This window comes from Plecotus auritus (assembly GCF_963455305.1).
Source record: "Plecotus auritus genome assembly, chromosome: 4".
NCBI lineage: Eukaryota > Metazoa > Chordata > Mammalia > Chiroptera > Vespertilionidae > Plecotus > Plecotus auritus.
The window spans coordinates 110,651,777-110,722,254 of record NC_137775.1 but is presented as its reverse complement, the minus strand read 5'-3'; the positions used below and the strand labels follow the sequence as shown (position 1 = coordinate 110,722,254).

Genomic DNA, 70,478 nt, shown 5'->3' with positions numbered 1-70,478 from the left:
CTCACTGCCCCCTGTGGCTGCTCTTTTGTTTTTTTATGTTTGAGGCTAAGAAAGATTCCTCCTAGGGCTTTTCTGTTCCAACTTCAGGTCTGTGTGACCCACCTTTCCCCCTTGGTGGTGGACAGGCCTTTGGGAACTGGAAGGGGCTCAGCCTGCTGCTCAGGTGAGACTTCACACTCACCCACTGGAGAGCATTTTCCTGGTAGGTGTCCTGGTGCTCAGACCACGTGGGGCCCGTGAAGGACACACGCAGAGGCCCAAGTGCTTGGTATTCTTAAAATGAATTTGAAGCACGGGGCCTTCCAAGGTGACTGTTTTGAGACATCTTTAGATAATTGTATATCAAGAAAGGGTGGTTGGTGTGAAAATTAATGAGGGTTTAGTAAAAGGTTGAGTTGTAATAGTTTTCTTAAAGCTGCATAGGGCATGATATTAAATCCTATAAAAACTCAATGTACCTTGATCATCTTATTGCAATAGCAATTTACATAAAATGATTATTGACAGTCCAAGCACAGGGCAAGTTTTTTTTTTTTTTTTTTTTTTTTTGCTTAATTTTATATTCCAAACAATTGTTTAAACAATCAGCTTCATCATTTTATAATCACAGCTTATAAGTGAGTTGGAAGTCTGTGAGAGCCATCGCTAAGAAACCAGAGGAGGAGAATTTAGCATGATGGCTTACCATTATTTTAAAATTAGCACTAGCATAAGGTCTGGCTGCAAAAGACTTAGATGTTAACTGGCAAGGAAACCAGTCATTAGGGAAACAGTCTAGAGAGGGTTCGCGCAGCGAAGTGGCCGTATGTGATGGCGGTGCTTCCTCTTCCAGCTCTATCAGGTGACGGAGAGCTGCAGACTCTGAGGGACCTTGCTGATTAGGGACACTAGGAGGGTCAAATGAGGCTGTTCTCATGGTCTTGAGCGGCCTAAGTGGAATGAAACTCTTAGCAGATGGGAAAATTACCAAGTGCTTTATTTAATGTCAAACTGCCCTAGGCACTCCTAAATTGTGACTGTCATTCATACAAGTTTGGCTTTCTGTGGGGCTCTGAGTGGCCATAAAGAAGAGCTATGGTCAGGGCTGGTGACAGGAGTGTGGGGAATGAGGGCTGGGTTAAACAGTAATTAGACATGTCCCAGCTGTCCTCCCTCCTCCAGCCCTACGGGGAGAGGGGGGAAGTGGGGGGGCTTCCTTTGGGGTGCTGAGAATTGGCTGGAGCCCCATCCTGTGGAGATTAGGGTGTGCCCAGTGCCTCCCCATCTTGGAGTGCTGAGGGACGAGGCTCTGGTTCCAGTCAGTCCCCCTGTGACTTGTGACTCTGCAGGCACTTGTCCCCTAAGCATGCTGTGGTTACTGCCACCTCTTCCATCCCAGAACCCCACTAGCCACAGGCTGTTGCCTATAGCAGTTGACAAATGCAGATTTGGGGGGTCATTGCGAGCACAGGGGAAGTTATCTCACAGCACAGCCCAGAAGACCACAAAAAGAGGATCTCAGACATTACAGCCCGAAATTCTTGGCACCTCCTTGTCCATATCTTTCTCACTGGCTGACCTTCCTCATCTTTCCAAGACCTTCTTGCTTGGTTCCCATCTTTCTAAAGACCCTTCTCTGCCTCCCCCACCCCCACCCCCATTTCCCTGGCTGGTTCCCAGACACTCAGATTGTCCTTGCAGGGTGGACAGATCCATTTAAGTTACTTCAGGCTGCTCTCAGCTGACCTTGCCCAGGGCTCTACCCTTCTTCTTCTAAGTGGCCGTCCCAGGCTAAGGGGGCACTATCCAGACCTGCATCTGATGGACCCAGGACTAACTATGCCACGAGAAGGGAGCAGTGCCTGAGGCAAAGTTCTCTCCCGCCCCTCCCCTCACAGCAAGCACTTCCCCCACAATAATAAGTAGTGGTTCACAGTGAGACAGCAGATGGGAGCTTGGGGCAGATCTGAGAATGGCTTGCTGATCTGTCCAGTGGCTCCTGTCACTGTCCTTCCACACAGGTAGTCCTGACGGGCACGGGAGGAAGGGGAGTGCTTGAGCTAAGGCAGAGCTATGCAGCCCAGGTCTTAGGAAAATCTGCTCTCGTGAGCCATTAAACTTCTCTCCTGTAGCGGCACAGGCTGCGGCTCCAGCCCAGGCCACCCTCTTGTGACTTCAGGCATTTGGTGAAGCAGCAGTGTCTGGAAGGGACTGTAAGAGACCCCGCTCACATCACACAAGGCCCTGGGGAGGGCCTGGAGTGAAGCACCACTGACTGAGGATAGACGCTTCATTTCCCACTAACTTTTTGCCAACAGACTTGCAAGCACTGGATGTTCTGGGTAACTGTCACATGTGTGGTTTGGGAAGGAATAAAATGCAGAAAAGCTGCAAGTGACTTTGGTGAGGAGGCAGCTCCTTTGACTAATGGCTTGGCAAGCTGCTGCTGCACCAGGACAAGGCCTTGTCTCTGCGCCGTCCTTGCCGCTCAGGGGAACGCCCTCAGAGTGCGAGCAGGGGTGCTTTCCTCCATGACGACATGTCCACTCCCACTTCTTGCCTGGACATGGGCACATCCTTCCAGCCCTTCTGGTGTGCCCCTCCTTCAGCCTATCCATAGCTTGGCTGTTCCCAGTCTCCTCAATTCCCGGTTTTCCCCCTGGATACAGACGCCTTCCGACTGAGGGGGAAGCATCTCAGTGCCTTGCTCCTTCTCCAGCTGTGTGTTGGCCAAGTACAACTTGTAATTAGGGGGGAATGCCCACTCCTTCTTCAATAGCAGAGGCTCCCCTAACTGTGATGTCTCTGGTTCCAGTCCTTGGCATCCTTTCTCCCCACAAGAACGCTGGAAGCTGCCCCACATGGGACCTGGAGCGTGGGGCCTAGGGAAACTCCTTTCTGTGCTACCTGCTTACCTGAGATTCTGAGCTCACCTATGGCCCATGCTTGAACACCAGGTGGTGGGCCCCAGATGACCCTTAAAAGGACTGACCTTCTATTTCTTAATGGGAAGCCAGCGGGGCAAAGTTTTCCTGGACTGATACTGTATTCTCTTTGCTCTAAAGGAGGGCTTGAGAAGGGGTCTTCAGTATGCCCTGGCCGGTTTGGCTGAGTGTCGGCCCCACACCAAAGGTCACAGGTTTGATTCCCACTCAAGGGCATGCACCTGGGTTGTAGGTTTCTTCCCCTGGTCAGGGAGCAAAGCTCTCTCTCTCTCTCTCTCTCTCTCTCTCTCTCTCTCTCTCTCTTTTTCCCTCCCTTCCTTCCTCTCTCCCTCCCTGCCTCCCTTCCACTCTTTCTAAAAATAAAAAAATAATAAAAGGAAAGATATCCTCGAGTGAAGATTAACAAAAACTACAGAAGGCGGCGGGGGGGGGAGAGGGGGGGAATTCAGTAGTCACAGTAATACCATGCTGTAGAATTCTTTTCATTTTCAGAACCTTTCAAACACAAAATTGCCCCACATGGGGGAAGAATGCACAAATTGGGATCAGAGCCTGGCAGGGTCTCATTTGTCTGCTGGCTCCTCAGACAGGGCCAGTCTGATGAATTCAACTGAAGTCACACACTGACACATGACAGCAACCTGCACAGTTGTGAGTGGGTTGGGGTTGCTAGAAAGCCAGCCAGGAGAGCCGAGGGATGAGAGTGTGAAGTGCTCATATGAGTCTTAGTCCATTCAGGCTGTATAACAAAAGTACCACAGACTGGGTGTCTTATAAACAACAGACATTTCTTTCTCACCCTCTGGAGGCTGAGGAGTCCCGGATGGAGGCAGATGCTGTGTCTGGTGAGGACCCACTTCTTGGTTCATTGGCTGAGAGGGTGAGGGAGCTCTCTGGCTCCGCCCTCATGACCTAATCACCCCAAAGGCCCCACCTCCTAATATTCACCTTGGGCATTAGGTTTCAACGTATTAAATGGTTTTTGTTTTTTTCTTTTGGGGGCAGGGGCGGTCACAGATATTCAGTTCATGGCAGATTGGACCAATCACAGCAGGATGATCCAGTTAGACCAACTGACATACCCTTACATGGACCCGACAGCCACATTTTCCTTGGCCAGAGGGAAAAGAAAAGAGTGCTATGAATGAACTGTAAAAGATGGATTTGTTCTTGTAGAATTTAACAGCTCATGTCAAGAACTATAAATTATGAAACAGGACTGGAATAAACCAAGTTATTTTGGGGCTACATTTTACAATTGTGGAGAAGGTGGCATTTTTCACCTTCAGCAAAATAAAGTAGAAATGTGTGCTAGTCTTGACTTCTCAACACGAGTATAAATTGCTTGGAGACGGGGCTAAGACTGGAGTTGAAATTAAAAGTGAGGGGCTATCTGAGAAAGTCTCTCACCAAAGGAGCACGTGAAGGAGCCAGCCACCACACAGCACTCCCCAACTCCTGCCTCCCTTGTCCCTGAATGCAGCAAATAAAAACCTGGGGTTAGGGTTAGGGTTAGGGTTAGGGTTAGGGGCATGGGCCTGGGCTCCGTGAAGGTTGGCTGGCTGATTGAAAATATTAGGGTTGGGGAACTAGGCTGTTGGGAAAACTCAACAAATGATGGAAAAGTAGCAGGATGGGCATGGAAACAGGCTCTGTGGGGCCAGAGGTCAGAGCTGGAAGACTCGAGAGCACTTGGCCACATCCATTCATTATGAGACCACAAAGCTGAGACCCAGAGGGCATGCAACTCATCCACGGTCACACAGGTCATTAGTGGCAGGCAGGGCCAGGTCTAGAACACAGGTCTCTGGCCTCTCTATCCCACCAGATGCCCAAGTCATGACCCTCCCAATCCTTGGAACGCGTTGCTGTAAAACCCAGACTGTTCTTTGAACATGAAGATGTTATACTAGACTCTTCTCACACAGCTTGTGTCTGGGAATCTTCCTCTGGGGTTGGGGCAGGATTGAGTTGAGCCATTCAGCCCCTCCTACCTACTCTTCCAGGGGTGTCTCTGTCCCTGAGGGGTGCAGAGCAGTGGAACCTGTTCAGTCAATGTCTGCTTGGACACCAGCATCTCGCCCCAGCTCTACTGCCTCTCAGACCCTTTTACTACCCACTCTCCATGTCTGGCTCTCTGCTAGCTGGCCCTGGTCACAGGACCAGCCTCAAGTGAGCTATGAGGAGAGCCTTGGATCAGAAGGCACAGAACAAAGTTATTTTGTCCTGTCCTATAGCTGAGGCATGCCTTTCTATAGCCCTTGGTTTTCAAACAGGGGTGATTTTGCTTCCCAGGATATGACAATGTCTGGACACATTTTTGGTTGTCACAACTAGAGATGGGGGTAGGTGGCATCTGGTGGGTAGAGGCCAGGGATGCTGCTAAACATCTCACAAGGCACAGGGCAGCCACCCATGGCAAGGTTATCTAGCCTAAAATGTTAATACTGCAGAGGCTGAGAAATGCTGTTCTATCCCTTCCCCTTACAATTTGTTGGGAAGAGGGATATCGCAGACTTCTTTTCCCCCTGTCATGTGGTGAGTCATTGTTATACCTAATTTGACTCCTACTTTGATGTTTTCTCATTGAAAGTGGAGACAGCCTTTCTATCCTCTACATGTAACTTTGGAATAGTTTTTCTAACTATTCCAAAAATCTGACTATAGTCAAGGACATGTGCCTGGGTTGCAGATTCCTTCCCCTGGTCAGAGAGCAAACACATCTTTCACCATAGGAGAAAGGCAGAATATTCCTGCTAGGAAAGGACTTTAGGAATATCTTCGTGGGCCTTTTTGGTTATTAAAAATGAGGTTCCTAGAGATAAGCCTGGCTAACTGAGCTCGAGGCAGGGATGGAATAACAGAAATAATTTATGGGCATCCTGGAAGAGAGAGTTCAGGACCCAGAGATGAGAGGGAGAGGATCCAGGAACTATGGAGACCCTGGCAGTAGAAAGTACTTTGGGGCAGGAAATGGCCAATGAATTTTTCAGAAAATTGATGCTTGATCTTCAGTGCTGTAGTATTTCCTACCTGTGATAAAATCACTGTCTGTGCTGCACAAGCCTTTAGGAGAAGTCCACTGCGCACATCACTGTGTGACAGCAATGCTTTGGGGATGGAGAAAGGGGAGTTTCCAGGAGGACACAGATGCAAAGTGGGTGAGGCAGAGAGGAGATGGTAAGAAGCCAGGCAACATCTTTTTCTCTCCTGTAATCTCTTGTCATTGGTTCTCACTGATGAAACTTAACCGGAAGCCAGTTGGCAAGGAGTCTGAGGTATGTGTATTTCAGATTTCCCGCCCTCACAACACAAAGGCAAGTATGGAAGGTGAGAGTGGGTCTAGGACCAATAGACAAATAATTGGTGCATGGAGGAAAGCAATGTTTACAGTGCTCAACTTTCCAGATGCACCTCACTCCGAGTATCTTTTCTTTTGGGAATTAAATTTTATTTTTAATAAGGAAAATTTTAAACATATACAAAAGCACTAAGAATAGCATACTCACCCTTCATGTGTCTATCATATAAATTCAATCATAATCAGTTAATGTCTCAGCTACACCATTCACTCCCCTGACAGATTATTTTGATACAAATCCCAGAATATTTCCTATTCATCTGTAAATAGGAAATAACCACAATAGCATTGCCACACATAAAATATAATAATTTCTTGATTTCATCAAATCTCCAGTTGGTGGTTAAACTTCTTCATTTGGTTCACACATTTTGAAAAACAATTTCTTTATTTGAATCAGAAACCAAATAAGGTCCATACATTGCAATTGGAAGCTACCTTTTTTATAGGGCTCTCCTCCATATATTTTCCTTGCTTTTTTGGTTTTCATCGAAGGTTCTAGGATATCTTTTAGAGTTTTCTCCAATTGGATTTTGCTGATTTCATCTTGTGATGTAGCTTAACTAACACTATGGTGACCAACTGACCCAGTTCTCAACCTGGAGCAGTCCTGACCACACCAGATTGGTCACTCACCCTATATTTTTCTCTGTCACCTACTTTTCTCATTAGTTGGTCATTAAATCTAGAGCCATTATCATACTCAGGTTTAGTTTTCTGGTAGGATGATTCCATAGTTGGTGGTGTATTATTCCAACAGGGGGCACATAAATAGTTGGTTGCCTTTTGTGTGTGTGATATTAGCTGCTATTCATGACCACTGCTTAAATCCATTCATTTGTTAGGGGTTGTAACATGGTGATGTTCTAATTCTACCTTCCCTTCCTATTTGTTATCTGGACTTCTTCTTTTTTAATTCTTTTTTATTGTAATATAATCTGTATATATAAAAAGCCAGTGACCAGAATGCCATAATGACCAGAACGACGGTCACTATGACCCCCACTGCAGTCAGTGAACTGGCCAATCAGGAGGTGGGGCCAGCGGCCAACCTCCCATGGCCCCTCCCCCCAACTGGCCCCACCCCAGATGGGCCTCCACCACTCCAATTGGCCTGCAGCCCCTCCCCCTGGCTGGCCCCACCCCTGATTGACCCCCCTACCCCAATAGTGGGCCGGGCTGGCCAGCCAACCTCCTGCAGCCCCTCCCCCCACCCAGCCCCATCCCAGATCAGTCCCCCCACCTCAATCAAGGGAAGGGCTGGCTAGCCAACCACCTGCAGCCCCTCCCCCTGCCCACCCCGCCCCCAATGGGCCCCCACCACCCTGATCGGCTTGCAGCCCTTCGCCCCAGCCAACTCCACCCCCAATCACCCCCCGCCACTCCATCAGGGGCAGGGCCAGCCAGCCAACCATGGCCCCTCCCCCAGACTATTGTCATAAATGGCAAGATTTCCTTCTTTTTATGGCTAAATAATATTCCATTGTATTATTTCCTTTATAAGTGATGTGGACAACTTAACCAATGTTCAAAGGTATTTTTCCTCTTTAATGTTCATTTGTCTAGCATTTGTCATTGTCAGCTGTGCTGGGATGATTTTCTTGGGGGGTACAGTGTGCCATTAAGTACAGTTTTATGTATTTTTATTTCAGAAACAATTCTTCAAAATTTTAGTTTAGAGTATTATTCTGTTTTATAGATTTGTTTTTCTTCTTGGGATTCTAGTCTATGAATATTTGTTTGATCTTCACCTATCTCCTGTTACTTTCTCTGGCATTCTTTTTATTTTCTAACTCATTCCTTTTAATTAAAATGTTTTCCTTTTTCATCTTTTATTTTACTTAAGCCTTAAGTCTTAAGACATTATCCATTGTGTTTATTTGCATTTGTGATTCTTTTAGCTTGATCTTCATTTCTGAAATAATTTTGATTTCATATGTAATTCTCCCCTCTCTTTTCATACTTTCCTTTTCTTCAGTCACCTCCTTTCTGAGCTTTTCTGATTAATGATGGTCTTTCCAAGCTTCTATCATTTTATTTATGTTAGCTCATTTTGGAATGTTAAGTGACCAGCTTCTTTTATGTTCTGTCATCGTCACTCTGGTCTGTCTTTACTGGCTGTGGGGATGTCATGCCACCCCCATCTCTTTTCTTTCCACTTTATGTGTTCTCATTTGGTATTTAGGAAGGTTTGAATTATTGTTCTAATGAGTGTATTTATTCTAATACCTTTACATGACACTTTTTATTCATAGTTTTACTTACTTTTTATTAGTTCCCTGCTAGGAGCAATATTAAAATGAGCTGGTAACCTTTCCTTCTCACTCCCCTGTGTCTTCCTCAGCATATAATTGGAAATAACATTCTTTTACTTCCTGTTTCTACCTTTGAGGCAACCAGCAAGCTGATTCTACACTTGACGTTCCTTCCCACTCTCTCCCTCCATCATTTTTGACAGTTGCATTATATCTACAGCGTCAGACACAGCAGTTCCCTTCTCTGGTCTCTCATAATTATCACTGAGTCTCGGCACCAGTCTTGCTGCCTGTCCTTATCCTGATGGGAATCCTAGGGAAGGTGTCAGGGAGGTTCTTAACAGAATATTCATTAATTTTCAGGTGTGTTCTTCAATATGTTGATTCATCAAAATGAATGTAGGGAGGGGTCAGGGTCATTCTCTGGTCACTTTCTTCTTTAAAGGATGCCATTAAAGAGGGCCTGGGACTGAGGCAGGTCTGTCCCAACATGGTCTAGAACCATGGTCGGCAAACTGCAGCTCGCGAGCCACATGCGGCTCTTTGGCCCCTTGAGTGTGGCTCTTCCACAAATACCACGGCCTGGGCGAGTCTATTTTGAAGAAGTGGCATTAGAAGAAGTTTAAGTTTAAAAAATTTGGCTCTCAAAAGAAATTTCAATCGTTGTACTGTTGATGTTTGGCTCTGTTGACTAATGAGTTTGCCAACCACTGGAAGAATGTGTAAATCATTTGTTCCTAAGTGTCCTTGGTTAGGGAAGATAATATCTTGTGATTCACTAGCTGGTTATAAATTGCTCAAATGGTTTGGCCTTGTTTAATTATTTTGTCTAAGTTTCCTGCATTCCACTTGCCAAAGAATTTCCCTAGCTCAGTGGTCGGCAAACTGTGGCTCGCGAGCCACATGTGACTCTTTGGCCCCTTGAGTGTGGCTCTTCCACAAAATACCAGGGCCTGGGCGAGTCTATTTTGAAGAAGTGGCGTTAGAAGAAGTTTAAGTTTAAAAAATTTGGCTCTCAAAAGAAATTTCAATCATTGTACTGTTGATATTTAGCTCTGTTGACTAATGAGTTTGCCTACCACTGCCCTAGCTTCTTACTATCCTGCCTCAGAAGTATGTACCAGGTGGTATTCATTAAATGCTAACCAATCATTGTATCCTGTGTGTTGGAAATGTCCTATTCAGGGCAAAGTGTCCAGAAGACACACCCTGAGCAAACATAATAAAGATTTAGGGTCTGTATTGATTTCCTAGGGCTGCCATAACGAAGTACCACAAACTTGGTGGCCACAGAAGTTTATTCTCTCACAGTTCTGGAGGTTGAGGTGTTGTCAGGCCACACTCCCTCTGAAGGGTCTAGGGACAAATCCCTCTTGCCTCTTCCAGCTTCTGGTGGTAGCCAGCATTCCCTGGCTAATGGCCTCATCACTCTGATCTCTGCCTCCGTCTTCACATGGTCTTCTCTCCATGTGAGTGTATGTGTCTCTTCCTTCCTTATGAGGACTCCTACCAGTCACTGGGTTAGGGCCTCATGCAGTATGGCCTCATCTTAACTTGATTTCATCTGCAAAGACTATTTCAAAAAAGCCTTCACTTACAGATACAAGGTGGACATGGGTTTTGGGGGACATTATTCAACTCAGTACAAGGGTGCTAGACTACATATATGTATAATGGCGGGGGGAGCGGGGGTTTCTAGACAAAGAAGAACCAAAATGTCTCCAGAAGAAGAGAGTCGGAAAATGTCAGCCCACTTCCTCCCATCTTGGTCATCCATCATGAGGTATGTTCCCCATTAGTGAGGCATGGCCATGGTGGCATGTTCTCTCCAGGCAGCTCAGGGCTCCTCCTGAGGCCCAGTGTGCCCTTGGCTGTGTCCTTTGGGCTCATCTCCATGTGGACCTTGCACCGGGCTGGGAGAAAATTTGGTTCAGAGAGAGCTTAGCTCCCTGCCAACCTTCAGAAAGCCCATAACCAGAGAAACAATCAGAGAGAAGCTCTCTGTGTCCACACCTAGGGGTAGGAGCAGAAAAGAAGTGCTGTTCTGTGCTTCCTATTCTGACCATAGAATTCATATAAAGGAGCTTCTTTCTAAAAGCCTGAAACGCTCACACAGGCAGAAAAGGAAACAAGGAGCAGAACAGGTGCCAAGAGCTATAAATTTTCTCTCTCTGTCTGGGGCCATTATTGCATTGCCTGCAGTCACTCGCTTGGCAGCTCAGAGCAAATCAGTCACATTCAGTCCAGGTGGGTGCACTGGTGAGTTCATTAATTGGATGTATAGAGTCCAGGGTCCTAGTTCTGGCTCAGGGCCTCTGCCTAATTCTCAATAGTCTAGAAATATCCCAAGGAACTTTTCTGACTGATAAATAGAATCACTTAGCCATACCTCTCTTATTCTACCTCAAAGCCAACCTCTCATCAGTCTATATGAACAGCAGCAACAACAGAACAACAGGGACTCCACTCCAACCCACCATTTCTGGACACTGTGTATCCTTAGAGCATCTGCAGCTGCTTCACAATGAATTCAGGGGAGTCTCTTAGTTGACATGGTCTTATGCCTCATTAATGTGCCCTTTGCCTTTATAAAGCATTTTTTAAGAACTTAAATTCCATTGGAAATCAACTCTGTATTATCTTATTATCTTTGCAACCTTTCTGTAAATCTAAAATTATTCCAAAATAAAGGATTTATTAAAATAATACATCTTTAAGAGAGAAAAAAGCTAAGCCACAGAGTGGAAGATGATATTTGTAATGCATATAACCTACAAAAGACTCACATTTAGAGTATACAAAGAATCCTTACAAATTAATAAGAAAAATGTAGACAAACCAACAGAAAAATGGGTAAAAGAATAGAACAAGCACATTACCGCGCCCCCACCCCCCCCCCCAGCCAAAAAAAATAGCCATTAAACAGAAAAAAAAGTGCTTTATTTCATCCAGGACATGCAAATGAATTACTTATTTTTTTAATATATTTTTATTGATTTCAGAGAGGAAGGGAGAAGGAGAGAGATAGAAGCATCAATGATGAGAGAATCATTGATCTGCTGCCTCCTGCGTGCCCCCTACTGGAGATGGAGCGCACAACCCGAGCATGTGCCCTGACCAGGAATCGAACCTTGACCTCCTAGTTCACAGGTCAACGCTCAACCATTGAGCCACGGAGGCAGAGCTGAATTACTTCTTTAAGTATTTGTTGTTACATTGTTTTTCCTCTCCAGACCCTCCAATTATGTGTCATTTGGAGCTCTTTCACCTTCTCTCACATCTGCCATTTTCTCCCTGTATTGCCATTTGGTTTGCTTGTCCTAATTTATGTCCCCCTTGTCCCTGTGCTCAGAGATGTCTGTTCTCTCTTGTGCTGTTTCCAGTGTTGTCTTCATTTCTGGGATGATTTTATTTTTGATTCTGCACTTTCCTGAGTTTTGACAACTTGGCTTTTCATATCCTTCTGTTTTCTCACCATCTTTTTCTTGAGCTGTTGCTTCATTAAGTTTAACAAATTCATGGCAAAATATTTGGATACAGTTTTTTTTCTGTTCCTTGCAACACATTTTTATGAGTAATTTTCATCTGCCAGTTTTTCTTTTATTTTCTATGCTACTGTGTTTTTTTACGGATTTTTTGTGGTTCTAAATATTATCCATATTTGAAGCAGGTGAGTTTTTCCTGAACCAGATATCTTCAGAAGGTCCATAAGGATTAGAGTTCAGGGCCATTCCAGCCTAGAAAAAAATTTTTTTTATAAACTGTGTGTTGTTTTTTATTTGAGTTTAATTTTTACTTTTCCCTACTAAATAGATAAAGGAAGGTATGGAGCTGGGCTTAGGGGAGGAGAGGAATTCCCAGCAAACAAGTCAACTGGGGACTGTACTCTTTTAAGAAAGGGAGTGCTGAAAACATTAGCTTTGGAGTCAGACAGGTTTGGATTCAAATATGAGCTCTAATACATGCTGGTTGCTGTTTGTGTGACCTTGGAGACATTGCTTAAAGTCTCAGAACCTCAGTTTCTGCATTTATAAAATGGGAGTGATATTACCTCCACACATGGGGTTATGGAAACTTAAAGAATATATGAAAAAGCAAATCACTAGTTATGTAAAGCAAGGCTATCTGCCAGGGTAGGCAAACTCCAGGATATCAGAGGCTTGATGCAACCATGGTTTGTTTCTTGTTAGTGCAAAGTCCAGGCTGCTCAGCTCTATATGGTGACAGAGATGGAGTTGGTTAATCTGCGGCTCTATCTCTCCACATGGGGTCTGTACAGTTGCTGCCAAGTGGAGCTGGAAGAGGCATATCTGCTCTTTGTGCCTTGGGTGGAGCTGGCCACATGGCCTCACCAGGATGCAAGGGAGGCTGGGAAATATAGGGAGCACAGGGATATTGGGGGACACTAACATTTACTCACACAGCTCAGTGCTTCACTCCACCGGCATGATAATGTTTGCCTTTGCCTTTGCCTTTGATCTACCATTTCCCAACAATTCCTTTAGTGCATTCCAACATTGCCTCGGCTGTAACAACAGGAAAGGGATTTTCACACTTTGAGACTCAGGCCAGTATGGGGGGAAGACCAGGCATCACCCAGAGGATGTGGTGGTGAGGTTGACAGCAGGAAAGACATTTCTAAAAGAGATTGTAAACATATCTCAGAAAAACAAAGGGAACAATAAATAGGTTGGAGGGATTAGCAACTCTCTTTTTAGGATAGAGGGAAAGAACTGAGGCTAGTGATAAATACAAATTCCTTCCTCTTGGAATATTCCACCGAATCCACACAGAATGGAAACCCTTCCACTGCATCCCAGATGCGCAGAACTCTGGGCAGGGATGAACAGGTCCTACTTTATTGGACAATGTTTATTTTTATGATGAACTGTCTTCCTGTGCCTTCCATTCGTGGGTCCTGTTTCTTCTCTGGGCAGCTCCACCCTGTAACAACAACTCAATGGGTTAGGCAGATGCTCTATTCCCCTCAACCATTTCCTCTTCAGGCCGAACAACCCCCATTTAAACCACAGCTTGTAGGATATACTTTTGAGATGCTGACCACAAAAGGCACTACAGGCCTCACCACGGGCCCAAAGGTGCTGGTTTCATTAGCCTGCAGAACTTCGGCCCTGGTCATCCCATTGCGGCGGGTGGGCAGGGGGAGGAATAGAGGCCACTCAAGACTGAAAGTTTGACGCATAAAATCAACACAAATGGTAAGAGACAGTGCACCTCTGGGCCAAACATAAGCCAAAGAGATGTCATTAGCAGAGCTAAAGAAATAATGTGATGAAAAAAAAAGGGATTTGGACATAGACGCAGCACAAAACAGGGAGTCAGAGAGACGAAAGTTGACAGTGTCTGTCCAGTACAGTCTGGGGATTGGGACGTTGAGTCTGAGTGACTTGAGCAATCAGGTCACAGGAGAGCTGGTCAGCGTGGGCAGGAGAGTCACCGATGCTCCTGGGTGGGGTGAAGTACCTTTCAATATCAGCCGCCTGGCTTGGATCTGATTCTACATTCACCAAGCAATGTTTAGATTAATAATTTCACTTCCAGGTTCCCTGATACTAGGCAGGAAAATGTTCTGGTGGGAAGCACGAGAATTCTGGTCACTGAAATGGGATCCTGTGCACTGAGAATGAGTACATTGGTGTTTGGTTAACATCTCAGTAAATTGGGAAATATCAACCCTTCCCTGCTGCAGTGATTACCCATGGGTACTGTGCATCACTGACAGTTGCTATCCAACTATTTTCCACTCTTCCTTATTGATTGAGTCTCATGTGTCCAGCTAAAAAGACTCATTTCCCCAGACTCCCTTGCAGCTAAAGGTAGCCATGTGCTACAGTTCTGGCCAATGCAATGTAGATGGGCCTCCCTGGGGAGTGTGTTCCTTTTCTGGATAACAAAAATAAAGCCTTACTAGGAGAAAGTGTTTTTGCCCTTTTTTCTTCTCTCTACCTAGAACATGGATGTGAGGCCTGAAAGGACAGCAGCCATTTTGTGACAATGAGACAAAAGTCATATGGAAGGATGATAGAGAAATCAGATGGAGGGGATCTGCTCTTTGATGACATCCATGAGCTGCTGCGCCAGCCCTGAATTGCTTCTCTCCAGTCATTGTTAGAAAAATAAGCTCCTATCTGTTTAAGCCAAAATGGGTATGGCTTTCTACTATTTATAGCAGAACATATTCTTTAGGGATACAGGTTCTAGGTGGAGTTTGTGAGTTAGCAAAGCTGAGAACAAGACTCTAGAATGTGGCTAATTGACACAGTGATGCATTTATGATGCTCTTTGGTAGTCATCACAGTTTTCTTCTGATCATAAATATAACTCATATATTCTGTGAAAATTCAAATGAAATAGTAAATCGTAAAGAATAAAGTAAAAAGTCTCTCTAAAGCTCACCATCCAGAGATAACCATTGCTTGCACAGTAGTAAATGCCTTCATAGTTATCTGTGGGCCTATTTAAGTAATACATTTTTCACATAAATAGGATTGATGTTGTAACTTGCTATTCATTGGACAATTATGGACATCTTTCTAGCAATTTTGTGAAGAAAATTCATTCTGACTATTGTCTGATTAAATATAGATCCTCACTTTTAATTTTAACTATTTTAATATTCCAATACTGTTATTTAATTAGGTATACTATAATTTAGCCAGCCAATCTTTGATTGTTATCTAGTTTTTTATATTATGTACTAGAGGCCCGGTGCACAAAATTTGTGCATGGGGCTCCCTCAGCCAAGCCACATTCCGAAACCCTCTCAGGAGATGTCCGACTGCCGGTTTAGGCCTGACTGCCCTCTCACAATCCGGGACCACTGGCTCATAACCACTCACCTGCCTGCCTTCCTAATCACCCCTAACCCCTCTGCCTGCCTGCCTCATCACCCCTAACCCCTCTGCCTGCCTGCCTCATTGCCCCTAACCCCTCTATCTGCCTGCCTCATCGCTCCTAACCACTCACATGCCTGCCTGATCACCCCTAACCGCCCCTGCCTCGGCCCCCGCCATGGCAGCTTCATCTGGAATGACGTCTGGAAGGTCGTTCAGCTGTCTGGTCTAATTAGCATATTATGCTTTTATTATTATAGATAGGGCTGCAGTGAAAAGTTCTTGGGTAAACATCTTCGAGAACTTTTCTGATTATTTCCTAGAGGTGGGCTTACTGGCTCTGAGGGTTATACAAGTGTGCCTTTGTCTCCCACGTGCCCTCTAGGCCCCACTGCTGCCCACTGTGTGACCCCTGCATTACAAGGTCATTCTGGAGACGCCCTGGCTCTCTGCTGGTTTGCCCTTCCATGTGGCTAGTCTCCGTGGACCCTGAGATTACTCAGCAGGGGTTTAATCACCACCTTTTCTCTAACACGTGCCCACAACAGCTGTTTTAGTTTCCACATTTCTTAAACTCCCAGTATGGGCTGAATTGTGTCCCCTCTCAAAATCACATGATGAAGTCCTAACCCCCCAGTGCCTCAGACTATATTTGGAGAAGGGGCCTCTAAAGAGGTAATTAAGATAAAACGAGGTCATATGGGTGGGCCCTGATCCAATAGGACTGGTATCCTTATAAGAACAGGAGATTAGGACACAGACACACGCAGAGGAAAGACCATGTGAGGACACTGGAAGCAGTTGGCTGTCTACAAGCCAAGGAGAGAAGCCTCAGAAGAAATCAACCCTGCTGACACCTTGATCTCAGACTTCTAGCCTCCAGAATGTAAAACATAAAAAATCTGTTGTGTAAGCACCCAGTGTGTGGGACTTTGTTACAGCTACCCTAGGAAATGAATGAAGACCCCCATCCCACCCTCTGGAACCACACTGAGGAGAGGGTTCCTTGTCTGTAGACCAGAATTAAGCTCAATTCAGGCTGTGTTTATAAGGCATTCTAAAAGATTCAGCTTTCTAAGGGAGACATTATAATACTTTCTTTATAAAAAAAATTTATTTTATTTTAGGGAGAGAGGAAGGGAAAGGGAGAGAGATAGAAACATCAATGATAAGAGAGAATCACTGATCAGCAGCCTGCTGCATGCCCCCTACTGAAGATCAAGGCCGCAACCTGGGCCTGTGCCCTTGACCGAAATCAAACCTGAGATCCTTCAGTCTGCAGGTTGACGCTCTATTCACTGAGCCAAACCAGGTAGGGCCAGCCTCTCTCTTGAAGAGGTCTCTCGGCACAGTTCTTTACTCCACCCCCCCACACACACCCCACCCCCAGGAGAGGTGGACAAAATGAGGTTAGTCTGCAGGCCACCTGGGGCTGTAGCCACACCAGTGCTTTTCTCCAGAGAGGCTGGCTTCTCCCTGCCCAAGCTCATGGACCGTGATGACAATGGACTTCAATGCCCTTGTCCTCATTGGAGGACTTGAGAAGAGGACTTCCTCTGTTCTCCCACACAGATATTGTAAAGTAGCGAGCATGTGAAGTTTTCTAACCAAACCATCTATAATAATAAAAGTGTAATATGCTAATTAGACCAGACAGTCAAATGACCTTCCAGACGTCATTCTGGGTGAAGCCATGGCGGTGGGGGCTGAGGAAGAGGCAGTTAGGGGCAATCAGGCAGACAGAGTGGTTAGGAGCGATCAGGCAGGCAGGCAAGTGGTTAGGGGCAATCAGGCAGACAGGCAGAGTGGTTAGGGGTGATCAGGCAGGCAGGCAGGCAAGCAGTTAGGAGCCAGTGGTCCTGGATTGGGAGAGGGATATCCAACTGCAGGTTTAGGCCCGATCCCGCAGGTGTCCTGGATTGCGAGAGGGTGAAGGTGAGCTGAAGAACACCCACCCCCCCCCCCCCGTGCATGAATTTCGTGCACCAGGCCTCTAGTCTATAATAATAAAAGGGTAATATGCTAATTAGACCAGATGTCAGTTCAGACAAAGCCAGGGCCGGAGTGAAGCCCAGGTCCTGGGTGCAACCGGAGGGAAGCCAGCCCAGGTCCCCGTTGCCTGCAGGCAACTGGAGGGAAGCCCAGGTTCCAGGTGCTAGAGGGAAGCCAGTGCCAGCAGCTGGGGGAAGGAAGGCCTGCTCTTGCACGAATTTCGTGCATCAGGCCTCTAGAGTAAGACATAAAGACTAAAGAACATCCTGGCCCTCCTATATATCCACTTGTTATCATCTCCATTAAATATCTTGTGGGCCAGGACATCCTAGGCCTTGGGGTACCAGTCTCCCTTAAGGATAGTTTTCAAAATCCAAACATTCACAAGTGGGTAATATTATAATTGACAAATGGCCAAGGGCCATCCCCCTACCCACCACTTGCATAGGGTTACCCTGCTGTTCCCAGCACATCAACTCTTTTATTTCCTCCTGGATAAGAGGAACAGGAGATTTCTGTTTTGCATTTTTTTTCTTTTAAAAATTTGTAGTAAAATACATAGAACATAAAATTTATCATTATAACTATTTTTTAGTATATAGTTTAATAGGATTAAATACATTCATATTGTAGTGCAACCATCACCACCATCCGTCCTCATAACTCTCTTTATTTTGTAAAACTGAAACCCTATACCAAATAATAAATCCCTATTTCCCTCTCCCCAAAGCCCCCGGCAACCACCATTCTACTTTCCCATGTTTATGATTTTGACTACTGTAGTACCTCATAAGAGTGGAATCATACAGTATTTGTTTCACTTAGCATAATGTTCTCAAAGTTCATCCATGCTGTAGCATGTGTCGGAATTTTTCTTTTTTAAAGCTGGATGATATTCCATTTTATGTATTTACCACATTTTGCTTATCTGTTCATCCATTAAAGGACCCTTAGATTGTTTGCAAGTTTTAGTTCCTGGGAATAATGATGCTATGAACATGGGTGCACAAGTAACTCTTTGAAATTTTGCTTTCAATTCTTTTGGGTACACACCCAGAGGTGGAATTGCTCAATCACATGATAACTTCATTTTTAGCTTTTTTTAGGAAACAGTATACTATAGTGGTTATACTATTTTTTACTCCTACCAACACTACACAGGGTTCCAGTTTCTCCACATCCTTGCCAACATTATTTTCTGTGGGTAGTGTGTGTGTGGGTGTGCGTGTGTGTGTGCGTTTAGTGGGTAGTATAGCATCTCCTTGTAGTTTTGATTTGCATTTCTCTAATGATTACTGATATTGAACATCTTTTCATGTACTTATTAGCCATTCGTAATCGTCTACCAAGAAGTGCCTTTGTAAGTCCTTTAACCATTTTTGGTTGTTGAGTTTTTGGAGTTCTCTATATGTTCTGGATATTGATTCCTTATCAGACATATGACTTGCAAGTATTTTTCTCCCATTATTTGGGTTGATGGTGTTTTTTGATGCCCCCAAATTAAAAATAAAACTTCCTAAAGTCCCACCTGTCTTTGCTGTTGTTATTGTTACCTGCACTTTTGGTGTTACATCCAAGAAATCATTGCCAAGGTCCATGTGTGAAGAAAGCATTTCCATTTTGTTCACACATTGTTTTCTAGGTTTTCTCCACATCTTCCCTTGATTCTTCAAGCACCTTAAAGACAGTTGTTTTAAAGACTTTGCCTAGTATGTCTGCCATTAGGGCTGTTTCAGGGACAGCTTGTGTTGAATTATTGTTTTCCTTTGATGAAACACACTTTTTTGTTTGTATGCTCTGTGATTTTGTTGTTGTTCCACAATGAACATTTGAATCTAATCATGTAGATTCCTCCTTCCTGAGGGTTTGCTCTTTTTCTTTTTCTTTTTTTTCTTTCTTTTTTTTTTTTTTTTTTTTACCGTTGTAGGCTGTCTGCGTGCCAGAGATCAACCTGAGGTGCAAACCTAATGTCCCCTCAGGTTTTTCTGAGTCTTTTCCTGGACACGCACAGTCACTTTCTAATTCCTTGTATATGCAGTTGCCTTTTTTAATTTTCTTTAGTGATTAAGGTGTTACATATGTGTCCTTATCCCCTCCTTGCTCCCGCCCCTCATGTCCTTCACCCCCCTGGTGTCTACGTCCACTGGTTAGGCTTATATGCATGCATACAAGTCCTTTGGCTGATCTCTCCCCTCACCCCCACTCTCCCCTCCCTTCCCTCTGAGGTTTGACGGTTTGGTCGATGCTTCTCTATCTCTGGATCTGTTTTTGCTCATCAGTTTATGTTGTTCATTATAATCCACAAATGAGTGAGATCATGTGACATTTATCTTTCTCTGCCTGGCTTATTTCGCTTCCCATAATGCTCTCCAGGTCCATCCATGCTGTTGCAAATGGTAGGAGAGACTTCCTTTTTACCCCAGCGTAGTATTCCATTGTGTAGATGTACCACAGTTTTTTAATCCACTCATCTGCTGATGGGCACTTATGCTGTTTCCAAATCTTAGCTATGGTGAATTGTGCTGCTATGAACACAGGGGTGCTGCAGTTGCTTTTTAATGTCCTAGTCTTTTATGTCAGACTCTTAAGGGGGAAAGAGTCTTACTTATGAAATCTTCCCTGAATTCAACTTCAGGTATCAAATACATTACAAAAACACATTATTGTATGTTTTTCCCTCTTATTTTTGTAGTTATATCTTCTCCATTGAGATCTTTAATTCACCTGGAACTAGTTTCCCCAACAACTATTTGCTAAACAAGTTCCTTCTCCACTGACTTGTGGTAACGTCTCTCTCATGAACCAAATTCTTGTATATACAGGGGTCTATAGCTAAGCTCTCTATTTTGGGTTATGGTGCAAGACTTTATTGTTTTATTACAATGGCCTTGGAGTATGTCTTTATATCTGATAAGATCAATTTCTTCTCTACCTTCCATTCTAAAATTATCTTAGTAATTTGGGAACTTTTATTATTCTTCCTTATAAGTTTTAGAACAAGTTTAAGTTCCTAAAAAAGTACAGTTGGAATTGATTAGGATTATAATTATGCTAATACTTGGGTGAAAGTGACATTTTTATATTACATGGATTAGTTCATTTACTTAGATCTTCTTTTATCTCATTTAATAGAAAGTAAAAAATTTCCTCCATTGAGGATGATGTATTTTTTGTTATATTTTTAGAGGTTTTACAGGTTTTGTTGCTATTATGAATGATATCCTATATTCTATATCCTACATTGTCATATATTCTAAGTGGTTATTTTGGTCTAGAGAAAGTGCTATTGATTTTTTGGAAGTTGATCTGACATTTACCCAACAACACTTTTATTATTTCTAATAATTTGTTCAAATTTCTATGTAGATCATCATATTGTCAGAAAACAATGAAATTTTAATCTCTTTCCTCTCAATTCCTATGTTGCTTATTTCCTTTTCTTGTTTTATAACATTGGCCAGGACCTCCAGTTCTTTGTTACATAATAGCAGTGCTAATGGGCATTTTTATCTTGTTGCCAATCTTGATCAAATGTTTCTCAAGTGCCACTAGGTATAATGATTGCTGTGGGTTTTGATATACAGCCTTTAAAAGGCATGGAGAGAACGCTGGCCATGAATCAGGCTGTTTTGGCTTCAAAACTGAGACTTGCCACTTACTAGTGTGACTATGACAAGCTATTTAACCTCTGTAAGTCTGAGTTTCCCCATTTGCAAAATTGGGAAAATAACCATACCTACTTCCCTGGGAAAGCCACATGGTAGACTGTCAAATGTAATAATTCAGAAAAACGCTTAGCAGAGACTAGTAATTGTCAGCTATTGTATTCTTAACCCACACAAGGAATATCATGGACACACAAAAAGTTTCATGGAATTTTTAATGATATGCAAAATGCTTTTGGTAAAAAGTTAAACAAAAGCTATAAACAGACTAATTCAACATTTATTTTAAAATGTTTTTAAATCTGCATAAATAAAAGATTAAAGAGAAAGATATTGAAATGCTGGGTTACAGGTGATTTTAAATTATCTTTTTATTTTTCTGTGTTTTTGAATTTTTTTCTAATGAGCACAGGATGTCTTTTATAATCTTTAAGACATGTTTTCTGGAAACAAAAACTCAGTGTGAGTCAGCAATGACAAGGCTGCCAGGAAAGCTAGTGCCATCTTTGGCCACCCTGGAGAAACATACCCAGGACTGGAGGGACGGCCTGCAGTGTTTGGCACTGGCCAGACCCTGTCTAGATCAGCGTGTTGTTTAGCTCTGAGCATAGGTAACCATGGGGACCTTAAATGTCAGGGAGGAACAAAAATGTGGTGAGTGTGTGAAGGCCTCACAATCTAGAGGAAAACAGGGCTGCAAAGGCAGGGAGGGAGTGACGCCAGATTGAGAGAAGCAGAAGAGCCCCCGGCTTGGGTGTGGGGGACAACAAGATGGCACATGGGGGTTGGGATGAGGGGAGAAGAGATGGAAATAGAGGTGGGGAGGGAAGAGGAGGGAGAGGGAGAGGAAGAGAGGGAACAGGGAGGGGAGAGATAGAGAGACAGAGAGAGAGGGAGAGGAATGGGGGAGAGAGAGAAATATCAGCATGGGGAGGGGGCTTCTGTAGGACCCCAGCTGGACCTAGGGCCCATCCATTGCTTTCCTTGTCCCTGATGCTTGGAACATTCTTCTGGGCACCAGATAGTTGACTCTGAGTTGTAAGGTGTCCCCTGGTCCATTGCTCCCTGCCAACAGATGTCCTTCTGGAGAGCTTGCACACTGGCCCTGGGGACAGAATTGCCCCCTCAAGGTGAGGATGAACTGGACCCTAACCTCTGATGGTGGCCAGTTCTGGGTCCCCACCAACCTGTCCTCCTCCGGGGCCTGGCCCTCTAATCCCCTGCACCCACCAGCTTTTCAGAGCAGAGTTCTTGTTTCTTAACCTTCAGGCTGGGTGTTATCACCTGAAACCAGAACGGTCCGGAGGAACACAGCATGACAGACGTTAGTGGTAAAAAGGAGCTAAAATGAGAGGCTCTAAGGAGGCTTCATCTTGGACACCTTCGTAGAGCTCCTATACCAGCCCCAGGCTGCTTTTTTAAATATATTTTTATTGATTTCAGAGAGGAAGGGAGAGGCAGAGAGAGATAGAAACATCGATGAGAGAGAATCATTGATCAGCTGCTTCTTGCATGCCCCACATTGGGGATGGAGCCCAAAACCCCAGCATATGCCCTGACCTGGAATCGAACTGTGACCTCCTAGTTCATAGGTCAGCGCTCAAACACTGAGCCATGCCGGACAGGCCCAGGCTGCTTTTTCATTAAACAAAACTTCTCTCTTGCTGAAGCCATTGTTTTATTTTTCTATTAAATTCAGCTGAACTTAGTCCAAATGAAAACATTGTGATTCTGTGATTTTGTCAAGCTGCAGCTGGCACCCGGGAGCATTTCCAGGCGCTGCTGTGCTAATTTCTGGGGCAGGTAAGAGTGAAAGGCCAGCTGCTCCAGGGACCTGATGGCTAAGGTGAGATTCGTCACCTGCTGCACATATGTCAGACAGCACCCCTTTCAAGGAAGGTGCAACAGAGCTGGATGCTCTCCTGGGCTGTCAGACTTTTACCAGAGATCCTCACCCCAGTTTGCTAATTTGACCTCAGTCCCAAATCATCATTTTTTAAAAATCTTTATTGTTGAGAGTATAACAGATGTCCCCCTTTTTTCCACCCAGCGCCCACCCAGTTCCTGCCCCACCCCAGGCCTTCACCATCCTACTGTCTGTATCCATAGGTAAGATTTTTGTTTGATCTCTTCCCACACTCTCTCCCCCCTTCCCTCTGAGATTCGTCAGTCTGTTCCTATGCTTCCATGCCTCTGATTCTATTTTATTCACCAGTTTATTTTGTAGATTTCTTGTTCATTTATTTTTATTTTTAGATTTAATTGTTGATAGATATGTATTTGTTGCCATTTTATTGTTCATATTTTTTTATTTCTTCTTCTTCTTCTTCTTCTTCTTCTTCTTCTTCTTCTTCTTCTTCTTCTCCTCCTCCTCCTCCTCCTCCTCCTCCTCCTCCTCCTCCTCCTCCTTCTCTTCCCCCTTCTCCTTCTCTTCTTCTTCTTAAAGAATACCCTTCAACATTTCATGTAATACTGGTTTGGTGGTAATGAACTCCTTTAGCTTTTTCTTGTCTGTGAAGCTCTTTATCTGACCTTCAATTATAAATGAGAGCTTTGCTGGGTAGAGTAATCTTGGTTGTAGGTCCTTGCTATTCATCACTTTGAATATTTCTTGCCACTCCCTTCTGGCCTACAAAGTTTCTGTTGAGAAATCAACTGACAGCTGTATCAGTGCTCCCTTGCAGGTAACTAACTGCTTTTCTCTTACTGCTTTTAAGATTCTCTTTTTGTCTTTAACCCTTGGCATTTTAATTATGATGTGTCTTGGTGTGGGCCTCTTTGGGTTTCTCTTGTTTGGGACTCTCTGCGCTTCCTGGACTTATAAGTCTATTTTTTTCACTAGGTAGGGGAAGTTTTTCTGTCATTATTTCTTCAAATCGGTTTTCAATATCCTGATCACTCTCTCTTCTACTTCTGGGAATGGGAATGTGGGTATGCTTGAAGTTGTCCCAGAGGCTTCTTATACTATCTTCATATTTTTGGATTCTTTTTGCTCTTCTGATTGGGTGTTTTTTGCTTCCTCATATTCTAAATAATGTTTGATTCTCTGAATCCTCTACTCTGTTGTTGAATCCCTGTAAATTATTCTTTATTTCAGTTATTATGCTTAATTTCTGACTGGTCCTTTTTCATGTCTTTGACATTTTCATGAAGGTCCTTGAAAGTTTCATGAAGATCCTTGAGTAACCTGATAATCATGGTTTTGAACTTTGTATCCAGTAGTTTGCTGCCTTCCATTTCTTTCCTTTGTGACATGTTTCTTTGTCTCCCCATTTTAGCTGCTTCCCTGTGTTTGTTTCTATGTATTAGGTAGAGCTGCCATGTCTCCTGGAATTGGTAGAGTGGCCATGTGTAGTAGATGTCCTGCAGGGTTAGTGGCTCAGCCTCCTCAGTCACCTGAGCTGGGCACTCTAGGTGCACCTGTGTGGGCTGTGTCCACAGTCTTGTAGTTGAGCCTTGATTGCAGTTGGCATCACTAGGAGGAGTTGACCTCCAGGCCTATTGGCTTTGAGGACCAGCTACAACTACAGTGGAAGAACTACTGTGCAGGGAACACCCTTATGGAGAAGGACTTGCTTCAGTGGGGCTTTAGTGCTCACTGAGTTTGCCTCTTGAGTGTGTTGCTTATGGATGTGTAGAGTTGTAATCTGATATGGTCTGAAGCTGTCCATAGGTGCACTGGCTCTAGGGCCTCCAGGGAGGTGCAAAATCCACCACTGCATGGGGCCACCTATCAGGAGCTACAGAGGGATCTGCAGAAGGACGCTATTTGATACTTATATTGGGCTTGGAAATGCCCAGGTGAGGCCCAGCTGTGAAGCAAGGCAGGCCAGTCCTACTACCAGGTCTTATGCCTTTTATTAATAGGTCTAGGGCATGATGTCACCAACTGCTGCTTGTTTGAGAGATTTTAGTGAAGTCTGAAGCCTGAACCAGGACCAGCCATTCATATGGAAAAGCTGCTGCAAATAGCTTGGGTGGTGCTGCAAATTGGATAGGGTGGGTCTCAAGAAGTCCTCAGGGCAGAGCAAAAAGTGTGCTCCAGGCTGATGGAGACTCAGATATGGCTGCCAGTCAGCCCTGTGATGGGGGAGGTCCTGGCACAGGAACAATGACTCCTGCAAGCACCCCTGTCTGGGAGAAAGCCACCCTGGAGTTTCTGGCCCTATGCCAGACAATCCAGTTCCTTCCCATATGTGGCTGGGTCCCCCAAAGCCACCCGGTGCTGGGATTCGAGTAAGTATGTTCACCAGCCCTTTAAGTGGAACACCTAGGTCTCCAGCAGGCTCTGTGTCACATCCCAGCTGATTTTTACAGCCCAAAGTTGCAGGGACTTTTCTTCCCAGCTCTGGAACCATGGGCTGGAGGGCTCGTGTCAGGCTGGAACCCCTTGCTTCTCATAGGCAGCCTCCACAGAGACAATTTCCCTCCCAATTAAAAAACTGGCACACGAGGTTGTCAGACCAGCCCATTCCATGCCTCCACCCCTCCTACTGGTCTCAGTGTGCTTTCTTCTAGTTGCAGGACTTTCATTCAGCCAGCTTACAGGCAGTTTTGAATGATGGTTGTTCTGTATTTTAGTTGTCATTTTGATGTGGTTTGATGTTAAGGATGTTACTACTAATCATAACCCAAATGCATTTAGTAAGTTGCTGAGTGCCTACTCTTGGGGAGCCACTATGCTTGGCTCTGGTGGGGACAGAGTGTAGCACAGAGGCAATGAGCCCCCCAGATCCAGTAGTCCAGTGTACTGAGAGTGGGGTGAGGAGAGCAGAGGGTGGGGAGGTTGCACAGTGGAGCTCCCAGCCCAATTGAGGGGAGCTCCAAGCCTTTCCTAGAAGAGTCCCCTGAGGACCAGCAGGAATTCACCAAGCAAAGGGTGCTCCAGTACAAAAGTCTGCAGGGGAGAGAAGGTTCTAGAAATCCCAAAACCTTGCAATGATCTCCTAGTCACTGCCCCTTGAGCAAGGGAAGCCGTGTGAGCAAGGGTTAAGCCAGCAAGTGGTGGTTCAGACTGCCCGGTTCACTACAGCTCCGTTCTCAGAAGCTGTGGGCTCAGGCAACTTCCTGCATCCTTGGGTGCAGCCTCAGCCTTTGGTTTCAGACAATAGGAATAGTACTGGTCACAAAAGATGTGTTGAGTATCTGTTCCTCCTATTTGTCAATGAAATGTGAGAGCTGAGCTGCCTGGGCTGAGTAGGGGCAGGAGTCCAGGTAAGGACAGGTGCGGAGCTTGCACCTGGATGCGGGCGGTGGCTGAGTCATGAGGCTGGAACACACCACCAGGGCCTCACTCAGTTCCCAGGCCCTTGGTGCACAGGTGGAGGTGGGGGAGGCAGCCTGGTCCTCTCCCTTTGGTTCCAGCCCCAACCCCTGACTGTGTTCCAGCTCTAAGCCCTTCCTGGGTGCTGGCAACCACATGGAACTCTTTCCTTGCCCAACACAGCTCCTCCACCTCCCACTCCTCCTCGCTGGCCCTCGTGGTTTGGGAGAACCTTCAGCTCTGGACAACAGCCCCGCAGCAATTTGGTGCCCAACCCTGCGGGAGAGGAGAGGACTACACCACCACCCTGGCCGCACCCCATCACCAAAGTTCTTGTGGCTCTGCAAGCCCAGGTCACAGGGAAGGCCAGGGAGCAGGTCTGGTGCAGAGATATGGTCACCAGGCTGAGGGACCAGAGCCCTGGGAAGGTGCCCCTCTCTGCTCCCACCAGCCATGTGAGGCCTCCTGCAGTCCTGCCTGTCCAGCCCAAAGACCTCTGTCCCAGGGAGGAGGGTGCTGCTTGTATTCATCCATTCATTCGTTCATTCAACTGAGCATGTTCCGGTGGCAGGCATTGCACCTCCACATCACGGAGCTGACAGCCCACATCTCATTGCCTGAAAGCCAGCAGAGGGAACAGCCCATTTGTCTGACCGGAGCTGTCCTAGGATGCACAGTGGCTGCACGGTGGGCCCCAGGCAGTTAGTGGGGCCCACCTCCTCCTTTCTCTCTTCCTGAGGCCCAGGCATCAGTTGCCCCTTAGGCATCCCTTCTCCCAGGCTCACAGGCTACTGTCACCCTTTCTGCCTGGCCCACCTCTCTGTGCCGCCCCCTCTCTACCCTGATCCATGGTCTCATACTTCTCCTGTCTCTTTGCCCTGGGCAAGAGAAATTTTTTCCCTCTCTCCTCTCTGCCCTGGATACAGCAAAGACCCCTCCAGGCTGCTCAGAGACCTGGTCTCTCCTCCCAGCACACCCCCATCCCAGGCAGTGACAATGGCCGAGTTTGACTTTTAATCAAGGTTAACAAAGTCACCTCACAGGGTCAGGGGTTGTGGGACTAGGTGGGCTCTGGAGTCCTTTGGCAGCACCTTCGCCCACCAGCAGAGCTGGCTAATGCACTTGCTCCTCAGGGAGACTGGGTGTCCTTTCGGGACCAGCAGCCCACACGCACCTGCCACCCACATGAGCACATGTGAAGGCACCACCCTTCACTAGCCCCAGGACATGTACTGACTTGTTACCCCAATAATGGGAATGAGCCACCCTCTTTCGGCAGCTCATCTGTGATCAAGGATCACAGGTGATCAAGTGATCAAGGAGAGCCCACCTGCAGCCAGACACCAGGGGAGCTCTAGTCAGGGCTAGGAAACCAGTGTGCCCAGAGGGGGTTGGCATATATGGGGTCCATGAGAATCTGGACTAAGGTCAAGATAAGGCCAAGTTGAGGGTTTAGGGGTTATGGGCCAAGACTTAGGCCAAATCCAGCTGCAGGTTACAGTCAGCATGACTAGGTTTATGAACTGTGTAGAAGATAAGAACATGGCTGCATTAGTGGTCAGTGTGGGGCGGGCTTTGGGAACCAGTACCAGGCAGCAAAGCAACATGACCTGGAGAGGCTGGACCCAGGCCTGCATCCCATTAGGACTGCTTCTACATTCAAACAGCTCAGGTGGTTCTTTGCTTCCCTGAACCCAGGGCCCCACGGAGGCAGGAAACCCTGGCAGTGACCTGTGTCAGCCCCAGGGATACCCACCACCGCACATACCCCACACTCAGACAGCGAGGCAGTCCCCGCAGGCCCGACATGTACATTCCTGCAGAGGCTGGTGCGCACGGACATGTGAACGTGAACACAGGCTACTTCCTGCTGATGCCACGCCCTCCCAGCACCACTGGAGTCAATTCAGGATAATTATTTATTATTCATAGTCATCAGCATCTTCATTAATTATTCATATGATCCTTAATTATTATCCTTAACAATAAGAGCAGTAAATAGCAGAAAAGTCCTTGAGGTGCCTAAGGCCTAGGGCGGGGTGTCTCCAGGCAGTTAGACCAGCTACTGCCCCCAGAGCAGTGGGGGGACCACAGACCCCCGTCCACTGCCCAGCACTGCCCCTGCCCCTCCCACTGCAGGAGGAGATGGTCCCAAGAGCTGGAAGGGGCTGTGCCTTGAGTTCCTCTCCCCTTTGAGTTCTTCTCCCCTTCATGGCCAGGGCCTCCTGGGCAGGGCCTCCGAGGGGAGGGGCCCAGGCCGTGTGCTGAACCCTAGGTGAGTCATGTGTCCACACTGGGCTGCTCTACTAACTGCCTGGGTCTGAGCCGTGTCTGTGCAGGGGCTGGGAGGTGAGGGCACCCAGCTGGCCCGGCAGGGAGAGTCGTCGAGTAGGGCCATCTTGAGGAAGCTCTGGGGCCCCTGGGGGGAGCTCCTCACACACCATGAACTGGGAAACCTGCAAAGAACAGAGAGTGTAAGAGGCAAGGAGCCCTCAGAGGGGGAGGGAGGGAATGGAGATGCAGTCAAGTGGATAGAGAGGAGGTCAGAGTTTGGAGAGGATCAGGAGAAGCCGGTGACAGAGGACAGGAAGACAGAAGGGGGTTGGAGAGGACAAGCTGAAGGGCCAAGGCAGACAGAGCAGCACAGGACTCCGACCACAAGGGCGGCTCTGAGGATGGAGGTAGAGAAATGTACTGGGCAAGAGCCAAACCGGGCAGCTGGGAGCTGTGGGAGCTTCCCTGATAGGGGAGAACTCAAGGCCACAGCTACTCCCCAGGAACGGGGGAGCTGAATCCAAACCAACCCAGGACAAAAGGCCCTGAGTTGGGACAGAAGCTGGGACTAAAAGAGAAACAAGGTTCCTTCCTCCAATCTAGAAAGAACTCAGGGACCAAATGTGGAAGGCCAGGGAGCATACAGGACCAGCAGAGGGGTTTTCGGGTGCTGACGAGTCTGTGTGAGGTCTGCGGGGGAGGCTGTGAAGGGAGACTGGCACATTTGCTGGCGTGAGCCCTGTGTCTGAAAACAGGAGCTGGCAGCAGAACCCCGGGGGGAGGTGGGGTCAGATGCCAGAAGAAAAGGCAGGTCCCAGGCCGCCTCTGGCTGTCAGAGGGGCCCAGACACAGCTGTCTGGTTAGGAGGCCATTCAGGAGAGGACCATCTCCAGCAGGAGGAGGAAAATGGGGCCAGAATGCTACCCTAGGAACTAGCCAAAGCCCTCAGGACAACCCTGCAAGGCAGCCAGTGTGACAGCCACTGGCTGCAACAGTCAGGTCTGGGGATGCCCTTTACACCAGAGACCTAGGACTCTGTCCCAAGGGCTCACTGGCACTCAGCACCGACTACTGGGCCTTGGGGTCAATTAGTATCCCCTGAAGACCACTCGTGGTCACCACACAGGCATCATGAGCAGATCGGGCCTCCAGTGGCATAGGGGAGCCCACACCACTCAGCCTGCTTGTGCCTCTGCCCAGCTGCCTGGGGACCTTGGTTTGGGGGCTCTGCCACTTTGCCTTGTGCCCACAGCTCCTGGGGCTGCCCTCCTTTAGGAGCACAGTCTGGGAGAGGCTGGGGCCCACGGCTAAGCAGAAAGGGCAGCAAAGCAGGTTTGGGTGGCATTGGTTCAGAAAAGCAGGGCTGTGGTGCCGTGGCAGAAGGGGGTTTGGAACTCACCTGAGAAAGGGAGTACTGGGTGAGGGTGGGGATGGGGCTGACAGGCAGCAGAGGGCAGGTAGAGGTGGGGCCGGGGCCGGGAGTGGTCACAGCACTGTAGGTGGGCGGGACCAGCGTCATCTGCCTTTGTAGCAGCTGCAGGATGGTGGCCATGTCTGCACTGAGCCGGGTCTCCAGCCTGGGGCAAGAAGGAGGATGCTCTGGGTCTCAGGGAAGTGGGAATACCAGTAACTATGACTTTGAGACACTCTTGATGGGCCAGCTGGTCAACCCCAGGTGTGTCAGCCCCTGGCTCAGCTCTGGATGGGCTCAGCTCTGAATGGGACCCTCGAGCAGGCCTGGACAGAGCACCCTCTCCAGTCTCCATACAGTATCACTCCCGCACCGCACAACTCACAGACCCCCCAACACACCACTGGCGCTCGACTGGATCCCAGGGGCTGCCCTCACCTGTTGAGCTGCCTCTGGAGAGCATCCAGCCTGCTCTCCACGTCACCCCGGGACCTCCGGCCGGGGCTGGAAAGAGGGATGTTGAGGAGACTGGGGGCGGGGGCGGGGCATCGAGGCAGCTCCTGGTACTGGCGGCCCCGATTGTCCCCCCAGAAGCTGAAGATGTTGGACACTCCTGAGAAGGCCCCTGGAGCCAGAGAGCTGGGTGAGGGAGACCAGAACAGACGCCACGACCCCCCTTCCCCTCTCAGCCCTTGCCCTACCTGACAGTGGGTTACAAGTGTCACTGCTCTTCTCACAGTCCTCAGTCAGGGGCTCCCCGCCCGGCAGCTCTCCAGGGGGCCTGGGGCTGGAGAAGGGCACCAGGCGGAGGGGGCTGGAGCTGCGGCCTGGGCCTTCGTCGTCACTGCTCTCAGGGCTGGAGGGGCCACTGGACTGGCTCTCCCCCCATGGCCCCCCTGGCCGACCCCGGCCACTAGGCGCTGCCCCCACCCGGCCTGGCCCCAAGGCCGACACCTCCCCTGGCTGCTCCGGGTCTGTTGGAAACAGAGAACGGGCCTCAGAGAGGCAGGAGGCATGGAGGAAATTAGAGTGGAGAGGCGGCAAAGCGGGGGAGGGAACCAGAGCAGGCCCGGAAGAGGGCTATGGCAGGCCACCCCCAGGCAACAGGCCCAGGTCCTCTCCAGCCTAAGATGGGCAGCAGCAATGCTGGGTGGGCCTCTCTGGGTCCCCGGGCCCTCAGCCCAGGTCCTGCCCCTTTGCTCTCCTTTGTCCTGTCTCTTCTCCCCTCATCAATCAGTTCAAGGCAGCATCCACCCAGACACCAGCCCTGGGAGGACCAAAGAAGCTCAGGCGTGCCCCTGCTGTGAGGGCAGAGGGCTTCCTGGAGGAGGGACAGTTCAAGTGGCCTGAAAAGACGGGCTAAGTTTGGACAGTTAAGATGAGGAGTAGGGAGCACGCAAGGTAGAGGCAGGAATGTCTGTGGAGCCTGAACAGAGCGACACTACTGGACCCCGAGCTCCGCCCTCCTTGTCACCTGGACCCACCCTCTGCCCTCCATCTGCCTGCCTGGACCCTGCCCACACCCCACTCCCTCCACCCTGACCCCTCCTCAACAGGACCTGCCTGCCCCTCCCCGCCTCACCCTTGTCGGTGCGCCTGCGGAAAGACAGCTTGCGCTTGCGTTGCCTGTTGAAGCCACCCTCCAGCTCCGCGCTGCCGGGAGAGCCGGGGATCATGTTGGTCTGGAACCAAGGCAGGTGTCAGGGCCCTTCCACGCCACCCACCCTGCCTGGGGTCAGGCTCAAACCCCTCATTAATGGAGATTGGGGGCACTGCTGTGACCTCTACCTCAGGACAAGGGCGGAGGCTGGGTTTTCACATCCTGGTCAGACTCTATACCATTTGACAGGCAGGGAAGCAGGCCCAGGAGGTCAGGCAGCTGAAGGGCAGCCCCCCAGGACGCAGCCTGCAGGGGCAGCCCACTCACGTCTCGCAGGTTGAATGTGATCTCCAGGCTGGACCAGAAGTGGTCGGAGAACTCGGGGTACATGTCCAGCACCTCCAGCAGGTCGTCCCGATGGATCTTGTGCAGGTCGCAGTAGGTGAGGGCCCGCACGTCCCCATTGGACTTGCCAGGCCTTGCGTAGAGGTTCAGAGGCTCTCCAAAAATGTCATTCTTTCCTGGAGGCCATAGAGGGGGGGACTCAGCCCCAGGGCAGCAGCAAAGACAGCAGGCACCTGTCTTCCTGAATTCTCACCCATTTCCACACCCAGCCCCCAGCCCACAGAGCCAGAGACCTATCAGCCAGCCCCCTCCTCCCTCAGCTCCCAGCAGTGCCTGGGGGGTGAAGGCAGGAGTCCGGCTCTCCCTGTCTCGGCTCCCCCTGTCTCGCAACACCTAGAACCAGCCAGTAGGACCAGCCGGATGCCCCGCTGTGCCCACAGCCCAGGCTTCCTTAGGTTCTTACTCCACTTGTCCCCCTGAAACCCATGTTCCAAACCTCCCCTGGCCAGTCACTGCACCCTCATAACTGTTTTTCAGACTACAGATCAGAACACAAGGCCCACATTGTGTTTACTGAAAGAAGATAGGTCAGCATAGCTTAGCATAGCATAGCAAATGCCTAGTAAGGCTGAGTGTTGTTTAGAGAAACTGGTTTTGGGTGTGTTTGGGGGTGTTTGTGAACTAAACATCTAAAGTGGCCCTCCGTGACAAGGAAAGAACAGGAAGAAGGCAGGAGGTCCCCTGCCCAGGCACACCTGCCCAGGTGTACAGGTGCCCAGGAAGGGGCGAGGGGAAGAGGGGCAGGACTCCCTTTGCTTTGCTGACTGTGCTGGGCATGGTTGTATAATGTGAGGCTGCAGAGAATTAGTATGTTTCCTTAGTAAAATCAGATGCATAACCTCCCTCCACTGCCCACCCTGGAGAAGGCTTTGCTGCTACTCTAAGGAAGCCAGGTGTTGCTGCCTGTGGGGAGCTCCTGAAGGGAAACAGAGTCTGGGAACCCTCAGAGTTCAGCAACCCTCCCCGCCGTGGGGCTCCTCTCTGCTGCCCCCTTGGGCCTGAGTTTGGGTGAATTAAAGGAGCCCAAGGTCCCTGTTAGCAGTCCCTGGTCCATAGACCCCCACATCTGTGTCCTCAAAGGAATCAGAGCTCTCCAGGCCTTGGCAGACATTCCGGCACAGTGCCCAGTCCCCACCGTACCCAGGATGGCCACAACGATGTCACCCCGCAAGATCTCAATGGAGCCCCGGGAGATGAAATAGAGGGCAGTGAGCAGGTCCCCCGCGTGCACCAGCGTGTCCCCTGGTGGCGCATGTGTTGTCTTGAACTTCATGGCCAGGGCCCGCAGGCAGCCCTTGGTGGCCCCGCGGAAGGGCTTGCAGTGCTGCAGCAGCGAGCGGTTCAGGTGCAGGCAGATGTCGGCCTGCAGACACTCCGGGAAGCCCTTCAGCACCTGGGGGCAGGGCCAGCTCAGCGTGTGCTCCTGGGACCTCCACCCCACTCCCACCCAGAGATCCGGGGAGGAGCATCAGGGTCCAGTTTGGGGGAAAGTCGTGGGTGCCAATTCCAGCTCCACTCCTTCTAACTAGGCACCCTTGGGGACCCACCTCATTGCCCTAGGCCCCCATTTGCTTATGTGTTTGGTGGGAGACCAGTTCCGGGCAGGGCTGTTGTAAGGATTAACCATAATGGCCTTCCATGAAAGGGCTGGTCACCGCCTGCCCCAAAGTGAAAGCTCTCCCAGTAAATGAGCTCCAAGGGCAAAAGGAGGGTGACCTACCTCTCAGGGTCTTTCTAAGCACTAACCGTGACCACCTGAACCATAGAACGTGAGGTGTGATCACTGCACCTAGAGGCGTTCCCACCGCCACTCCGCTCCCTCCAGCCCACCAACCAGCCTTCTTGAAGTCAGGGGCCTCACCGCGTTCATGTCGATGCCGTTGGTGTAGGACCAGGCATGCTGGAAATACTCCTCGAGGCGCTGGCGCAGTGGGTTGGGGATCTGGTGGAAGCGGATGAACTCACGCACCCGGAGCATCTGCGTGTGGTAGCGAGCTGTGCCCGAGTACAGCCGCTGGATGATGGCCGACACATTGCCAAAGATGCTGGCGTACATGAGGGCTGGGGGCGGGGGTGAGTGGGGCTGTCAGCATCCAAGGAACCTGCCCGCCCCTGCACCAGTCAAGGACACATGCAGTCACGTCTCCATGTGAGTGTACACGCGGGAGTCACAAACACAGAAGCCCAGGCCTGCATGCCCTTGGGCTCTGCCTGTGCCCCTACCCCAGTGTCCCAGCCCCCAAACACACCATGATAGTGGCCCTGGAGTCTCCAAGTCCCAGGGCCCTGGTTGGCCCCTCTAGCATCTACCCTTTCCTCCACCTGGGGCTCTTCCCACACCCAGTGCACACTCACAGCCAATGAGCATAACGCAGATGGAGAAGATCTTCTCTGAGTTGGTGTTGGGGGAGACGTTGCCAAAGCCCACACTGGTGAGGCTGCTGAAGGTGAAGTAGAGGGCCGTGACGTACTTGTCCTTGATGGAGGGGCCGCCCAGGCCACTGCTGTTGTAAGGCTTGCCAATCTGGTCACCCAGGTTGTACAGCCAGCCGATGCGGGAGTTCACATGTGGCTGCTCCATGTTGCCGATGGCATACCAGATGCAGGCCAGCCAGTGCGCTATGAGCGCGAAGGTGCACATGAGCAGGAAGAGCACGGCTGCCCCGTACTCCGAGTAGCGGTCCAGCTTCCGGGCCACACGCACCAGCCGCAGCAGCCGAGCCGTCTTCAGCAGCCCGATGAGCTGGGGTGGGAGGAGATATTCCACGTGGGGCCAATGAAAAGTGGAGGCATCGCAGCCCTCGGGGGACATCAGAGGAAAGCTCCCCGAAGACTTCCTCCCAGAACTTCCTCCTAATAGTTGAAGCACCTCCCACACACTGAGCCCAGCACAGTGTCCCGTTAATCTTGGCGCTAGCTTTGGCACAAAGGGTTCATGGCCCCCATGGTGAGAATGAGGAAACTGAGGCTTGGAAAGGTGCAGCACCCACCCTAAGGTGCCTAGCCAGAGGTCCCACTAGCTTCCAGGGCACTTGTATGTGAATTAGAAGAAGTGGCCTCTTTGGATAGACAAATGAGAAAAAAGCACTCCCTCTGGACCTCTGCACCTGGCGAGTGGCTGGGGTAGACAGGGACTGGCAAGAGCCAGCTAGGGCAGCCTCCAGGCCCCTGCAGCCCTCTTTCTAACCACCCTTCACCCCACCATCTCCTTAACCTTCTCCCACACCCTCCAGAGGCCTCTGCTCTCCTCCCCTCCCCCCGCCTCCCTACCAACCCACCTCCTCCGAGCCAGAGCCAAAGATGAGCAGGTCGAAGGGGATGGCGGCCACCATGTCAATGAGGAACCAGCCCTTGAAGTAGTGGACAGCGATACGGCTGGGGTGGCTGACCACCTCCTCGTTGGCATTGACGTAGGTGGTCCGGAAGTTGATGAGGATGTCCACGATGAACATGATGTCCACAATGAGGTCCACCACGGCCAGGGGCTGGCAGGCATAGCCGCAGTCGGGGGCCACCGGACCCTCCTCCGTCTCCTTCAGCAGGAAGGCGGCTGAGTAGGGCGTGAAGACGGCCGTGTAGATGACCAGCAGCAGGATGAGCCAGTCCCACACAGCCTTGAAGGGGCTGTAGTGCAGGATGGTCCAGCGGTGGATGCGCGGCGCCTGCAGCTTGTACTCTGGCAGCACGTCCGCCCCCAGCGACAGGACCTGGACAGGTAGGGAAGGTGGCGGTGAGGGGGTGGTGTCCAACTGGAGTCAGGAGAGGGGAAGATAGGCCATGGACCTCCAGGGTGGGAGCAGGTGACATCTCTGTTGGAGCCTCCAGAGAAGAGGCCAAGCAGAGTAAGGAGGGAGGCCAAAATATTTTGATCAGAATGCCGGCCCCTCGGCCAAATGGCCACAGCCACTGACCACCCCTCAATCTGGGCACTCCAGTTCCCCATGCCACACAGGGGACCCCTAGCTGGCTCCAAGTCCAGGGCACCATGCAGTAATGCCCAGAATGGCTCCCACCAGCAACACAGACCCCTGCCTGGGGGTGTGACTCAATTGATCTTCCCCACATCTCCCCAACAGCCCCACACACACATACACCCACACACACACCATGGCCTCCATCCATGCCACTGGCCCAAGGATACCAGCCATCTAGATTCAGGCCCCTTGGCCCCCAGGGGAGAGAGACTAAAACACCCCACCCCTACTCCTGCAGGCCCCTCTCCCCTGGCCCAGGGCAGCCCACTCACACTCCTACAAAGGCACGCAGAAGACCTAACCCAGCACAGACGTGCCTACACGTACACAGAGGGACATGCACATGGGTAAACGTCCAGAAGTGATGTAGACAGCCAGCAGAGGCTCACCTTCACATCCTGCCCCACAACATCAGGCAGAGGCAGCTCGCCACCCAGACAAGGTGGCAGTAGACACGCCACTCTTTCCCTAAATCGAACTAGGAAGAGCTGAGGCTAGCTTCACCCTGTCCCAGGAGCCTCTGTGTGTCTCCCTATGGCCTACCCCTGCCCCTGAGAAACCTCTCTCACAGACATTTGACTCAACCCAGGAGCCCCCTCCCCAAGCTCTCTGGGCCTGGCCAACCCTGAGAGCCAAGGTTGCCAGCCCTGCTGCTGTAGCACTGACTGCCAGAGTCCCTCCCACCCCCTCACCCCCTCCCACTCCGTCATCAGGCCTCTGGGCTGGGGAGGGCCATGATGGGTGGAGCCTCAAAGAGTCCTACTCACATTCAAGCTGGGGATCCCCTGGGCCCACCCTCACCAAAGGGACTGTTTGGAGAACATCACCTTAGAAGTAACTGGAAGTTCTGACAGGCAATAGTTAGGGGTTTGTCCACCCTGGGCTGGCCACAGGGCTCCAAAGGCACATGATGGGTGGAAGGAGCAGCTGGGGCCTAGGGCAGGGGAGGAAGCGTGTGACTTCCAGGTCCCCACTCTGCCCTGCCTTCAGCCCAAGCTGCCTGCTCTTTAAGGCAGAGAGCATGGGGCAGTGGCCTTTCCAGGGTCAAATGGGGATTGAGAAAAAGGAACTGACCAGGGCCCCTGCAGACAAGGGACAGTATAAGGTAACTGCCTGCTCCCCCCACCCCCATAGGTCTCCTCCAAGTGCCTTAGAGGCAAAACCACACCTGATAACAGAGATACGGTCCCTGAGGTCTACCCATAGCAGGACCAACACCACCCTAACGCACACATGCACACACGTGCACACACACATGTGCACACACACACATGCACACTCCTGGGGCAAGCCTGGACACAAGACCTGGACCTGAAGACCTCATCTCTTGGGAGCCAGGCCCAGCTCTGCAACCACCAGTGTACTATATGGCCTTGGGCCAGGTATGTAACTTCCTTTGACCCACAGAATACTGAAGCCCACTTAAGCCAAATCCCGGATCCTTACCCGTGGGTGGGAAGGATTCTCCCCATACCTGTCCACGAGCTGGGAGGAGCACATGAGCCAAGGCAGAGAGTGTTGCCAGGTGGTGGTGGCAGCTGTGGGATCCTCAGACTCGCCCTTGAGCCACCTCCAACACCCCCTCTGCCACCCTCCCCAGCTTGCTCCAGGCTCTCTGACATGGGATGGAAAGGTGGCTCTCAGAAGGTACCTAGAGTCATCAGCCTAAGGGACCACGGGGCAGCTCAGGCTGTCCCAGGTGAGCCAGGTGCCTCAGTTCAGCTACCCTCACCAGCATCCAATGTCCTCTGACCCCACCCTCCTCAGACTCCAGCCCCAAAGCCTGGACCACTGAAGCAGCCCGCGCCTCCCTCACCTCCACTGGTCCACCCCCAGCACATGGAGAGGAGTAGTGGAGCCCACAGCTCCCAGGACAGGCCTGGCCACTGCCGACTGCGGGAAATGTGGTGAGAGGAGGAGGCAAGCTCCTCTCCTCTGTCTCCCACCATCCTCTCTGGGCATCCATTTTATTCCTACCCTTCCTCCCCTCCCGGAGCATTTTGAGCTAGAAGAGTGTGGGCCACAGGAGCCCTCAGAGAGAAAGTCCTGGCAAGAAAAAATACTGTCTGCCAGGCCCAGCAGGCCTGGGAAGAGCGACCTGGAGCCAGGAGTGGGATGAGCAGGGCTGCGGACCCTCTGGCTCCCCAAACTGTCCTGCTTCTCAGAAGCTCTCTCTGGCCTGGAGCCAGAGTCCTCTGGGCTGCATCCTGAATCAGTGCCCCAGCCTGGAAGGGGGAGGGAGGGGCTGGGGGTCACCTACCTCCTGGGCCACCAGGCTGGAGATGCGCACGGCCCGCCTGACCCGGCCTTTCTGGACCCTGGGCTGCAGAGCCCCAGTCCTGCTCGCCTTCCTGGCGGAGGCCGCCATGGAGGACTTAGCTCCCCCCAGCCTGCCTGCCCTGGGGCCTGAGAGCCCAGCCAGCGCCTCACCTGCGCCCCAGCAGCAGTCCCAGCCCAGGCTGCGCCCCAGAGACTGGCGGCCTGGCTCCCAGGGCAGCCTCTGGAATGAAGCCAGGGTTGCTGGAGCTGGGCCCCAGGGCTGGGGTCACCCTGGCAGCGAGCGTAGACAGCAGCCCGCCTGGCTCAGGCTGCCCATGGCCCCCTCGTACAGGCCCGGCGGCCAGGGTGCTGCGCTCTGCCTGCCGCCAGCCCAGCCGCGGCTCCGCGGTCAGAACCTCGGCTCCTCGGCCCGCCCCTCCTCCTCCCCGTCCCCACCCCCACCCCGCCAGCCCGGCCAGCCCGGCCAGCGGCCCCCTCCCCCGCAGCCGCTCTGGGCTCCTGCTGCAGCCGCTCCTGCAGCCCGCACCCCTCCCCTCCCCCAGCAGCCCGGCCTGTCACCACAGATTAATGGTCTCCCCAACACCCCCGCCCCGCCAGTCCAGCACCCAGCCAGCCAGTCAGACAGACGGCCAGAGATGGAGAGACCCGCAGAGCCAGGAACACCGGACACATAGACGCACACGCACAGACCACAAGTACACAGAAGCGCTCGCTGTGGGCCAGGAACAGGGCTCCAGGTGGGAACAACAGAGCCAGGGGCCAGAGGGGAGAGGGAAAGGCAGCCAGATATGGGGCCTGGGGTGTGGGGGAACATTCTGGACTCAAGGCCAAGGGGCTGGAGACCTGGCAGGGACCCAGAGAGCCAGAGGCAGTGGGAGCAGGGCCAGGAGGAGGGCTGAGGAGGCTGTGCTGGCGGCTCTCTCACGCAGGCCAACTAGGGGAGTTGCTGTGGAAGGGGCAGGAGGCAGCCACGGGATTGAGGCATGGCGGGCAAGGGACAGGAGCCCCCTGTCCCAGGCTTCTCACCCTCTGCCAGGACTTGAGGAAGGATCTGGAATGGACTGGGCAGTGAGGGTGACGTAGGCGATCTTGCTGCTGGGAGACAAGGCTGGCCCTGACACCAGGCAGTGCTGGGATGGCCCCCAGAGGCAGGGACTTGATCACTCCGTATCTGTACACCCATCATCATACCCTCCCCTCCTGACCTTGCTGGTGAACAGGGTGGGCCCTTCCAGGCCACCCTGGCCCCTAGCACCAGCCCCCACCCTCTCCCTGGCTCATCACCTTGGCCTAGAAGAATCAGGACCCCCAACTTTGACCTCTGTGGCCCCTTCTAATCAAAGCCTCCTGTTGGTTGCCCCTCAGTACTCCCCTCATGACACCCTAAGAGCAGACCCTGTCATGCCCCTCTGGCTGCCTTCTCCCACCCACCCTGACCCTCTCAGGTACCCAGCCTCAATTGCACTGTTCCCCTGGGCCCCATCAACCTGTTCTCTGTACCCATCCTGTCCCAAGGCCACCTGCCCTCCCATTTCCCTTTCTCCAGGACCTCCCAGACTGTCCTCTCACTCCAGCTCTGAAACCCCCACTCCCACCCCTAGCCAGCAGGTCTGCCCACCCTCAAGAGGCCGTCACTGTAGCCCCCTTCTCCTCACCTTTGACCACAGCCCACACCCACCCCTTCTGAGCTCCTCCAAGCTAAGGGGAGAGCCAGGGACTGGGCACCTACCTGGGTGACCTTCTCCGTGACATTGTGGGTCCGCTCCTTTATCTTGGGTGCTATGATCTCCCGGTCGCTGGAGGGCGAAGCCAGGAAGGGGTCGCCCTTGAGGTCCACAAAGTTGAGGGTGATTTGGGGGATCTTGCTAATGGTGCGGTAGCGCACGAGGTCCGAATCTGATGTGGAATTAAGCAGGCCACTGCGCAGGGGGTGCATGGCCCCTGGGGTGGGGGGAAAGTGGAGTCAGGGTGGCAGGCAAGGGGTGCATGGCTCCTGGGGTGGGGGAGAGTGGGGTGTGAGTGGCAGGCAGGGGGTGCATGGCTCCTGAGGTGGAGGGAGAGTGGGGTGTGAGTGGCAGGCAGGGGGTGCATGGCTCCTGGGGTGGGGGGAGAGTGGGGTGTGGGTGGCAGGCAGAGGGTGCATTGCTCCTGAGGTGGAGGGAGAGTGGGGTGTGGGTGGCAGGCAGAGGGTGCATGGCCGTGGGGTGGAGGGAGAGTGGGGTGTGGGTGGCAGGCAAGGGGTGCATGGCCGTGGGGTGGAGGGAGAGTGGGGTGTGGGTGGCAGGCAGGGGGTGCATGGCCCTGGGGTGGGGTGTGGGTGGCAGGCAGGGGGTGCATGGCCCTGGGGTGGGGGGAGAGTGGGGTGTGGGTGGTAGGCAGAAGCCAGCATGACACTGTGGTGGAGGCCAGGCCTGCAGGAGCCAGGCCATGGGGGTCAGTGTGTCATGGAAGCCAGCTCAAGAGCTGGGGCAGAGTCGCTGAGAAGCAGGCCAGACTCCTCCCCACTTGAGGGAAGCGGACGGTGAGCAGCTAGGAGAGAAGCCGAGGAGGAGGAGCCTCCCTTGGCTTTGTTCAAGAGCACTGAGACCCGGCCAGAGGGCTAAGTAGGGACAGGGACCCCGATGCTGTCCTGCCCTTCAAACCCCCCAGGCCATCCCTGCTCCAGGACCCCGAGCGGGAGCCAGCTTCATGAGTGTGCGGGCTCTGAGTGTGCACGAATGAACCGCGGTGGATGGGCATTCGGTGGGATTAAACAAGCGCTTAAAGGGGTTTCCCTCCCCCAAGCACCCGGGACAGGTGGAGACAAGGAAGCTGCGGTCCTGGAACTGGGCAGGCTGGCGGCGGTGGGGAGATGGTCTCACCGGTGGCGGGTGGGGAGGTGCCCTCACCGGTGCTGGCGTGGCGTGGGGGCGGGGGCAGCACCCCAGCGCGCATGGCCTCGATGTCATCCGCTGAGGAGGCCCGGCGCACGCTGGCGCAGCTCTCCCGGGAGCGAGTCCGGGCCAGGCTGCAGGTGGAGCCCGAGGCCTCCGGGTTGAGGCCCTGCGCCTGGGGCGATGGGTGCGAGCCTGGCTCGCAGTAGGGCGGGGAGCTGGGGGCCACTAGCGCGCGTTGCTCCTCCGCAGGCCGGAGCCCTGCCACGTGGTTGTCCATGGCCTCGTCCAGGGCCAGCGACTCGCTGCTGGGTGCCGCGGGCGTCAGGTCCAGGTCCACGTCCACCACCACGGCCCCCGCGGCCCCCGCGCCGCCAGTACGACCCCGCCCCGCGGACTCCCGGGCTGTTAAAGCCAGCATGGCAGGCAGCTTCAGGCGGAAGGTCTTGGCGCGACCTGTGGGGAGAAGGGAGCTGTCTGGCTGGGGGACAGGAGCAGCCCGAAGAGGGCAGGGGGGTGAGCCCCTGCCAAACAGAAGGGGAAGGTGGGGAGTGGGAGCCTGACAGTGGGCACCTCTCCACACGACTTCCACTCATCTGAAAAAAAATTCTAGGACCCAATCTTATCCAAGACTCTGAAAATAATAAACTATTTCTTGAGCCAAATACCTCAGTGGGCTCTACACAAACCGTGGGTGACACCACTGCGCTACAGGCAACATTTCCTCTTACCGATGCAGGAAACAGGCATAATGCACTGTGTGACTTGCTGGAGGGCCTGCCTCCAAACCGGGCAGCGATGCAGGCCTTCTTGCCAGACCCTGCCAACTTGCAGATCGCCCCAGAGGTAAGACTGCCAGTTTAGAGCTTGAGAGACCACGAGGTGGACTCTTTTGCCATGACTCTAAAGGGCAAATTAGATTTAAACCCTAAGAGGCCACGTCCGAGAGGAAAGGAGTCAACCTGAGTCACCAGGGGATGAGGTGAGGGTTCCATGTCTCCAGCCACGGTGAGCATTCCCCTCAAATTCTCTCCTCAACTAGCCCAGGCCACACCAGGGAGCTGTCCTGTCCAGGATCAAGGACCAAGGGCAGAAGTTCCCCAGAAAGACATCTGAGTCCCTGAGAGACGGGGCCTTCTGATGAGCAAGGGAGCAGCTCCGAGGGGGCCAGGGCTGTCTGGAAGGATGAATGCCCTAACCCTGGGCTGCAGAGAGGACCACACCCAGAGGACGCTGTGGTGGAAACCCGCGCAGGTAAAGCTAGGACACCAAGTGCAATCTTGCCCCAAGGACCTGCGGCTCTGTCACTCCATCTCTGTCTGTTCATTTTGAGCCAGATGAGACTAGGCCATGTCCTCAGTAACCTCTGAAGGGACCCCACACACACATTCCTTCCTGCAGGTCAATGGCCTTGGGTAGCCTCATGGCCCCAGAAAAGGGAGAGCTCGTTATTCCTGCACCAGTCTGAGTGTGGCTACACTTACCTGGGGCCAGCCAGCTGGTGGGAGGCCCACGGTGATTGGTGTCATGGGCCGGGGACCCCACCATGTCCTTCTCCATCACCACCTCGAAGTTGAGGATAAACATGATGACAGCCCCATCCTCGTTCTTCACGGGTACCACGTCCACCAGGCACAGGAAGCAGCTCCCTGTGGAGTGGGGGATATGGCCATTGTGGCACCAAGGCCCCTGGGTGAGCAGAGCAGAAACCTGAAGGAGCCCATCCACATCTGCCTCCCCTGTGGCCTCACTCAGTTCTGCCCCTTCCTGGCCAAGTCTCCTGTCCCACCCCACCCCACCCCACCCACCCCTGCGGCTTTGTGCCTGCCACACCGAGCTTATGACCTCAGTCTACCTGCTCCGGCTTGCTGCTGGCCAGGCATTCCCTCTCTCTCCGCCTGTCTTGTTTCTCTAGCTCTCTCCCCATGTGCTTTCTCCCTCACCCTGGCTTGAGCTCCTTTCTGCCTCCACCTTGTTGTCTCATTCTCCCTCGCCTCTCAATGTATCCTTGTGACCCTCACACAGGGTAGTGCAGTGTGGGGATTAAGCCCACAGACTTTAGGCCCAGGGTCTCTGGGTTCAAATCCCACCTCTGCCGCTTAGTAATTTATGCATTATGTTCAAGTTAATTAACCTTCCTGTGCCTCGTTTTCTTCATCTATAAAGTGGGAATCGTAGTTCCTTAGTCCCAAGTTGCAAAGATGAAGTCAACGCATGGTGAGGGCCTAGAGCAATGCCTGGCGTACTATGAACACTGCACACGGGTTAGTGATCGCTCTCTGTCCCTGTCTTGCTCTCTCTGCATTAGTCCCAGCTGTTGTGTCGGTCCACAGCAAGATATACTCAGAATTTGAAAGCAAGAGTTTCAAAACCTTTAAGCAATTCGACATTGCCACGATGTCCAAGCATGTGATTTTGTACTTCACAAATGTCTGTGATGTATTAGAAATAAAGAAAAGTGATCCATCACCAAAGAGCCGTGAAGCACTGCTCCTAAATCTTGCATCACTGTCTCTCCTTGTCTTTCTTTTCTTTCTTTTTCTAAAAATATTTTTTATTGATTTCAGAGAAAAGAAGAGAGAGAGAGAGAGAAACATCAATGACAGAGAGAATCATTGATTGGCTGCCTCCTGCACGCCCCCTCTTCCCCCGCGCCCCCCGCCCCCCCGCCGGGGCGAGCCCACAACCAAGGCATGTGCCCTGCCCAGGAATCGAACCATGACCTCCTGGTTTATAGGTTAATGCTCAACCACTGAGCCACGCTGGCTGGGCTCCTTGTCTTTCTCTTCTCTCCCAGTCTCTCTCTCTGCCTGGCTACCAGGTAGGCCAGTCCACCAGGCCAGATGTGCCCCATCCACCTCTGCTCCCTGTCCAGTGCACAGCCCCTCACCCTCCTCTGCCAATTTCTGAAGAAGACCCTGATGCTCATATTAATATCCTATTCCTCTTTCTCCATGTTCCCTGTGGCACCAGGCTTGTCCCTCATCACGCTTTCTTCTCGGGACAGAGACTTCTTTTCTTGTCCACCTGCTCATCTGTCTTCTCTGAATTGCAGGGGCCTAACTTACCAGTGTCTGTGTCCCCTCTGCTGGCCTAACACCTAGAACAACACACCAGGGAGCAGACCTTGGCCAGTGGGGCTAGTGATGGGGCAATGCTGGTGGAGAACGGTGGAGAGGAAGTATTGGTGGTGGGCTGAGTCAAGGGAGGAGCCAGCAACCTGGAGGCTCTCTGGACAGGCTCTAGTGGCAGAGCCGTGGGGAGTGCGGTGGCAATGGCCTGAGCAGACCAGGCGTGAAGGGCCTGGTTCCTGCAGAACAGCAGTTCTAATAGCCGTGGGATTCATCCTGTGGAAGGAGATCCTCTGCAACCAACTGAAACAGGATGGCGGGGGGGGGGGGGGGGGGGGCCTGGACCAGGTGAAGGGTTGGCAGGGATTCTCTGCCCTGCCTGAGGTCCTTCCACTCACCTCATCCCAGGCCCTTCTGGCTCAGCCCTCAGAACCTAAGCTGGGGGCTCTGTCTGGATCTCCCATCAGCAGCCTCTACTGTCCCCTGACCTCCGGCCTTTGAAGCACAGCTGTGGTGTTGGGAGCCGCAGGGGGCCGGACCCAGCTGGAGACTGTTTGGCACCCAGACAGCCCGCCTAGAGTTCATGTCCTAATATGGTGATGGCCAACAGCGGCCTGAACAGGGACTGGCCCTGATCTGGACTAGAGAGGCCAGAGACCAGGAAACCTTAGCCCTGGAGATCCCAAACACCCAGCCCCAGAACCCTAGGCATCCAAGCTCCTGGTCCTCATTCCTCACTAGGAACTTGTCCCAGAAGTCCAGAGTCTGGAACCCAGAAGAGCCCAACCTTTCAGGACAGCCTGGGATTCTGACCTTGTGGCCTCCGCACCCTGCCTACTCCATTCAGACTTCTTAGCGAGGGAGGTCAGAACTGCATTCTGCCAGCCCACCCCCCTGCCTGGCTGCAGAAACTCCAAATAGAAGCCTCCTTGCAGCTTAGGCTCACCCCTGCCCCTAGACACACACTCATACGCTGAGTCCCCTTGGCCCTCTCTCCCTTCGTGACATTCAAGGAATTTTTTCCTTTCAAATAACCCTGTCAAAGCCCAGCTTCTTCCAAAAATGTGACCTGGAGCCCTGCCTGATGGCTGCGGGACATGGCAGGAGGAGAGGAGGCTCCAGCTGCTATTTTCAAGGAGACATAGAAGAAAGGAAAGCCGGCAGCTCTGAGGCTCTCTCTGCCTGCCCACCCCCTGCTCGCTTGGTTGGTTGGTTGGTGGGGTCTTCAGTGAGCGACACATCACTCACCCCCAGCCCTCCAGCCAGACCTTCCAGCGGACCCCATCCCATCACTGGCTGCGAGTATAGGAGGCGGGGCTCCTTGAGGGCAGCTGAGGTTCAGACCCAGGTCAGGGGTGGGGCACAGGGATAGCAGGAGCAGTGTCAGGCCTGCAGGCAGGTGGTCTCTGACCCTCACACAGCAGAAATGTCGGCAGTCGGCGGCTGAGCTGCTTCTGGGAGACCCATGCTGGCACTAGCACACACAGTGCCTTGCCCCCCACAGTCCTGCTCCTCTCCTCCCTCAAACCTTGCCCTGCCCCTAGAGGCTGACTTTGCCGGCCCAGCGGCGTGAGGTTGCAGTTCCGCAGAGAGCCACACCGTGGCAGGCGCGGCCCACACTCCCGAGGCAGCCAGCGCCAGAGTGCGCTGGGAAGGAGAGGGGTGGAGGGGAGCAGGATTCCCACCTCCGGTCCGGCCCCGCTTGCCCACAGATAGGATATGGGGTTCCCCGACGCGAAGGGGCGGGACAAGGGCTGTGGAATCAAATAGCCTTTGCTCGTTGTGTCAGAATGACCTTGGGCAAGTCACCTCCCCTCCCCAGCCCCAGCGTCACGCCCACCCCAGGAGGCTGGAGGGATGAATGACATGTGTGAAGCAGAAGCGGGACTCATGGGAAGTCCTGATCCTGGAAGGAGTAGAGGGAGAGACAGGTGGATGGGTCTCCCCAGTGGAGAGGCCCCAAGCCATCTGGCTCTAGTAGCTGATGCCAAGAGCCCTTACTCACACCCCCAACCCCCAGCCCAAGCTAAGGACACCTGGCTCTGGGTGGGGAGGCTGAGTGGCCAGCCCTTGCCCCCTCCTGGAGTTCAGGACACGCTGGGTCCTGTGGGGATGGAGACAGGAAAGTAGGCACAACCATGCAGCTCACCAAAGGTCACTGAGGAGGAGAGGATGAGGGGACAGCAGGAGGGACCCTGGGGGAGAACCAGGCTTGGACACATTCCAGGTGCAGCAGGTACCGCTCTTCCTGACCCCAAGGAAGGGTGCCATCATTCATCAGAACACAATGCCAGCTTACGTTCATCTGCTGCCAACCCTGGGCACCATCTTGCCCCATGTCCCAACCCATCGGGGGGCCCCACTCGCCGTCCCAAACTGGATTTCCCACCTCTGGGCACCCCTGGCCTCAGCTTTAGCACTCCCAGGCCTTATCCATCAGGGCGGTGTGGCCAACAGTAGAGGGGCCAGCAAGGATTCTGAGTGTCCTTCGGCAAAACCCCAGGTCAGACCTCTGCCTGTAAACAGATCATGATGCTTCTTCATCCCCCACGAGCAGTCACTGAGGGCACCAATGTCAAGCATTTGGGCAGCACAAACCACACAGGTGTGGCACCTGCCCTCACTAGGCCAGGGAGTCAACAGGACCCCAATCCGGAGCCCGGGCAAGATGAGGAAGAGAGAATAACCGAGGCAGAGGGACGTTTCCGGGGAGCAGATGTGATCTGCCCAACCATCAGGAGACCTGAGCCAGTGCTGTGTGACTGTGGGCAGGTCGTTCGCCTCTCTGAGCATCAGACTCCCTGGGGGCACCACAGGGATGAGTGATTCCTGCCCTGGCCGCCAGATGAGATGACAGATGGCTTGTGGAAGCATCTAGAGCTGTAATGAAACAGGGCCCTGCAAGGAAGGTGACCTCAGGGAGGCAGCCATCCTAGCCCTGGTCCCCTTCCTGTCCCACTCCCAGCAAGAGAAGCTGAGCCCAAAGTCACGCTGAGGGCAGGAGGCTGGGGCCCCCGTCAGCCCTGTCCGCCCCCAGGCAGAGACGCTGTCTTCATGCAGGGCTGTGCAGTGTCAGGTTATATTTAGCCTGGTGGCGGCGACAGGAAGATGCAGAAGGAGCGACTCCTGGACGGGGGCCATCGTGTCACTAACATGGCTCTCATGGGCAGCCTTGGGCCTAGGGAAGCCAGGGACATTGCAAGCCCAGGGGACAGAGTAGGGGAGCCTGAGAGGCCAGCCAGTGAATGAGTGCGTGTGAGATGGGGGGGTGGGGGAGCATCTTCTCTGCTGCTCCAGGGGCTGCGAGGCAGACACGCCCAGAGAAGACTCACTGCAGGGCAGGAGTTGGGAGCTAGGAGCCAGACCCCAACTCACACTAAAAAGGCATCCCAGACAGACCTCCACCACCCTCCCTAACACCTTCCCAGGGAGTTAGAGGCCATACAGAGGGTCTCGGGGGCCAGTCATCTAGACCCCTCAAACCCACTGCCTGTAGCTTGCCTGCATCATCTCCCCCTCCCCAACCACAGTGATAGTCTCAAGAGAAGAGCTTCTTCTAGAAAAGCTATGGGCCCAGCCCGACCCTGCACCAGTCCTTTGCGTGCCACTCAACCTCTCGGGGACACGGCCTCCGGTCTCTCAAGTGGAGTCACCAGCCCTGTTCCCCAGGAGCCCGAGGAGGAAGCGCAAGGCTGTGCTCAGGCAGAGAAAGCTGCTCCCGTGGATCCATTCCCTTCCTCCCCAAGGTCTACACACTTCACCTCCCTCCTCTGACTTCCTGGAGTCCATCCCCACTGAGAATCCTTCAGGATCTGCCGTTCTGGATCCCAGCAATCCCTGCACACACAGACACCTGAGACAAGAGTGGGCTGGCCTACAGGGCACTCCAGCCTCACCAGGCCTCCCACTCCCCACATCCCCACCCCCTCTCCCCTCCAACTCAGCCATCCTCTAGGCTCTGTAGGATCCCTCCACAAAGATTGCCTTGACTGCTCCATCCAACCCACAGGGATGTTTCTCATTGATAACTCTTCTAAAACTATATTCCTAATTTGGGAGATAATTGCATGCTGGCTTCTGGAGTGAGGTTCCTGCCTCTCCCAGAGTCAGACCTCTGAGGCTAGGACTGGTCCTGGGGAAGCAGGTGTTGGAGGACTGCTGGTGGACTTGAGGCCAGGACCTGCGCTAATGACAGGTGTGTGTGAACAGGGCCATCTCCCCACCCTCAAAGCTCTTTCAGATCCAAGGGTACCAACTGTCACTTCACAACATAATTTGTCCATTTCAAACCAGCAGTCTCGATAGCAGGTCAGGACCACCCAGGGAATCGGGCAGTATCTACTGACGTGTTATGAAATCTGGTCAGCAGTTAGCATGGCACATGGAGGCTGCCCGCCCAGGAACCCGGGGAGCAGTGGAGCAGGAGCCTCACAGGTGTGGGATTTCTGAACCTCAGACCCCTACCTGCCTGCTTCACCATGACCCCACACAGACGTGTCCACCAGGAGACAACCTGGGGGTCCTGCCCTCCCCCAGGGCTCGGCAAGCTTCTAGAACTGTGCCTCATCTTAGCCCCCAGCATACCCCAGAAAGCCTGGGGTCCCTTGAGAACACCTCTCCCTAACTCCAGCTCTCCACCAGCTACAGCTTCTCAATCACTCAACCGAGACTTGTAATCCCTCCAGAACTCGACCACCTCGCAGGACTCTGAGACGTGCCACCACAGACAGGCACACCTGAAACCTTCCTGAAAAGTTCAGTGGAACATTCTAGCATCAGAACATATGACAATGACCCAACCATAAACAGAAAACCGGCATTATGTGCAGATGATAGGGTCATCTCCCTAAAAAACCAACCAAATCAAGATAAACTATTAGAACAAATGATGGCGTTCAATACAGCTGCCTGGTACAAGGTCAGCCCACAAAAATGGGCAGCATTTCTCTCCACCACCATAGAGCTATTCAAATAGGTAGTCCAAAATAAGATCCCTTCCATAACAGCAACAGAAGGATAAAATATCTAGAAATTGACCAGGAATGCACAGGCCTTTACGGAGGGGGGACAAAACTTTAAACTAATAAAGAATACAGAAATGATCTGATAAATGGAGGGATAATCCAGTCCCTTGGATAGGAAAATTATTATAAAGATGTCCGTTCTCCTCAAATTCATCTATAAAACCAATCTAATTCCAGTCAAAATTGTAATGGGGGTTTTCTTTGCAGGGACTCGATAAAAGTTTTTCGAAAGTTGATAAAGAAAAAGAAAAGCCCACAAATCTCTATGTCAACCATTAGAATGAAGAATAGAGAGAAAAGCCCTAGTCAGTTTGGCTCAGTGGATAGAACGTCAGCCTGCGAACTGAAGGGTCCTGGGTTTGATTCTGGTCAAGGGCACATGCCTGAATTGCAGGCTCGATCCCCAGTGCAGATGGTAGATGATTCTCTCTCATCATTGATGTTTCTTTCTCTCTCTCCCTCTCCCTTCCTCTCTGAAATCAATAAAAACATACTTTTAAAAAAAGAAGACTAGAGAGAAAAGATGTGCTTTTCCAGATACTAAGATATACTAAATGTCATAGTTGTGTGTGTTTTTTTACGTGGTTTTGATGCAAGAACAGATAAATAAATATTTGGAACAGAATAGAGAGCTCCAAGACAGACCCAAGATATATGGGTAATTAACTGGTGATACAGGGAGCCCCACAAACCAGTGGAAAAGAACAGGCTGTTTACTTGACATGTTGGGAAAATTGGCTCACTACATGGAAAAAAAATATAACTTGATCCCTACTAGACACCACAGACAGAGGTAGGCTCAGGATGGACCAGAGACCCAACCGAGGAAGGTGAAACAATTAAGTAATTAGAAGAAGGGGGTATAGACCTTTGCAACCTCAGGATGGTGAAGAATTTCTTCAACAAAACTTCAAAGGCACAAACAAAGCTAAAACTCAGGAAGTGTGTATCAAAATTCAGTATCTCTGTTGGATAACTTTAACAGACAACTGAATGGGAGAAAACGTTTACAGTATCTTGATTCAGCAGGAAATAATGTCCAGAATATGTATGTTGAAAATTTAACTATGCATTTGCATTTCTAGAATACACAAGCAACTCCTGAAAACCAAGAACAAAAGACAGCGGCTTCAGTGGAAGAGTGAGCAAAGGATATGAGCAGGTGATTGACAGGAAAGCAAACCAAGAGGCTATCCAGCCTATGAGATGGATGCTCAAACTCATGTGAAGTCAAAGAAATGCAAATTCAAGTGGCAAGATATCACTTTCACCTATTAGACTGGCAAAACTTAGAAAGGTAGATAATGCCAGGTGTGGCGGAGATATGGTGGAACAGCAGCCTCGTGCTCTGTGTAGGCGGGTGATGATGGTGGCAGCCAACCTGGTACTCAGTCAGACAATACTTAGTTGAATTAGGTGCCCACAGATCCCATGATCCCATGAACCTCTGGGGATGTATCCCAAAGACACCCTCACATGAGTCCAAAAGGGGCCACATGTGAGGATGGTCATTGCAGCATTATTTAGGGAGATGCTGTGGAGGGCCCTCCCTGGGAGAAAATTAGGTGGGTTCGCCCCACAGAATATGAAGCTACAGACTAGATGTCAAGCAACAGCCTGGATGGACTAACAGGCATACTCCTGCATAAGAAGAGTGAGCGCCAGAATACAACAGTTAGCACATCCATTTACATAAATTAAACCTATTACGCATCCAGACAAAATACACATTTTGCAAGAACATATGCAAGCAGCATATTCACAGGAAGTACATTTCAATGGTTGCCTAAGGGGAGGGTAATGGGACTAGGGAATGAGAGCAAAAGGGAAAAAAAACAAGTGAAAGAGAAAGCAAAAACAGTAACACAAATATCGTGTTTGCATGATTTGAGGGAGAGGCAGGAGCTGGGACAGGCAGGTTCCCTTGCAGGACAGGGCAGTGGGGCACAGGGGTACTGAGACTCTGGCTCAGCTAACTTCCCTGCCATATGGAAAGAAGAATGAGCCTTGACACTGGACTCTGCCTTGTTGGCATCTACCATCTGATTTTGGGCACCTCTCACAGCAGTACCTGGGAGGGCAGGTGTTAGATGCCACTTAGCAAATGAGGAATTGCAGCTCTGGAACCGAGCTGAAACCCACACTTCTTGGGGCCCTGAGCCCATTGTGCCCCCAAAGGACTCTCTGGGGCAAGACAACTGGTGTGGCAGTATTCCAGCTGCATATGGGAGGGCTCTAGAGCTGAAAGAGGAAAACTGGGTTCGAATGCCCACCTAGGTGCCCACCAGCTGTGTCAACATGTGCAAGTCCCCTAGTCTTTCTGAGCAAGAGTTTCCCTCCTGTGAAACGATGGAGAGGAAGCCTGCCTCTCAGAGGGCTGTGAGGACCACCTGCCAGAAAGCATGCCTCCCTACCTGAAAACTGGAAGTGCAGTCACAGTGGCTGTGCCTGAAATTGGGGCCCAGGCAGCTGCCGCCACCACCTCCCCAAGCTTTGCTCCCCCCCTCAAGCCTCCTCTGTCCATCTCTGGGTGAGGGGAGGCTGGGAGTCCCAGATACCTTCTCTGTACCCCACCATGTCCCCCACACACAGCAGGGCTGGAGGACTCCTAGGCCTCTCAGGCAACCTCTCCCTGGCCCACCTTCCTTTAGCCCTGAAGCCTCCCCATGCTCTAATCCTCATCCCTCTCAGATATTATTCTAAGGCTTTTCACAGAGGGAGAGACTGAGGCCCAGAGATGAAAAGTTATTTACCCAAAGTCACACAGCAGCTCTAACTGGGCCAGAGACTGCTCCCAAGTCACTGATACCAGTGTATGGCTTCTGCAACAACATCCTGCCCACCTTATTCATTCTTTCATTCATTCATTCATTCATTCATTCATTCATTTATTAAGTGAGCAAGCAAGCAAGCATATACTGAGCTCCCACTATGCATTAGACACAGAGATTCAACATAGACTCCTCACGGAGCTTGCAATCTGGTGGGAGAATTCTGACATGGCAACCTCATCCAGACTGTGAACAAGGAAGACGGTGGGCCAAGGAGAAGACACTGCCCAGCCCTCAAGGTGCTTCATGTCACCTAAACAAAGAGAGGTTTGCTCCAGGCCAACAGTCCATAGTATGGAGACCTTTAGGTACCAAGGACAGGAGGGGGCCTCTCCTATACTAACTACCTGTCCCAGGTGTCCCTCCACTCTCCCTGTTCTGGCCTTGACCCCAGGGCCCTCCTCCCGTGGCAGGAAGCAAAGTTTGTTAAGCTCCCACACACTAAGGGGCTAGATAACTCCATGTTCCTCCCTGCATATGGGGGAGGGGTGATGAGAGAGAATGTATTTTTAAAGAAAAAGACTCATTCTCCCTCAAGCAAAAGGTTCCCTAATGGAGGTATTTGAGGCACCATGTGTGGTGGGGGGTCAGGGGGCAGGGGTTGTTTAAGTGTGAAAGGGGTTTCTTAGAACCTGTCACACCACCCTGGAAGCCACCTCTGGGCAGAAAACATGCTGCGTCTCACCAGTCTCACCCCCACCCCACACCAGCCCTCCTGCAGCCCACAGCCCCCCTCCCCAGAGCCCAAGGCCATCACCAAACTCTGCTCCCATCCCGCCCGCTCTGTGCAAATATTTACATAGCTCCTCTCTGGGGTCTACAGCAGACACAACACAGAGGAGCCGCCCTCCTGACACTCTCCAGACCCGAGTGTGCCAGGAGTGGTCCACACCCTCAGTCCTGGCAGGCCTGCCTCACTTCTGCCCCAGGGACAGGAACCCTCATCCAGAACTGTGAACAGGGCACCCTGCTCCCACTCAGGAATGACTCCTCCTGGAGCCTTGGAGGAAAGGTGCTGGGTGGGGAGAGCCCTAGGCACCGCTCCTGGCCTCCTGGCCACAAGCAGGTGCTCTCACCTGCCCTGTCTTGGAAGGCCCAAGGTGAAGGGCCCCTCAAGAGCAGTGCTCCCTATGTCTAACCTTATCCTCCGGTGTTCATTCTAGGCTGCTCCCATCTCAAGGATGGCACCAGCCTGGGTCCTGCCCTGCCTGCCCAGCTCAATATACCCTGGGGCTGCTTCACCAGCATCCCAATACGGGGCTTCTGCACACAGTATACTGCAGTTAGGGGTCTGGGGCCTGAGGTCCATGGGCCTGGAGAGGGGGGAGGAGAGTGGGGGTCTGAGCTTGGAGAAAGGTCAGCTGTGCTGGAGGAGGGGCATGGGAGGAGATGGGGAAATGGTCTGGGTGTGTGGAGGGTCATGGGAGGCCCATTGGAGTGTCACTGGTGCCAGCAGTGCCTGCATAAGCTGGGGTCTGAATCTGGGAACCATAAACCAGCTGGTACGGGGCCACCTCTGGGGCTCAGGTTCCCCACAGGCACTGGGGGCACCAGGGCACAGGCTGGCCCACTGGTCCCCACTCTTCCCCAACCCACAGCTCATCTGTTGCAGTGGGTGCCCTCTGACCCTGTTACCATGGCAACCAGCCTGCAGCTGGAGCAGAGAAGCAGACAGATTCTTCTCTAGAGACACCCCTATCTCCACCCATGCATGGGCTCCTGGGGACACAGGGACACGGAGACCAGGCCAGTGCAGGCAGAGGTATGGGGGAGCCAGACAGAGCCCAGAGGGAGAAAGGCTCAGGGGGGCTGGTGGGGAAAAGAAGAGACAGATGCAGGGAGGAGGAGATAAGACCAAGGGGACAGAGTGTTGGCAGGGAGGGAGCCCTGGGGAGAAGGAGAGAAGGAAAGCAGCAGAGACCATGGGCACAGGCAGACAGGCTGAGCGCTGCAGGAGGTGGGGCGAAGAGAGACAGCGGGAACAAAGAGCAGAGGGACCAGGGACGGCAAGGGACAGAGAGCAGGGGGGACCTCCACCAGGCCCGGCAGAGGAGGGCAGCAAGTGAGGAGAAGCCTTGCTCAAAGGGATCCCAGGCCACCCCTCCAGCGATGTGGGGATGCAGATGTACTCCAGTAGCACCTGCTACCCAGGCAAGGCCCCAGGGGCCTGCAGCCATGCTACTGCCTGCCAGCCCCGCACTACTTAGCTCTGCTCCCAGTGCCACCTTAATCCTGGGCCTGACGTGAAGGGGCATGGACGCGGGGCCAGCAGGTCCCTGGCACCTCATGTCTCCCTCTCCAGCCCACACACCCGCAGTCCAGCCTCCCTGCCTCCCAACAATCCCAGCAACTAAGTAACGGAGCTGTCTGGCTCCAGGCCCTGATACTGCACAGAGCTAGGCCGGAGGCACCGACACAGCACAGCTGTCCGCACTGGCGCCTGCCAGCAAAAGGCCCCACCTCCTGCCCAGCCACCCACCTCCCTGGGGCTGAAGCCCAGGGACCCACTCCCCCGTGGCTGGCCCAGGCAGAGACCTGCCTGAGACAGGCCTGGACAGAGACAAGAGGTGGCCCTGGCATTCTACACCTCCGCCTCCCTACTCTGCCCAGGAGCAAAAGAGTGAGCTAGTGCACACAAGCACATAGCACAGGTCAGGCCACACAGAACCTCTCTAGGGACCCAGCGTCTCACGGCAGAGTTGGGGAAGGCGGAGGAAATCTGTCTGCTTCCGAGTCTCCAGTGCCAGGACAAGTGGGGACTCACATGACCTGAGGGCCCAGGCCAGTCTGCTCGCCAACAGGAGCTACCTGAGCCCATGGAAACTGTGAGAGCAGAGAAGGGGGCAGGTAGAGATGACTGGCGCCGGATTTTCTGGGTCAGAGCCTCATTTGGAGTAGTAATCTGAAGGGGGCAAAGAGATTGGACCTGGGCAAGGGGCCTGGGTTCTAGTCCCCCTCCCTCCACTGATCCACTGGTAACTGGACCTCTGCTTCTCAGTTTCTCCATCTGAAACTTGAGTGAGCTGGATTGTGATCCTCAAGGGCACCAAGATTCCATAGGACCCCTGCAGAAAGGGTCCCTTGGCCATCCTCTCCCAAAGGAGCCAACGTGGGGAAAGGAAGAACGCCTGCCCCACACACACTACAGCACAGACAAAAGCACGCAGGCCCCCGGTGCCAATGGGCTGAGCAGATACCTTATCCCAGAAGTAGAAAGAGGTTCAAGACAGTAACCAACTTGGCCTATATTACATTATTTCTGGTATTAGACCTGAACATGAAACTTAATGTATTCACATTCTGTTCATTACATCAATGGTTTGCAGATAAAACTGTACAGGAAGTAATTCGAATCTGTAGATACCCCTATAACTAGTTGGTGTCATTTTTAACATATGACAGCAAAGCAGAGTGGGGAGGGCTCTGACCAGACAGACATAGTTCCATTCCCCGCTCTGCCACTTACTAGCTGTGTGACTTCGGAAAAGTTTCTTAATTTCTCCGAACTTGCTTCCTCGTCCATAAATGGAGAAAAAGTTATATCTACCTCCCAGTGTTGTTGTGAAGATTCTGTGAGATAATGTAAGCGAAACATTTAGTAGCACAGTGTCCAGCACATGGAAGCCACCCACCGACGTTAGCTAGTACTAGATGGCCGGGCAGATATGAAAGCAAATCGGCTCTGATTTAGGTTCTGGGAGACATCCATGAAAAAGCAGACAGAGGCCCTGCCTTCAGTTTCCATCTAGTCTTGTAGCCCCTGCCTCTTAGCCAGAACCCCCACGTGCTATAAGCTAATCCTCTTCCAATGTCCCTTCTAATGCTGTGCAGTGACGTCACAGGCTGGGCACCCCTGCAAAAGCAGGGCCATCGGGGAGGCACAAGCCTTCACAGGGCAGCCTGGGCCAACCCTATGAATATAGGGGAGGTTCCAAGAGGCAGGGCCAGGGGCCTGGGCTACTGGCTCACTTTAACTACCCCCAGGGGGAGACAGAGCATGCCGGCTCCAGCAGGTAAGCTCCCTATAGGCAGGAACCCCATGTGTTGTTCACTGCTCTCTCTGCAAGACCCTGAGTTCAGCAAATGCTCCTCGGTAAGCACTGAGCAGCAAGGTTTGGGCACCCATGGGCAGTCCAGAGGCACCTTCTGGAGCCACCTCCCTAGCCCTCTGCAGACCTCCCAAGGCCATTTGAACTTCCAGAGCAAAGCCCACCAGCCAGGACAAACACGTGTAGGAGCAGCCCCGCCCAGAGCTCTGTTTATCCGATCTCCGGAAGCCCAGAGCAGCTGAGCTAGGAGGCTGTGGCTGAGAGGAGACACCTGGCGCAGGAAGGGATGGCAGGCGGGGCCTCAACAGATGAGACAAAGGGAACTGGGGTTGGGAAGAGGCACACGCCTCATGCCAGGTGCAGTTGAAGTGCAGAAGAGAGAGGGGGCAGGAGAGGGGCAGCAGAGAGCGAGCTAGAGTCCTCAGCCGTCCCCACCTTGGCCCTCAGTGACTTCTCCCCAGACCAGTCAGGCACACGGCAGGGGCTGGCTGCTAAGGTACCTAGAAGCCTGTGACCAGAGGTCAGCGCCCAGCCGCCAGCCTGACCTATTCTGTCCACGCACGCCCCTGCCATCCCGGCCCCATCCACCTCTAGTTCATCGTACCCACGTCTGCCGAGGGAGAAAGGAACCAGAGGCGCCAGACCTGCAGCCAAGCAGCCCCTTGGCTACCCCGAAAAACCATCCCACCAGAGTGAGGTGAAGACTCAGACCGCCCTGCAGACCCAATGCCCAGCCCTGGTCTCCCACCTGGCCCACGGCAATGACCCCAGCTGGGGTCACGCAACTATGGAACCCGCCCGGGCTTGGGCCATTTTCCAGCTGCCCGCATCCCCTGACCGCACCGCCCCCGCCGTGGCCCCGCCCCTGAGGCCCCGCCTACCATCCTTCCGGTAAAAGGCGATCTCCACTTTGCGCTCCTCGGCACCCAGCAGGGCCTGCGCGATCTGCGCGGCCGCGCGGCGCTGAGTGCGCGGCCCGTGCAGGAAATCGCAGGTGCAGGGCCGCTGCATCACCTCGGCTCGCGAGTAGCCGCACAGCTCGCAGAAGCCGTCGTTGCAGTAGATGACCGCGCAGTTCTCTACCCGAGCGTTGGCGATGATGAACTTTCGGCCTGGGGGAGTGGGGGGCGGAGGGGAATGAGCAGGCAAGTGAGCAGGGACCCCTGCCTCGAGGGCTCCAGCCCTCACCTACATTCTCTTGTCACACACTGCCGCCCGCCCGGGGACTCCCGGCCTCAGGGAGCACCGCGGAGCCGGGGTCCCCAGAAGGGGGGCGAACGCAGCTGCGCCCCGACACAGGTGCCTCGCCAGCCCGTCAGGCGGCGCCCCCGCCCCCCCCCCCTCCGCCCCCCGCCGCTTCTCCCGCCAGGCCCTCAGACTGGCTCCGTGGCTTCCCCCGGGCAGGCTGCCAGAGGCCTGCCGCCCCTCCGCGCCTGGGGCCAGGGCCAGACTGGGCGGGTGTCAGCAACGTGTGTCAGCAGCCGCGGCGGAGGGATAAACACTGGGCCTGGAGAGGGAGGCTGGGAAGGGTCAGAGATGGCGGCCAGCCTTCCCTTTGCACCCGCTCCTTCAGCTTCTTTTCCAGACACACACACACACCCATCTAGCTCCCTGGATACTCCTTACCCCGGGGATCCCTAGGGAATCACTCCCCCAAGTATCAGTACTTCCTGGAAAGGCCAGCAGGGGCTGGGGAGTGGGCGACTATAGAAGCTGAGGAAAGTACCACGTGAGCACCTGCTATGCTGTATCTCACGTAATATTGACAACCCCATAAGGTAGGCATCCTCTATTATAGATGGAGAAACTGGAACTCAAAAGAAGTTCAGAGCCGTGACCACAGCTTGCAGCTTGTAAATGACAGAGCCAGCTTCTGAACCCAGTTCTGGCGGAAGGTGAAGGAATGGGCTAAGGGCCACAGGCAGAAGCCCAAGGTCATAGGAAGCAAGGAAAGGGACCTGCAGCGCCAACCCTGAAAACACCTGGAGCCGGGGGCGGGCCTGAGACAGTGGCCCACTTGTAAGAAGGCAGATGCAGGAAAGGGACCTTCCACGGGAATGTGAGGGCTGCCTCAGTTTTGCCCCATCAAGGAGGGTTGCCCCAATGGACCTATTTCAGCTAGACTGGGCTCGCCCCTCCATGCCTGCCCTGAGGGCTGAGCTGGCAGGTGAGCTGCAGGCAGGCAGCAGGAGCTGGTGCCAGGGAAGATGCTCCCAGGATAAGAGCTTTTTATAAATGCATAAGTTTCTGGCCACTTTGGCCTTTAATGCTGGGGTTTTCAATAGCGATCTCCTCCCTTCACAGTGGTCACAGCCCTCAGGCTGCAGCCCTGGGCAATCCCAGGGGCAAGGCCTAGGCTGCTTAGGCAAGGCCTCACTGAGGCAGGCAAGGCCACAGGATCTGGCCTCCCCTGCCTTCCTCCGAAGTCCCTTACCCTGGCCTCCAGGCAGTTACTTTTTGAAGTTGGGTCATTCTTAGGTCTGTTCCCTAGGCCTCAGGCAGTGGTCAACCCTAGTCAGGGCTCTCTGTCACATACAAAGACCCCAGACTCGGCCTCCATCTCCATCTAAGTCCAAGGCAATCCAGCATTCCAGCCACCCACCAGCTTCGGAGGAAGAAGAAAAACCACCTGGCACCCACTGCCAGGCCTGGAGAGAAGAGGAATTTCTTCGAAGGCAGGCCCCACCCTCACCCCCTTCACTGAGCTCCTGGAAAACTGGTCAGAAGGGATCTGAAAGGCTCCTTTAGTCTCATGCACCCTTCTTCCCAGATGTGGAAACTGAGGCTCAGACAGGGAAGAGACTCGCTCAAGGTCACAGTGACAGAGGAAGGGCCAGAAGCCAGGCCCCCAGATCCCAGCGCAGGTGCCTGCACACTCTCCTGGAGCTTGCGGGGAAAGAAACCCCCTGTCTCGGGGCCCTCCACCACAGCAGTCTCCTCCCCCTCAGGATCATCGTGTTCCTTGCTCACACAATGCTGTGCATCGAACTGACCCCTCCCTCTGCCCACCACTGTTACAAGCACACGTTGTCCTATGTTCACAGGGTCATGGGCAAAGAATGTCACCAGCTCTCTGCTCCCAGGGCCCTTGGCAGTCACAACCACCACGGTACACGCAGCCTTGGAACCGACACATGCACTCGGGCAGGTACAAAGCCCACACCAGCACACTCACCTAGCCTGGGACATTTCTGGAAGCCTCTCCTACCAGGCCAGTTTAAGGTGCTGAGTCCCCACGAAGGGGCTCAAGGCAGGAAAATCCACAACATGGGAGCACTGCATTGGGGCTGTTAGACCCTCAAAACTGGGGTTCAGCCCGTGACATCCTCTCACCCACAGTGTGTAGCCTTGTCTAAGACACCTCCCCACTGCCCATGCAGGGTCAAATTCATGGGTGACAGACACACATCCCACACACCCAAGAGCAGGTTAGGCAATGATCCTACATGCTGGCGTTCCATCTCCCACAGAACACTCAAGACGGGCACCCATACGTCCTGTTGAGGTCCCACAGTTTGGGAGATATCTACTCCCCTGTCCTTGCACCCACACAGCCCCTCCACATCAGGCACCCAGAGTTAGGGATACCTGCACAACCCCATCCCATCTCCCTGCCCTTCACACTCAGTGTCACACACCCTCCCCATCCCGGAAGACTGAATTAGCCTCCCACCCGGCGCCCCAACACCGGGTCCCTTGGCCCCCAGCACCAAGCCTTGCCCCCGCGACCCCTGGCCAGCGCCCTGAGGACATTAGCCCTTTGACTTGCACGTGGCATATGCAAACGTCCCGGGCACGCCCCCCTCCCCCATTCGCACTGGGAAGAGCTCGCCCCCCGCCCAGTGCCCCGGCCCCGCCGGCCCCTCCCCCACTCACTCTGGCCCTCAAACTTGCGGATGATGGTGTCCAGGAAGGTGTTCTGCGGCGCGACGTGGCCCCTTCGCACCGGCATCCTGAGCCCATGGGCGGGCCGGGCGGGCCCCCACCCACCCGGCCCAGCCCGGCCCAACACTAGGCTTTGGGTAGCCCTGCCTAGCCGTGGTCCCCGCACCCCGCGGCCAAGCAGAGCACGGGCGGGGCCGGGACTGGGCTGCGGGCGTGGAGTCCCTGGCTCAGCTCCCGGCTCCGGACGCTGGCCCGGCCTGGAACCGCCTGAGCTTGGGCCGCCCTCACACCTGTCCGCCTGCCCCCGCCGAGCCGCGGGCCCCGCTCCGCCGTGTCCCCGCACTGCGTTCCGTTTTCCCGAGCTCGAGGCTCCCGGCTCCCACCCTCCGCGCCCAGAGCGGCTCCGGCGCCGGCGACTCGGGCTGCGCTTGCGACTCGGCCCGGCCGCGGAAGGGTTAACGCGGCGCGCGCCCCTCGGGCTCTGGCCCCCGCCTCCCGGCCCCCTCCCGCCCGCCGCGCCGGCAGCGCCGCCCTCTCCCCACCCCCCTATACACACCCCGCGCGCCCGCCCTTCCCATTGGCTGAGCCGCGCCGAGGGCTCCCCCCACCCAGCCCCTCGCTCTGCCGGGAGCCCCCGGGACTCGCGCCCCCACGAGGGGAAGGGACCCTTAGGGAACCTGTAGGACAGGTGCGACAGCCGGCAGGGCGGGACCTGGGGATTCCGCGCCCCCACCCCTGCACTCTAAGGCCTGGGGAACCTGACTTGAAGGGAGAGGGCGGGTCCCTTACGCCCTGGCCCCTCACCGCGCCGAGCACCGCTGGTACACCCCGCAGAGCAGCGGCTGGTACACCCCGCACGCGCTCGGTGACTGCTTCAGGTGACAGGGCGAGGCCTGGGCCCGGGGAGGACGAGTCCGGGGTCAGGGGAGACCCGAGAAACGTGAAGGGCAAGACAGTCTGGAGGCCCCGGCCAACCGAGAATTGAGATGATAGTGGGTGAGATTTAGGGGAGCGCGCACCCAGAGCAGGACGCCCCCACCAACACACACACACACACACACACACACACACACACACCACACACACGGCCCTTTCTGGGGTTATTCTGGGCCCTCCTCTACAGAGAGGGACATTCTGACAGTTAGCTGCGGGATCAAAGAAAAGCCCCTGAGCGCGAGGTTCCAGCCTGGGGATCCCCTCGTGCTAGCGGCCCGTCCTCCGTCTGCAGCTCGCGGCTGCGGTGCAGGCCCAATGGGAGGGCTCGGGGCCCTGAGGCGCTGCGGCGGCCCAGCCCCTCAGAAAACCATGGCCTCACTGCCGGCCCCTCCCCCCGCCAGCTGGCTTGCTGCAGCTGCAGCTCCCTTATTTAGGCAAGGAGGCCTGAGGATGCTCAAGGGCAGGCAGGGTGTCTGTCTGTCGCCTCCCCATCTCCTGCCTGGGTCTGAGTGAGGGTCTCCGGGCGCGGTGTCCCTGGCTTGAGCAGCCAGGCACGGCCCTGGGAAGGCCAGGGCAGGAAGGTGAGTGTTGACAGCTGTACCGACAGGCGGGGATGAGCCGGCAGCCAGCCGGGTCCCCTCCCCTGCAGCCCAGATCAGAGACCCGGCTAGATGGATGGGGCCAAGTGGGGGCCCCTGAGGGCTTGCAGCTGCCTCTGTCCTTGGAGCTAGGGGGTGGGCCTTGTCACCAGGGAGAACCTTCATGGGATGTGGGGGGAGGGGAGGAACAAAGGGCAGAGAAGGAAGCGGAGTCTGAAAGAAGAGCACAGAGGAAGAGGTCTTACAGAGACCTATCTAGACTTTCATCTATCACCCAGGAGCAAAAAGATGCAAACAATGGGGCCAGAGGCCAGAAGATAACACCCTTTTTTATTTGCTGGTGGGTGGGCAGTGACTCAGGGAGGCAGCCAGTGGGAGAGAAGGAGGTGGCTCTACCAGCTGATGCTAAAAAAGACCAGAGGCTCTTGCCTGTACAGTCATCTCATCCCTTCGGCCCTCTCCACCTCCAGCAGCTTCCTCACTTGCATCTTCACTTGGCCTCCAAGAATCCCAGAGCCTTCAGTGGCACAGAGTCCCCGTCCTTTGTGCTGGCATCAGGCACAACAGCCCATCTTGGGTACTAGGCAAAACCCAGCCTATGGTCAGACTGGCCCAGCACCTCCCCCACCCTCCACCACTCCCTGGATGCCGGGTTACCTGCCTGAACTCCAGGGTGATCCCCATTTGAGTGGTGTGTTCGCCCTCAGATTGGGGATCTGGAGAGTGAGAAAGGGCCTGTAGTAATAATGAGCATGGAAGAGAGGACATGAAAGTGACATCTGCAGGTAGCATCCCTTTCTCTCCAGACCAAAGGTGAGGAAGAGCCAGGCTGAAGGGGGCTGGGGGGGCGGGGTGCTACTCATCTAGCCCAGACAGCTGTCCACACTCCAGTACCCATGTTCGCAGGACAGGCATCTGCTCTCTGCCTAGCTGCTTAGGAGGACAAAGGAATCTGAGGGGCCCTTGGTCTTCCCAAAATAAAGGTGACGAGGCTCAAAGTAGCTCTCCTCCTGGGCACAGAGGCAGGCAGGAGAGAGCTGCCTCTCTCTCTCTCTCTCTCTCTCTCTCTCTCTCTCTCTCTTCCTCTCTCTCTCTCTCTCTCTCTCTCTCCCCCCCTCTCTCTCTCTTCCTGGAGGCTGAAAGGAGAGCCTGAAGGCAGTTTCACTGAGCCACCCCCACAGCCAAGAACTGGGACAAGTAAGGGAGGTTGTCAGATGGGGACAAGCTCTCCCCAAAGGCATCCTTCCTGGGCCAACAGGTGTCAGGCACCAAAAGGTAAAGGGCAATATGTGAGCTGAAGCCTCCCTGCCCATCACCTTCCCACTTCCACTACCCCTGGACCTGGGGGGAAGAGGCAAGTGCCCAACCTTAATACCTGGAGCAACTAGAATCCGTCCCACCCCAACTTCCGCTCACAGAGCCATTTGCAGGGACCGGTCCTGGGAAGAGCTCTCCCCATCCTGCCTGTGGCTGAGAGACCCTCACTGTATAGACAGTGAGACACTAGGCTCCTCCCAGCTCCCAGAGACAATTTGAGAAGAGTCTGTGGAAAACATCCTGCCCATCCCACCCTCTGCACCTGCTCAGTCTGAGGAGTCAAGCCAGGACATCCTGGGAGGAAAAAAGAAACTACAGCCTCCCTGCTGTGGACCCCCAAGGAGTGGGCCAGGCAAGACAGCCAAGGCCCAGGAGAGCAAGTGACAATCACAGGGGACTGGGAAGCAGCTGAGGGGGGAATGGTGCCTCAGAGCCTCTGGGAAGGGAGAACACGGAGCAGCCTCCCTGTGCACGGGGAGCTCAGAGTGCACCGTGGGGCCTTGCTCTTCTTGACAATGGGGTCCTGAAGATGCAGATGCTTTCAGATAGGACCTGGGTTGAGGAGAGAAAGAGCAAATAAACTGCATGTTTCCTCTCCAGAAGTGGGTGCTCAGGGCTTGCTAAAGGCCAGAAAGAATTGGGAGGGAGAGGAGAAGGGAGCAAGGGAGGAAGGGACCCACCTCAAACCCATAGCCAGGAATCTGTGCTCCCTCCACTTATTGCCACCTGCAACCCCACATGCAGCGATCCCATCACACAGACCCCACACACCCAGGGCCATAACCCAGGTCTTCTCCCACCAACCTGATACATACCAATGATGGGTTTTCCTTGCTGTGGTGATATAAAACAAAGCAAATAAGATATGCCAAGGAGCCCTGGCTGGTGTGGTTCAGTTGGTTGAGCGTCATCCCGTGCACCTAAAGGTTGCTGGTTTGATTCCCAGTGGTTAGGGCACATGCCCGGATTTTGGGCTCAATCTCTAGTAGGGGGCGTGCAGGAGGCGTTACACTCTCACATCATGTTTCTCTCTCCCTCTCCCTTCCTCTCTCTCTAAAAATCAATAAAAATTAAAAATATAGCCGAAACCAGTTTGGCTCAGTGGATAGAGCATCTGCCTGCGGACTGAAGGGTCCCGGGTTCGATTCCGGTCAAGGGCATGTACATTGGTTGTGGGTACATCCCCAGTGGGAGGTGTGCAGGAGGCAGCTGATCGATGTTTCTCTCTCATCGATGTTTCTAGCTCTCTATCCCTCTCCCTTCCTCTCTGTAAAATATCAATAAAATATTTTTTTAAATTAATAATATAAAAGATATGCTAGAGACTAGGACTCAGAAAACTTGACTTCTAATTCTGGTTCTGCTACTAGTCACATCAACAAATGTTTACTAGAGACCTCCTGTGTACTGATCCCTGCGCAAGATACTCGGGGGTGGACCAGAGAAGGGACAGGAAGGTAACCCAGGATCTCTGCTCCAGGAACTCAGGCTACTGAGGCTGAGAGAGGCAGTGGGCAGGCAGAAGTGTGCGGTCTGCACTTAGTGGGGTTACCAGGAAGTGTTGATTACATTCGCGGGAGGAGTGCAGGAGGGCCTGGCAAAGGGAGGAAGTTTTGGAGCAGGTCCCTGAAGGTCGAAGGTCAAGATGAGGCAGGACAGAAGCACAGCAGGTAGAAGGGACAACATGAGCAAAGGCATAGAGACTGGAGACTGGGTCTGGGCAGCAATAGGCTGGAGCCCTTAGTGGAGGACTGAGGAGTTTGGTTTTTATTCTGTGTGCCAAAAAAACAAAAAAACAATGGTGGCAACTGAAATGTATTGTCCACAAACATAGAAATCAAGTGTGTATTTGTACAGATCCTAGCATGCAGTCGGTACGTAATAAAGGTTTGTTGAATTATTGAAACACGTAAAATAGTTTGGAGAAAAAGCAGATACGAGGTGTTTCAGTTACTATTGCTGCCTGACAGCTATGCCAAATCCCATGACTTAAATCAATGGCAGCATTCATTCTGCTCATGGGTCTACCATTTGGGCAGGTGCAGGAGGAACCACTTGTGTCTGTTCCACTCAACTCAGGACTGAAAGGCTTATTCACTCTTCATGTCTGGTGGTTGATGCTGGCTGTCAGCTAGGACCTCAGCTAGGACTGGGGCCAGAACGCTTACACGAAGCCTTTCCTCGTGGCTGCCTGGCTTCCTCACAGCATGGTGGCTGGGTGCCAAGAGCAAGTGTCCCAAGAAAGGTCCAGGCAGCAACTGTACCACCTTTAATAACTCAGCCTCAAAAGTTGCATAAAATAACTTCTGTCACAAGCATGGCCAATCAGATTCAAAGAGAGAAACATAGATTCCACCTCTCAATGGAGCAGTGTCTCTGACATAGTATAAGAAAAGCATGGGTGGGCAGAAACCAAGATGGCGGCATAGGTAAACACCTAAACTGCTGCCTCGCACAACAATTTCAAAACTACAACTAAAAGACAAAACGGACATCATCCAGAACCACAGGAAGGCTGGCTGAGTGGAAATTCTACAACTAGAAGGAAAGACAAAAGCACACTAAGACTCACAGGAGCCGAAACCGGTTTGGCTCAGTGGATAGAGCGTCGACCTGCGGACTGAAAGGTCCCAGGTTCGATTCCGGTCAAGGGCACGTACCTTGGTTGTGGGCACATCCCCAGTGGGAGGTGTGCAGGAGGCAGCTGATCGATGTTTCTCTCTCATCAATGTTTCTAACTCTCTATCCCTCTCCCTTCCTCTCTATAAAATATCAATAAAAAATATATTTTAAAAAAAAAAAGACTCACCGGAGCTGCAGAAGGCAGAGGTACGGAGGCACACACATGGAGAGGGCTGTCAACTGAGTATGCGGCTGGCTTTCTCAATCGGGAGGGAGACAAAAGCTCCCGACTGCTCTGAACTCCGGTACTGGGCGAGACTCTGGGGACCCAGACTCATACAGGGAGAAACTGGACTGTCAGGAAAGAGAAAAGTACACTGAGACTCAGAGGAACTACAGAAGGCAGAGGTATGGAGGAGCGCACACGGAGAGGGCTGGCAAGAGTATGCAGCTGGCTTTCTCAATTGGGAGGGAAACAAAAGCTCCCAACAGCTCTGAACTCCAGTTCCTGGTGAGACTCTGGGGACCCAGACTCAGGGAGAAACTGGACTGTCTGGCAGTGGGCGAAACTCAAGGGCGGCATTCTCTCAGAGATGCTTGCAGCGATTACCAAGGGACACTGAGATCCAGGGGCCTCTTAGGGCAGGGCTGATGGGAAGCCATTGCTGTCTGCTCCACCCTGAGACTCCACCCCATCCAAGCTGAGCACAGAGGCTTTTACAAGTCTTGTCTCATAAGGGTGTCTCCAGCACAGAAGTTCTCCCAGCATAGACACAGCTGATCCTCACAGCCAATTAGCCTGGAGGTCAATTCCTCCCAGTGATACCAACAACAATCAAGGCTTAACTACAACAAGACTGTGCACACAGCCCACAAAGGGGTGCACCAAGAGTGTCCACCTCAGGTAACAGGGGAGGCTGAGCCACTGGACCCTATAGGACACCTAGCACACAAAGCCACTCTATCAACTCAGGGAAGCAGCCAAAATGCAGAGACAAAGAAACAGGTCACAAATGAAAGAAATGGAGGAAAGCAAACTACTGGAAATAGAGTTCAAAACCACAGTTATAAGGTTTTTCAAGAATTTTCTAGAAAAGGCCGATAAATTTAGCGAGACCCTCGAGGATATGAAAAAGGACCAACTAGAAATTAAATATACACTGACTGAAATAAAAAATAATATACAGAGATCCAACAGCAGACTAGAGGATCGCAAGAATCAAGTCAAAGATTTGAAATACAAGGAAGCAAAAAACACTCAGCTGGAAAAGCAAAAAGAAAAAAGAATCCAAAAATATGAAGATAGTGTAAGAAGCCTCTGGGACAACTTCAAGCATACCAATATCCGAATTATGGAGGTGCCAGAAGAAGAGAGAGAGCAAGATACTGAAAACCTATTTGAAGAAATAATGACCGAAAACTTCCCCCACCTGGTGAAAGAAATAGACTTACAAGTCCAGGAAGCGCACAGAACCCCAAACAAAAGGAATCCAAAGAGGACCACACCAAGATACATCATAATTAAAATACCAAGAGCAAAAGACAAAGACAGAATATTAAAAGCAGCAAGAGAAAAACAGTTACCTACAAGGGAGCACCCATACGACTGTCAGCTGATTTCTCAACAGAAACTATGCAGGCCAAATGGGAGTGGCAAGAAATATTCAAAGTGATGAAGAGCAAGAACCTACAACCAAGATTACTCTATCCAGCAAAGCTAGCATTCAGAATTGAAGGTCAGATAAAGAGCTTCACAGATAAGAAAAAGCTAAAGGAGTTCATCAACACCAAACCAGTATTATATGAAATGCTGAAAGGTATTCTTTAAGAAGAAGAAAAAGGTAAAGATAAAAATTATGAACAACAAATACATATCTATCAACAAGTGAATCTAAAAATCAAGTGAATAAAAAATCTGATTAACAGAATAAACTGGTGAATATAATAGAATCAGGGGCATAGAAAAGGAGTTGACTGACAATTCTCAAGGGGAAAGGGGTGTGGGGGGTGTGGGAAGAGACTGGACAAAAATCGTACACCTATGGATGAGGACAGTGGGGTTGGGGGTAAGGGCAGAGGGTGGGTTGGGAACTGGGTGGAGGGGAGCTATGGGGGAGAAAAAGAGGAACAATTGTAATAATCTGAACAATAAAGATTTATTTAAAAAAAAAAAAAAGAAGAAGAGCATGTGTGACGGGATCTGTTGGCACAACCATGTTGGAAAAATAACATCTGCCACTCGGAGCTATGCAGTAGTCCAGGAGAGAGATGTTGAAGACTTGGACCAGGTTAGAGGTAACGTAAAGGGGCCCGCTTGTTGTGTAACTTTAGAAGGATCTCTAAATGTCACTTTCCTTATACCTGTAAAATGAGGAGACCAAACAAGCTGATCTCTCGGATTCCTTTCAGCCCCAACAGTGAATGATTTCTTAATGCTACACAATCATATTGTCCAGCCATCAATGCTTCCTCCATTTTCCCTCAATACTCATCTCCACCTCCACCTCCTGTCTCTGCTCAGGGATCCGAGGTGCCCTTGAGGCCAATGGTTACTCCACAGATAGCACCCTGGTCCATCCTACATATTTATTTCAGAATTTAAAAAGTGGACTGGGAGAGCCTTAATGATATGTGAGAAGACCCTCAGACTCCTCAGTCTCCACGCCCCTCTGCAGTGTGTTCTTCACTGGAGGGTCTTCTGAAAGAAGACATGTGGTATGGAGTCCACCTGCACGGAGTTCATATCTAACGGGGGAGAGGGATCTAATGAGCATGAAATGTCATGAAAAGAATCTGGCATGACTCTGTGTAACTGATAGTATGTGTAAGGGGTCTGGAGGAGGCTGGCTCTGAGTTCTCTGGGGCAGCCAGGAGGGCTTCCCAGGAAGGCTAGCCCTCCTGGACGGGAAGGGTTTTCTCAGGCTCAGAGGGAGTGAGCATCTTCCTAAAGCAAGATCCCAGCAGGAGTCCTGCCACACATCTACTTACCCCCAAATGCCTGAGAACTCAATAGATTTAAGGATGAGGCTCAGCGTCCTCAGACACCAGAAGGAGCTCTCCAGAACTTAGGGAGTTGAAGCTCTAGAATTACTACATAGGAGTCACTGATGGGAAGGGGAACCCGAGTGTAAGGGAGACTAGGACAAGTTACTATAGGGTGTCTATGAGGGACTGAAAAAATACTGAGGCAAAACCCTCTTTGGTGCCACCCTGCGGAATAGCTGGCCTGGAAGGAAATCCCAGGCCTCTGGACCGCTGAGGTCCAGCAGGGCTGGAGCTCTGTCCCTGTCCGAGGTGCTGAAAGCCCTTCTTGCCAAGCTGGGCAGGAAACCAGAGAGGGCCACTCAGGTGATTAAGACTGGGGCGTCCTTGGAACACTGTGAATTAGACAGTCACCCCGAACCAAGAAAATACTTTTAAAACTGGACAGTAGCTCCAGGAAGCAGCATATGCTTTGGGGGGAAAGAAAGGGGAAATGGAAGACATTGTAATACTATCAACAATTAAAAATAAATAAATAATAAAATTTTCAAAAAGAGCTTGCTTTGCCAATCGGTGCTAAGAAGACAGAGTTCTCACTTTCATATGTCTAGAATGTGCCTTCCCTTCCACCCCCACCCAAGCCATCAAGAAAAAGATATAACTCCTCCCCTGAACTTTACACTTGCAAGCCGTGGGCTTTCCCTTGGGGGTTTCTGTTGCTTTATGAAATACTAGAGCCAAAAGGCAGCATTTTCATATTTTTATATTTAAAAAATTCAGAGCCCTGCAGACCCACAGAGCTCTAAATACAGAGGTGGCTACCTCAGCTCTGCAGAACCGGCCCTGCTTATTCTGCTAAGTTCATCAGGCAGAATTCAGAACCTGCCCCAGCCTGGATTGGGGGTGAGCATGTGGATGCTAACCCAATACTGGTCCCATATCCTGCAGGTAGGTACCGCACCCCATGGATTAGCAGCCAACATGAAGGGCCAGAAAAGAGAACTCAGGTCCACCAGGTCCCCCAGTCCATCATCTCCTCAATCTACTCACAAACAGTTACCCACCACTTTCCATGTGCCCCAAGCTGGGTGGCACCCATAGGGCAATATGAGGCATACAATCTAGGCCCTGGGCCTTAAAAAGTTTGCAATAAGTTGGGAAGAAAAGATGCTCACACATGAAGACAATATTCCAAAGCCAAATACAACTCATGGCAGCCAACAGAGAAGTGCCTAAATCCCAAATACCAAGAAGTGGTGCAGACCATGAACGTTTTGACTTCAGAGAAGGAAGAGACCATTTTAAGGCTGGAACCTTCACAAAGGAGCGGGGTTTAGGGAGAATTTGAATGAGTTGAGAACAGAGGTCAGGACACCTCCTCTCTGTCCCTCTGGAGAATAGCAGCCCCGCGTTGAGCCTTCCTGTAGGAAGATAAAGCTGGTGAAGGTGGAAAGGCGAGCGCAGAGGCCAGTCACAGTGCATGGGCCCAGAATGTCCAGGAAGAGAGGACTCTTTCTCCCCGGAAAAAGAAAGACTTAGAGAGCTCCCCCTTCTGGATCCACGAGGCAGAACACCATCTAAATCAAGATCCTCCCAGGGGTGGGGACCACACAGACCGCCAGGCGGAGGGCTGTATAAGGCCCACGAAATCATTTAATCTGGCCCTGTCAAGGCATTAGGGATGAGTTAATTAGGTGTTTGACCAAATATAGCAGGCTAATTTTTAAGTGAATAATTTTGTGTGGCCCGTGAATGGTGTTAGAAATATCCAAATGGGCAGGAAAAAGGTTCCCCACCCCTGTTAGGAACTGGAGTCCACCAGTCCTTCAGCAGCCTAGGCTGGAGTTAGAACACCAGACAACAGAAAAGTCAAGATCACCATCAGCAGCAAACATACCAGGAACATCTCACTTGCTGGTCATTGGGAGTCAAGGGGCTATGATCCAGTTGGGAGAACAGGAAAAAGACCACACAATAACTGAAGTTACATCAGGGTTTGGAGTCAGGGTCTCCATATCTCACAAATCAGTA

At 52.4% G+C, this 70,478-nt stretch overlaps 1 protein-coding gene across 6 annotated transcripts; it reads right to left on the bottom strand.

Moving 5' to 3' along the window:
• Positions 1-28,219: 28,219 nt before the first annotated feature.
• Positions 28,220-60,459, bottom strand: KCNH2 (potassium voltage-gated channel subfamily H member 2). Of its 6 annotated transcripts, none has more exons than XR_013960327.1 (15): positions 59,983-60,205; positions 56,988-57,218; positions 42,616-42,780; positions 41,120-41,587; positions 39,988-40,199; positions 35,283-35,711; positions 34,360-34,747; positions 33,866-34,065; positions 33,145-33,397; positions 31,927-32,120; positions 31,582-31,681; positions 30,701-30,786; positions 30,438-30,624; positions 29,988-30,165; positions 28,220-28,770 (listed from the first exon to the last, which is right to left on the bottom strand). XR_013960327.1 is itself a non-coding variant. In XM_080663564.1 (15 exons), exons 1-15 carry the CDS (start codon positions 60,056-60,058, stop codon positions 28,621-28,623), a joined length of 3,504 nt encoding a protein of 1,167 aa, XP_080519690.1. In that variant the 5' UTR covers positions 60,059-60,459; the 3' UTR covers positions 28,220-28,620. The 6 variants fall into 6 exon arrangements, 5 of the variants coding, with proteins under 5 accessions (XP_080519690.1, XP_080519689.1, XP_080519691.1 ...); XM_080663564.1 differs by having other exon boundaries at positions 30,701-30,973; positions 59,983-60,459; XM_080663563.1 differs by having other exon boundaries at positions 30,701-30,973; positions 41,147-41,587.
• Positions 60,460-70,478: the final 10,019 nt, after the last annotated feature.

Excerpts from the sequence above, each read along its gene's own strand:
- KCNH2 (XM_080663564.1), bottom strand. The coding sequence starts at position 60,058 with ATGCCGGTGCGAAGGGGCCACGTCGCGCCGCAGAACACCTTCCTGGAC. Across the intron at positions 34,066-34,359 it reads CTGCGTTATGCTCATTGGCT|CCCTCATGTACGCCAGCATC; the intron begins GTGAGTGTGCAC and ends CCCCGCCCCCAG. Across the intron at positions 33,398-33,865 it reads ACGGCATCGACATGAACGCG|GTGCTGAAGGGCTTCCCGGA; the intron begins GTGAGGCCCCTG and ends CCCTGCCCCCAG.